We start from the raw sequence: 72089 nt of genomic DNA on the forward strand, positions 1-72089 counted from the left end.
ATTCATAGACATTGCTGCAAACACGGTGTCATCCGCGTAGCAGCCAAGAAAATAGTTGTAATTTAAGTGATTTCTGGGATGAACGGCCTCATAAAAAAGATAATTATAGTTCCCAAAATTGAGCCCTGGGGCACGCCTGAATTGATATTTCTGTGACTTGTAAAATCTTTACCAACGAAGAAAAAGAATTTCCTGATTTTGATAAAGGAGTAAATGATCTCAATGATTTCTCTATTGAAGTCCAAGGAAATCAGCTTGTAAATAAGCCCTTCATGCCAGACGCAGTCGAAAGCTTGCACGCTAAGAAGGCGGGAGAAATACCTTATATACTCCCCCTTTTTAAAGGCGACTGGGGATTAGGAGACCCAATCACCAAATCTTGATGGTGGAGAATCGTCATCTACCCCCTTTTTTAATTCGGGCGCCACTGTAGAAACATTAGGATTTGTTGGAAGCAGGCGACATGAAAAATGAGCCATGCCCTCGCCGGGAATCGAACCACGGAACCCTCGAATACACGCCGAGCGTGCAGACCACTACACCACGAAGGCATACTAAGAAGGCGGGAGAATTACCTTATAAGGTTATCTTGCCACAAGTGGTTGGCTGAGTTGTAAGCATAAAGTGTGCCTTCTGTTCTTATTAAGTTTTAGAAAAGGATCTTTTACATTCTTCTCAGTTCCGTTTGTTACTTAGCGATAATTCACTTAATCTCTACACAAAATTAAGTTACAATGTATGATTGCAAAGATTGCATATAAATTACAATTTTATTCAAAGATGTTGAAATTGGTTTGTAAGTACTTGCCATATATTCAAATTTTTATATATAAATACTTTTATTTATATTTTATATATTTTTATATATAAATACTCTTTCTTTTGTTAGAGTTTTTATTGCAAAAAAAAAAAAAAAAATAGATTTCTGTTAGATTAAATGTCTAAGTAATGTAAAAATTTTCATAAAATTTAAAATAAAAAGTGGACAGTTATGTTAATATGCATCAACAAAAGTAATGATACTCAATGATGGTTATTCATACACAATTAGATTTACAACACTAGAGAACTGTAAATTATATGCACTATATTCCATAATCTAGCCAACATTATATTATTTACAATTACACAAATTATAAAAAAAATTATAAAAGCAGCAACAAAAACTTGATTTTACTCTATAAATTCACACAGTTACACATCCTTATAGTTCTCATTTAAGAAATGAAGCAAAAAAGGATTTTTAGACCATGATGATTTTGAACATGGCGCATTTTAAGAAACATGTAAATATGAAAATTTAAATTTGCATGTGGTTCCTTAGCACAGAAATTTCTTTATGAGTTTACTTTATGCTACTAAAAAATCTGTTTTTATTTATTATTATTATTATTATTTTGGGAGGGAAAGACGGATTTTACAATATACAGAGTTGAAACTTAAAAAAATTTCAACAGTAATATGATGTAACATTAAAAGCACAAACCTTAATAATCAAATTGTGGCTTTTTTAAAAATGATAATTTGAAAGTTTTGTTTTTATATGTACAAAAACTTACAATTTATCATAACCCACAGGTATTTGATTTCTCAAAAAGAGTCCTGAAAGAAATTTCAAATAATAAATAATATTATATAAATATATGCATGATGAATAATTAAATTTTTAATGGAATTTGTCTTTAATTTGTAGCATATATCCATGCTTATTTCAGAGATAGAAATGTTAATATATTTTGCCAAACAAGTACTATGTTCCAAATATACACATTAATTGTGATGTATTTTCATTTAACACACAAGATTAAGACCAGCAACACGTCTGCCACATCTTAACAAAATTTTCGAGTTTCCAAATTGTTATGTGAGTTAATTATTAACATATTTTGAAAAAATATTTTATTCCAAGGAATATTTTGATGATATTGATTTTACAACGATTAAGGTTTCAAACATTGGAAAAACAGTTGAAGACAATGTTTTACTATTTAACACAAGATCTATGCAAATAACAAAAGTCCGAAAACAAATGTAAGCAATTTCATACGCAAACAATTAAACTACATTTTGTGATCTGTTCACATAGCATATCATTATTTGCCCACCAGCGGCCGAGCGGTAAAGGCGCTGAACACTGGTAGTTCGGTCCGAGGTTCGAATCCCGCGAACAGACTGGCTGCATGGGTGTTTTCGTGGTTTTCCCCATGTGTAACGTGTATACGGGCCAGTTTCCCTTAGAAAGTCCTCCACGAAGGCATCTTTCCCCTTAGGCAGATAGCCCTCGAGGCTTTGCCATAATTACTTACACACACACACACACACACACATAGCATTATTTATTCCAAAATCTTTAACTGCCAGGAAAATTGACATCTTTACTTTGTACGTACCGTGCAATAATATCATTCGTTAGTTAACTATACGTAACATGATATGTAATTACATTGTAAATATGAAAAACAAATACGTCAAGCTTAGAGATAATGTCTGAAAACACAAATATTCATCCATGTTTGGTGAAATTTAAGAAGTATAATTAGATAATTATATCAATAACAAAATGTGCAAACAATATTCCAATTATACGTTATGAAACGAATTCATATTTTATACATATTTATTAATAAAATTACACTGAAAAATTTCTTTTACTAAATCATTTGATAATCAAAACTGCGTTTTATTAAACTTTACTACTATCAGCAATGACACAAGCAAAATATTTATTACAAGATATCAGTATGACATTTGTAAACTAATTTCTCGAAAACACAAAGCTTCGGAAAACAAAATTTCATACCCGTTAATGTATTAGATGAAAAGAAATGTTTGATAAAAAAAAGTGAATGATTTTAGCGTAAGTAATCGGATAGTAGCATTTTACCCTCCCCGCCGTCAAATTCGCTTAAGTTACGTGGACAATCTGGTTAGGATTTGAGACAGTGGTGACAACCGCCAAAAGAAAGCAGTTTTAGTCAGGAACCGCCAAAATGCGTTTAGTGACAACCGCCAAAAGAAAGGCTGCTAACATTATTTTTGCTCCTCCATTTCCTCCATTTACCAAGACCTCTCCTTTACATTACACACGGTCCAGACTAGAGTTTTTAATTTTTGGGGGAAAATTAATTCTTTAATCTTAATTCTTAACTAGTTCTTCAATTCAGTTATTTAAATCTTTCAGTCGTTTAAATACACCTTAACTTAATTGTTAACTAGTTCAATCTCTTTTTAGCATCCCTTAAATAACGTTAACTTTTTAATTCATTACTTAACCTACGCGTCTTTAATTTAGTTTTTATCTTCAACACCTTAAATTTATTTTATTCCGCACCAAAAGAAGTTCTTTCATTTAAACTGGAAGGAAGCATTTAAGCTCGAAAAAACTTCACTTATGGCTCTTTGCATTTACAATGGACTCCCTACCGCGTTCCTCCTTTTTCCTCGGGCTCTATATTCTTCCTAGAAATCGAGGTCTCCGACCTCTTCCCCCCCCCTCCTTCCGCGGCTCTTCCAGTTGCTATGACAATTTCCCGGGACGGAGAATTCGTTCCATTTTCTTTCAACCTGTTTAAAAGCTGGCGCATGCAAGTATCGCCTCAATTCTCACGTCTTTCTGAATTGCCGCGGCAAGAGGTCTTTGACCCCTCCCTACCCGGGCAAAGATAGGAGTTGAAAGAAGCTTTCGTCGCATTGCGTAGACTTCTTATCGATCTCTTGTACCTTTAAACCCTTAACGGTTCTCGTTCTTCACTTTAGCTATGTTCAACTCTTAATTATTCATTATTTCTTAACGAAGTTGTGGAGGTTATTGCTGTTTTCAGCAAAGGTACTCCGGAAGCCAAAGCCTTGGTTCAACAGAAAGCAGTCCTATTACGTGTTTCTGCCCTTATCGCCACAAATCAAGTAAAGAAAATATCCTCTCATTAAGATAAAATTAAAAGAACAAATGTAAACTGGGTTAGGTATAGAAATTAAAAAATTCTATTTACTAAATAAGTAGGCCTGATTTAGACAGTTACGAAGGAAATGACGTGCAATCTAATATAAGTATTAATTGCTCCTAAAATAAAAGTTGAAAAGAAATCTGGCAGATATCTGAGTCCCGCGACGGAAGAGGTTTCCCTGTCACCTGACCTGAGGTATACTGCTCTAGAGCTGTCAGACGTTGGACATCACTGGTTGTTCTTGAGGCATCAACCGCTAGAAGTTTTGACCTCTAGGTTGGCGCTGTGCTCTGAGGCTTTTAGATTAGTATCTAAGTAAAACAAACAGGAAAATGTTATTTGCTATATGGAAAATGCATAATAAAGTTGAAACTTAATAAACATAGATGAAGTAAATTATATATCAAGAAAGTGTATTGCGATGAGCACTTGAAAATTATTTGCCAAGTTTAAATGCGCTAATACTAGAATAACGAAAGTGCGTTGAGAGTAATAATATGGGTTGAAGTAAGGTACAACAAGTTCTATTCCCACTTTGGAGAATTCAAAACAAAAGTCCTAATATTTTGCCAGTCAAATCACAGTCTTTATTCTAATATCTATTGCTTTGATGAGATTTATTAACTGTGAGTAGGAAGAAAAACGAGGTTAATGCACTTTTGGTCTGCGATGGCAAAGTTTAATATGCAGGGTTAATGATGAATAGTACGAGGACGTTTGAATGGATGCACAATTGTTGGATCATAGTTTGCAAGTTGTGCTATATGATGATATTCTGAATTTTGTACTCTTCTGAAGAAATTATGCGCGGTCATCAGTAAATAATCTTGGGCATGAGGAATTTTTAAATCCTGATGTATCTGTTGATTTCTCACAAACCACGGTGAATTAGTTAGGCTTCTAAGGATTTTATTATGGAGGACTATGATCTTGCGACGATAATATTTTGGCGCGGTGGCCTAACACGGAGCTGCATAAAAAGTATTGACCTAATTAGCGCTAGATCTCTAGAGCTGTAGCAAGGAGGTTAAACTCCTTGAGCTGTGCTGTCAGGTCGGCGCTAAATCCCCAAACGCGCAGGGAGGTCTCGTGACATCTGAACTACGTGTAAGAAGATGTCACATCAAAGATACGCTCCTTACGCTCAGTAAATTTCTGCTCATAAATTAAAACATGCTTGTTTTAATTTTTTTTTTTTTTTTTTGTTTTGTTTATGAGTTTCAGAAGTAGAGAAAATTTTTCTGAAAATACTGTAGATGCTAACTAAATACATACTAAATATTAACATTTTAGCATGTATAGCTTTCCAATATACTCTTGTGTTTATTTTAAATCACTGAGAAATATATGAGATTTCAGTTTTAAATTAATTCTGTTAATATTTGCAATACATTTCATCTAATAATTAATGTTTTGTGCTTAAATTTCATCACTATATTAGAAAAAAATAATAGTTGTTTCTCTATATATGAATAATTAATGAATTTAAAATTACGAATATTTTGTAATAAATATGACAACTTGTATTATTCTACTGTATATCTGAAAGGAATCTGGTTTAAATATAAATTATTTACATAATCTTTGGATGGAAAAACTATCATGTAGTATATTTAAATAAAAGATCTACGAGTAGATTTTTCTATAGTTTTTGCATATTCATAATTTTTAATGTGTATATAAGTTTGTTCTGAATAGTTTTCAAAAATATACTGCACACATACTAAATTTAAATAACAAACTTTTATCCTGTGAAATACATCAAATTTTAATATGAATGAGCCCTTGTGAAGCTGCCAAGGTATTTTCATACAAAGCTAATATCAATTTAAGGCTTAAAAATGACTTCAAAATGGATTCCAGGCTTTTCTAGTGTAGTTTCTAATGCAGATACGAGCCACTTTTCCCCAGAAAGTCCTTCACAAAGATATCCATCGTTTTAAGTTGATAGCCCTTATCAGGTTCAATGTTCCGTCTTACTTTCTTTGGGAACATGCAAGGACCTGACTCGGAACAGGGAGCTTACTAAAGTTATGTTCAATAACTGTGGGAAGTAGACAAGACACACAGGAAGGGTATACAAAACCCTTTATTTTTCACTCTTTACAATAATTTCCGTACTTCGGAATACAGAGACCAACTACTTGTGGTCTGAACGTAAGAATATAAAATATAACTAAACTCTAACTTAAATTTGGAATAATCAACAAGGGCCTACGTGTAAGATTGGCCGGATATTAACAGGAAGCCGTATGTAGTACAGAGAACTGTTAACACTACAATACGTTAAAAATTATCACGAGGATTAAACCTCTGGCCTGGAAGGCAAACAGCAACCGAGTAAAACTTCTAAGGCTGCTATCACACGTCGGTTTGTTTCGAAAGAACAACTGTTTGGAACAATTTTTCTGCTTTGTCACAACAACCAATCACCACAGCTCGCTTTGGGGTTAACACAGGGAAAACTGGTTCTCCATTACAAATAAGCTAACAGCATTCGGAGCTGATAGCTGATTGGTTGAAAACGAACAACTTGCAACTTTTTTCGAAAGGAAGGAAAAAGTCGCACGTCTTTCTTTTAATAGTAAACCAGGCAGAAAAATTGTCCGAAACAGTTGTTCGTGTGAAACAAACGCCGTGTGATATGGGCCTAAGGCAAGCGGCCTGCTTCGACTAACTCCTTCCTCTCTCTCTCTTGGCAAAAAGCCATAACTTAAGTACTTGGCGTTCGCCAGACAAATTTTGCATAAATAAGTTAACGCTTTTAATTCTGGCCGGAAGTAGAAAATAAGAAGTGATAGTAAAGATTTAAAATAAAATAAACGTTAGTAAAACTTAAGATCCTTACACCCTTACGTGCTGTAATCAAATAAATTAAACCAAGCTTTGATAAGCATGTGATATTTTTTTCTCCTTATTATTATGGATCCTGTTTTATAAAGGTGTCAAGATTTTTGATAAATCGCCAATGTAAACTATTCTGAAGCATCTGGCAGCCCCAACAATGATGATTTACAGTTCGGTTGTAATGAGAAGAGCTTTGAGGAAACCATGTTATCATATTTTTTTACCATGCAAATGCAAATAATTCATAATCACTCAGAATTCTCTCATGACAAGAAGAGCTCTCAGTATTCCACATGTTAATGAATTTTATTTATATTTTAATCTTAAAATTCTTAATTTACTGAGAAGTAAGGAAGATGCTTGCTATATCTTTCTTTCAAGAAATGCACATATTTTACATCACATTCAAATATGCAAAAATGGTCATTAAATAAAATTTCACATCAGTGAAAGCATTTAGAGATGCAGCTTGAAATTCTGCACATGAAAGAAAAGTATATGTTTTAACAACTGGTTCAGTGGTTTCAGAATACTGTTTGTAACAGCATAAGATGAAAGAAATACTACAAAAATGTGATTATTCCCTGAAACAGTTTTATGAGAGATATGTATTCTCTGCATATGATCCGACAACCAAATATGTGAAAAAAAATTTTGAACATAGCGGAAAATCTGTTCATACAGCAAAAATCCAAAACTGGCACGCTTCTTCCACAAAACTGTATATATAACAAGTTATGCCAAAAAAAACTGAAAATTTTTTCTCGCTCAGTTTCTAAATTAGAGAGCCATTCACACTCATGGCAAAAATTGTCGACCGTCTACAAGAGGGAAAGACAATTTATTCAAACTTCTGGTGAGAATATAAAAGACAGGAACTGGTAAATAGCAGCTTACAGGCACTGTGACGTTACAGCTACTAGCACCCCCCGCGGGCACAGGTGCTTAAGTATAACTTCCTGTTTGTTCGCGGACGAAATGGACCATACCTGCAAAAGCAGGACTGCAGATAAAACCCCCTGGGAGTTTCCGGACACAAGGAACTAATTATGTTTCTCTTCGCAGATAACAAAACGAGTGAAATTTTTGTGTAAGAGTTCTTCATGTGATTTTGAGGTGACAGGACGCATCTTTTGCGTTCAAACCACGCCAGTGGTTTCTGTAGAACAATAGTTTTTTTTAATGCTGTAACTACAGTAAAAAGGACTTTTTTTTTTTTTTTTTTTTTTTGGCATCCAATCTGCGTTAGCGGATATTGTATGATTTAGGGCTGTAATGATCAGTTTATTTTTATGTTTTAATCAAGAATCTATTTTAGTTTATCAAATAAATAATTTAAAAGACAACCCGTCTTTCTTTCACCCGACACGGGTGTCCTGACGTTACAGAGCTTTTCTGTGGACCATAAATTTCATTTTCTTGATTTAACAGCTGCTCATATATAAAATATAGAAAGACTGTGGAGCTTCACTAAGTGGTGGAATAAAAATCGAAGAGGTACGTTTCACTATCATCACAAATCTTACTTTGCAGAGTTAATATGACAAAAATCTTTGAGACTTTGGAATGCTTCTTATGCCATATTAAAAGCAACTGAGGAAGCAGGGCAGCGATGAAGCGTACATGATACATACACTTGAACTTGGCAATAATTCTGATGCCAGCTTGATGTTTAAAAATGGAGCTGCAGTTCTAAAGAAGTACCACAACATTTTTAAAACTAAGGTTTTGTTTATATTTCAGTTCATTTCGTTACCATATCCGTATGTTTTGATGTCCTTTAATTATGAATGTCTTTTAATTTCTTTTTAAAATAAAGAAGTGTGTCATTACTCCGCATTACATATGTTTTAGTTAATTTCATAAAACTCTACATTATGTAGAAAGGACTTGAAAATTTACAGATGTCTCCTCACAGGAAATTTCTAAACCTATAAATGTTTGAGCAGAAAGAGGCTGTGTTGAAGTATAGGTAAAGGAATTTTAACTGGTTGGTGAGGGCATTATTTTAATAGCCGTTGTATTGTCTATTAAACACATAATTTATCTATTTCTGTACAATATTTGGCACTGTTCTTTTATCAGGACCTAATTCAGAAATGTAGATATGTATGCATATATATATGGATGTATGTGTGTATATGTTCATATATGTAAGTACGAATGCATGTGTATATACATTTCTACATGCATACATTTGTTAATCCAGTTTCGATAACAGAACAGTACCTAATATTTTACCAGTTAATTTTTTTTGGTACATCTCCACCGATAAGCCATGAGAATATATTGATGAAGCAACGCATCATGTCGCCAAAAAGCATTTACGTGGCAACCCATGATATCTCCAAAAATATTTAATGTTCAATCCAGGCATATATAGCATTCTCCCAAATAGTTTTTCACTTCTCCGGCCATTTTCAGTAGCATGACTGCAGATTATGATCCCTCCAATGGGAATTTTAATGTTTTAGCTTAGTGGTGGACAGCATAGTGCAGTGTTGATTGTTTTCGGCAAAATCTCATATTTAGCATTTTGCACGCATAGACTGTAATGTGGCTTGCTTTGAAGACATCATGCGCCTCTTTTTTCTTTCTGATTTTGGAATTTTAATACCAAGTTTAAAATATTCTCAGATGTTGTAAGGATCTTAAGTTTTACTAACGTTTATTTTATTTTAAATCTTTACTATCACTTCTTATTTTCTACTTCCGGCCAGAATTATAAGCGTGAAGGATTTTATGCAAAGTTTGTCTGGCGAACGCCAAGTATTTAAGTGTGGCCTTTTTGCCAAGCGAAAGAGAGAGGAAGCAGTGAGTTCGAAGCAGGCCGCTTACCTTAGAAGTTACGCAGTTGCTATTTGCCTTCCAGGCCAGAGGTTTTAATCCTCTTGATAAATTAAACGTATTGTAGTGTTCACAGTCTCTGTGCTACATACGCTTCCTGTTATTATAAGGCCAATCTTACACGTGTGTAATTCTAAAGTTAAATTAGAGTTTAGTTTTATTTTTATACCTTTTACATTAGACCCCGAGTGGAGGGTCATTGTATTCCGAAGTACGGAAGTCATTGTATATAAAGAAAAATAAAGGGTTTTGTATACCCTTCGTCTGTATCCTGTCTACTTACTACAATTAGTGAACATAGCTTTAGTAAGCTCTCTGTTCTAGTCAGGTCATTGTATGTTTCCGAAGAAGGTTAGAAGAAACATTGAACCTGATAGTGGCGCCCGACGAAGAATAACCATGGCCGAATTTCAAGAAGAACCTGTGCTGCCTGCAGAAACGGCTCAGAATCCAGAAATGCCAGCTGCCGCCCTGGAAGGATTTGGGTACATCGTCCAGACCATGCGTGCTTCGATGAAACCAGAAGCAACGTTTAACGGAAACTCACCGGTAACCAGTTTTTTGGAAAAATTGGATGACCACTTCATGCTCTACCCCGTGCACGAGTTTCAAAAAGTTACCTTAGCTACCAGCGCTTTGAGGGGCCAAGCGCTTAACTGGTTCAAATGTATCGGCAGAAGTCTCTTGGGTCAAGCAGGAAGTCCCACCTATACTTACGAAAATTTCAAGTCTGCCCTACTAAAAGCCTTCCCTGTTGTAAGGGATCGTGCGAAATTAGAAACAGAACTTTTCAGTATATATCAACAAAGAATGGAAAACCTCTCGAGCTTTATTTTAAGAAAAATTCACGTTTTCAAGCTCTTGTATGGAAACCGTCCGGATCCTGAAATAATTCAAGTGATTTTGCCGAGGTTACTACCCCAAGTGCAAGACTTTATTGAATTACGAAATCCGACTACACTGGAAAAGTTATTTGAGCTAGCAATCCAGTTTGAAAGTAGAAGAACGGCGGACGTCGAAAGAAGACGCCAATATCAACAGCGAAACCAATTTGGTACGCCAAGACTACAGCAAACTCAAGCACATGGCTACGGAGAAAAAGCGAATCAGTGGGCAAGGAAACCCGAGCATTCAAAAACAGCCGGCGAACGTCGACAGTTCAATAGCAACCCAGGAAAAAAGTCTCAAGGCCAGTGGAGAAAGAAGGAAAGCACGGAGAGGAAAAATAATTTAAACTAAAACGGATTTCTGCTGACGAGAGGGTGCGGAAATCCGAAGGCCACGAAAACCCCTCTTCCTACAAGTTAAATACATTAATGGTGAAAAATTTGACTCTTCCGAAGATTGAAGTCTTGGTAAATAATATCCCGGCCACCGCACTCCTGGATACCGGCGCGCAGTGTTCCTGTGTAGCAGAAGTCTTTTTTAGAAAGTATTTTCGCAAATACCGCATATATAATGTGGATAATACAACAGTATTTGCGGCGCAAGGAGAACAATGTAAGTGCGTAGGTAAAGTACCTTTGTACATCCGTATCAAGGACGAACAAGTAAAGGTGATGTTTTTTATAGTAAAGAATTTGCAAGCAAATTTAATCCTAGGAATAGACTTTCTTTCAGACGCACAAGCTACACTGGATTTTAATGAAGCGTCCCTTAAGCTGACGATGAAACCAGTGCGTGTAGAAAAGGTTGAACCGCCAAGGTTAAATCTTGACCACCTGCCTAATGACGAGCAAGATAGAATCCGACAAGTGGTAAGTGAATTTGCTTCCTTATTTAGTGATATTCCAGGATTTACTCAGGTTACTAACCATAGTATTGACACCGGAGATGCATTGCCGGTTCGTCAAAAACCATACCGGTATGATAAGAATAAGGAAAAAATTATAGAATGGCATATTACCGATATGCTACGTAAAAAGATCATAACGCCTATCTCAAGTAGTTATGCTAGTCCGGTGGTTTTATGTAAGAAAAATAATGATTATCCTTTGGAGCATCCAAAAAGGTGGAGATTCGCTATTGATTACCGTAAATTAAATTCCATAACGAAATATCCGGTATATCCGTTACCGATCATAGAAGAAATTTTAAGGAACATAAAATCAACCAAATTTATGACGACTGTAGACTTAACGAATGGTTATTTTCAAATAGGGGTCAGGCCTGAGGACGTGCCTAAGACTGCTTTTATAACCAAGTCTGGCACTTATGCATTTTTGCGTATGCCGTTTGGCCTTTCAGGCGCCCCAGCAACATTTCAGCGATGCATGGACATTGTGTTAAGACCTGTTCTTGGAAAGTCCACATTTATCTATTTAGATGATATCATTATTACTAGTGATAATCTCGACCAACATATACAGGATTTAAGACAGGTGTTTTCTTTATTAAATGAGGCCGGTCTAAAAGTTAATGTCGAAAAGTGCAAATTTGCAGCCCCTGAATTAAAATATTTAGGTTACAAAATATCGCAAAAAGGGATCGAGACAGATGAATCAAAAATAATCGCTGTACAAAAGTATCCGACTCCAAACACGGCAAAGAAGCGCTCTTCTTTTCTAGGACTTTGTTCATATTATAGGTCCTTTATAAAAGATTTTGCGGCTATCGCTGAGCCATTGTTAAAATTAAAAAGGAAAAAAGCAAGATTCTCGTGGACGGCTGAAGCCAATAGTGCTTTCGAAAAATTAAAACAAGCATTAACGCAAGCCCCTCTGTTGAAATTTCCTGAAAAGGATGAAAATTTAGAAATTTCAGCGGATGCTTCGGATTATGCGGTAGGAGCGGTACTTTCGCAAAATCAGCAGCCCGTGGCATTTTTTAGCCGAACTTTAAATCAAACACAAAGAAACTATTCCGCGACCGAGAGAGAGGCACTTGCAGTTCTGTTAGCAGTGCAAAAGTTCCGAGTCTATTTTGGAAAGGCGCCGATAACAGTATATTCTGATCATGCGGCGGTAACTAGATTGTACTCAGGGAAAAATTTATCCCCAAGGTTAATAAGATGGGCACTCAAGCTGCAAGAATATAATCTGGTAATCAAGCATACCCCCGGAAAGGAAAATATCGTAGCAGATGCCCTATCACGAATTAAATTAGACGAACAGGGTAATACCGTAAAAGTTGCAATGCTGACAGCGTGTACAATAAATTCCCGAGAAACTGTAATAACCGAACTGGGTAAAGATCCTGAGTTTGGAAGTATTTATGAGTATTTGAAGGATCCTGAAAATTTTAGCCACCAAGATATTGTGGCGATAAGAAATAGGGCGGCCCATTACGAACTAATAGATGGTCTATTATTCTACACAAAAACTACGAATTCCAACAACGAATTTCGACCTGTTATCCCAGCTAGTCTTAGATTAAATATCCTGCAAGAGCTCCATGACAGCCCTTTAGCTTCTCATGCTGGTATTCGAAAAACTACTCAACGCGTACGCGAGGCAGTCTACTTTCCTGAACTGCAAAAGTTAACAAGGGCGTATGTCCAGTCCTGCCCAACATGTCAAGCCGTTAATTATATTAATTTCCGCCCGGCCGGGTTTCTAAATAGTATTAAATCCGAATTTCCCAATGAAATAATTGGCATCGATTTATTGGGCCCTTTCCCAAAAAGTCAGTTAAACAAAAGTCGCTATCTCCTTGTTATGGTTGATCATTTTAGTAAATGGACCGAAATTGTTCCCTTAAAACGAGCCTCCGCGAAATTAGTTACCGATTCTATTTTAAATAAATATATTTTAAAATACGGGGCGCCCCTAAAAGTTATATCGGATAATGGTCCTCAATTTGTAAGTAATATATTTGAAGACATGTGCAAAAAACTGGGCATACGTCATTTAAAAATGGTCCCGTATCGGCCGCAATCAAATATAGCGGAACGGGTCAACAGAAATATAGTGAAAATTATCCGTAGTTATGTTAAAAATTTTCATAAAAGCTGGGATAACTATGTCAATGAATTTGCTTTCGCCCTTAGGACCGCAAAAAAAAACATGATAGGACGGGCAAAACTCCTGCTGAGTTATTTCTAGGCAGAAAGGTTATAACACCGTTAGATAAACTATTTTATGTGCAACAAAGAGCCCCAGAATTTAAAATGGGTGATATAGAAAAACTAATAAAAGAAGCAAAAAAGAATACGGAAGTAGCAGAAAGAAAACAGAAGTTATACTATGATCTGAAACGACGGGGAGTAACTTATAAAGTAGGGGATGAAGTTTTAAAAATTAAGCATTCACTTTCTTCAGCACCAGAAGATAAAACTGCCAAATTTTTTCCACGCTTTGAAGGACCATATGTTATAGAAAAAATAACTCACGCTGTTGTAGTGTTAAAGGCAAGAAATGGTGAAACCTGTTCCGCAAATATTGATCAAATTAAACCCTACTTCGATCGTAATAAAATGAAAATCTTTTCAGATCTTTTGCAGGATCCGGTACGGCAGACACCGCAGGTACAAGTTCCAGAGGTGGGAAAACGACAAGTACAAGGGCAAGCCAATGAGAGACAGAAGCAAGTGAAAAGAAAATTGCCCCGCGGAAAAATTGAAGGTACAAAGAAAAAGAAGCCGTTCCACCGTCCAAAAAACAGAGTTCACGAACACCCCCAGAATGAAGAAGGGAGAAGGACGACGTATGTGGAAAAGACCGGGAGAAAGGACGGCAACTATAACCCGACTTTAAAACGGAAAATCGACTCATCCGACAGAACTCTCCGCAGCAAAAGTCGCCGAACTGCGGAAGGGCCATCAGCGGCGGAGGAAAAAGTACAAGAAAAATTTGAACGGCCAACAACGAGGTCCAAGCAGGATCACGACAGAAGTTTCCCGGTTCCACCAAGACCAGCTGCCTTTAAACGGCCAAGACCACAAGCAGAGGAAAAAAGGAAGTTGTTCAAGGGTGGCCGTACTGGTGAAAAACGGAAGCTTCCAGAGGAAAGCACTGAAGGGCGAGCCCGTACAAGAAGGAGGATCAACCAAGCCACTATCTGCTATACCTTTAAAGACTGGGCCCAGAAAAGGATGTCTGAATATTACAAAGATAAGTAAAATTTTATGTTACTTTGCAAACTTGAGTTAATCTTTCATTCTTACTGCAAGTGGCAGATTTCAAGAAGTTTTACCTCATGCGAGGTCTACCTTTATCGCCGAAAGGGCGAGAAATGAGTTGTGACCGATTTTCTTATTATGTTTTTCAATTACTCGCGCGTAAAACTAAAGTTGATGTATAATAGCGTTGTGTAAAGACTTAAATATTGTAAAAAGTTATTGTATAAATTTTATTTAAAACATTCTAGCAAGAAAGAAGTTTTAGTCTGAAAGACTTTTTGAAATGTAGTATTATTTCAATGTAGAAAGAATTGGCACTTGCTTTGAAAAGAATAGAAGTTAACAATGTACTACTAATGTATGTTTTCAAATGTGTAAAATTAACGGCAGGTTGATATGTTCTTATATACATGTGAACTGTTATTTTAAATGTTAAGAAATACCGTGATATGGTAAAAGTGAAAGTAATGTTAAAAATTTGTTATTCGTGTGACTGTAAAGATTAAATCATGGTGAATATGTGGTAAAGGTTGAATGATGTAGTTAGGCTCTCTGACGCTACACTTTAGAGTTAGCCACTTTTAGAATAGTACCTCAGGGTTTAGAGTTGAAAGTAGGGTGTGTTAAGAGGTCTCGTTATGTTGAATTTTAACACGTTAGTGTTTTGATTGTAGGAGGAAGTGTGGCACACGTAGACAGAAACACATTCGTGTTTGGTGTTCTTTTACAACACATGTCAGAGAGCACGGGGAGAGATAATTAAAATAGTCATGAATGAAATAAGAATGTTAAGAGAAGTATATTCTATATGTTATTTGCAATGTCATTCTGTAACATTTCATTAAACTAGTTTTCCTTCCAGATCTCTGGAAGGAACCAGAATTGAATAAAGCTCCTGTTTAGATGCAGTACAGATGAAAAAAAAAAAGATTGTTGTATATCCCGGGAGCTGCTATTGTAACAAATTTCTTTCTTTTAAATTTTCTAGTTTCTAGCGAAGCATTTTTTTGTAAAAGGTTGGCCTCGCGTTAGTATTCTAGAGCTAAAAGTTTTCAACAAGTTCGTTTTAGACCTCAGTTTCAAACTAATTAACTCTGGCGGGAAGTATGTAAGGATCTTAAGTTTTACTAACGTTTATTTTATTTTAAATCTTTACTATCACTTCTTATTTTCTACTTCCGGCCAGAATTATAAGCGTGAAGGATTTTATGCAAAGTTTGTCTGGCGAACGCCAAGTATTTAAGTGTGGCCTTTTTGCCAAGCGAAAGAGAGAGGAAGCAGTGAGTTCGAAGCAGGCCGCTTACCTTAGAAGTTACGCAGTTGCTATTTGCCTTCCAGGCCAGAGGTTTTAATCCTCTTGATAAATTAAACGTATTGTAGTGTTCACAGTCTCTGTGCTACATACGCTTCCTGTTATTATAAGGCCAATCTTACACGTGTGTAATTCTAAAGTTAAATTAGAGTTTAGTTTTATTTTTATACCTTTTACGTTAGACCCCGAGTGGAGGGTCATTGTATTCCGAAGTACGGAAGTCATTGTATATAAAGAAAAATAAAGGGTTTTGTATACCCTTCGTCTGTATCCTGTCTACTTACTACAATTAGTGAACATAGCTTTAGTAAGCTCTCTGTTCTAGTCAGGTCATTGTATGTTTCCGAAGAAGGTTAGAAGAAACATTGAACCTGATAGTGGCGCCCGACGAAGAATAACCATGGCCGAATTTCAAGAAGAACCTGTGCTGCCTGCAGAAACGGCTCAGAATCCAGAAATGCCAGCTGCCGCCCTGGAAGGATTTGGGTACATCGTCCAGACCATGCGTGCTTCGATGAAACCAGAAGCAACGTTTAACGGAAACTCACCGGTAACCAGTTTTTTGGAAAAATTGGATGACCACTTCATGCTCTACCCCGTGCACGAGTTTCAAAAAGTTACCTTAGCTACCAGCGCTTTGAGGGGCCAAGCGCTTAACTGGTTCAAATGTATCGGCAGAAGTCTCTTGGGTCAAGCAGGAAGTCCCACCTATACTTACGAAAATTTCAAGTCTGCCCTACTAAAAGCCTTCCCTGTTGTAAGGGATCGTGCGAAATTAGAAACAGAACTTTTCAGTATATATCAACAAAGAATGGAAAACCTCTCGAGCTTTATTTTAAGAAAAATTCACGTTTTCAAGCTCTTGTATGGAAACCGTCCGGATCCTGAAATAATTCAAGTGATTTTGCCGAGGTTACTACCCCAAGTGCAAGACTTTATTGAATTACGAAATCCGACTACACTGGAAAAGTTATTTGAGCTAGCAATCCAGTTTGAAAGTAGAAGAACGGCGGACGTCGAAAGAAGACGCCAATATCAACAGCGAAACCAATTTGGTACGCCAAGACTACAGCAAACTCAAGCACATGGCTACGGAGAAAAAGCGAATCAGTGGGCAAGGAAACCCGAGCATTCAAAAACAGCCGGCGAACGTCGACAGTTCAATAGCAACCCAGGAAAAAAGTCTCAAGGCCAGTGGAGAAAGAAGGAAAGCACGGAGAGGAAAAATAATTTAAACTAAAACGGATTTCTGCTGACGAGAGGGTGCGGAAATCCGAAGGCCACGAAAACCCCTCTTCCTACAAGTTAAATACATTAATGGTGAAAAATTTGACTCTTCCGAAGATTGAAGTCTTGGTAAATAATATCCCGGCCACCGCACTCCTGGATACCGGCGCGCAGTGTTCCTGTGTAGCAGAAGTCTTTTTTAGAAAGTATTTTCGCAAATACCGCATATATAATGTGGATAATACAACAGTATTTGCGGCGCAAGGAGAACAATGTAAGTGCGTAGGTAAAGTACCTTTGTACATCCGTATCAAGGACGAACAAGTAAAGGTGATGTTTTTTATAGTAAAGAATTTGCAAGCAAATTTAATCCTAGGAATAGACTTTCTTTCAGACGCACAAGCTACACTGGATTTTAATGAAGCGTCCCTTAAGCTGACGATGAAACCAGTGCGTGTAGAAAAGGTTGAACCGCCAAGGTTAAATCTTGACCACCTGCCTAATGACGAGCAAGATAGAATCCGACAAGTGGTAAGTGAATTTGCTTCCTTATTTAGTGATATTCCAGGATTTACTCAGGTTACTAACCATAGTATTGACACCGGAGATGCATTGCCGGTTCGTCAAAAACCATACCGGTATGATAAGAATAAGGAAAAAATTATAGAATGGCATATTACCGATATGCTACGTAAAAAGATCATAACGCCTATCTCAAGTAGTTATGCTAGTCCGGTGGTTTTATGTAAGAAAAATAATGATTATCCTTTGGAGCATCCAAAAAGGTGGAGATTCGCTATTGATTACCGTAAATTAAATTCCATAACGAAATATCCGGTATATCCGTTACCGATCATAGAAGAAATTTTAAGGAACATAAAATCAACCAAATTTATGACGACTGTAGACTTAACGAATGGTTATTTTCAAATAGGGGTCAGGCCTGAGGACGTGCCTAAGACTGCTTTTATAACCAAGTCTGGCACTTATGCATTTTTGCGTATGCCGTTTGGCCTTTCAGGCGCCCCAGCAACATTTCAGCGATGCATGGACATTGTGTTAAGACCTGTTCTTGGAAAGTCCACATTTATCTATTTAGATGATATCATTATTACTAGTGATAATCTCGACCAACATATACAGGATTTAAGACAGGTGTTTTCTTTATTAAATGAGGCCGGTCTAAAAGTTAATGTCGAAAAGTGCAAATTTGCAGCCCCTGAATTAAAATATTTAGGTTACAAAATATCGCAAAAAGGGATCGAGACAGATGAATCAAAAATAATCGCTGTACAAAAGTATCCGACTCCAAACACGGCAAAGAAGCGCTCTTCTTTTCTAGGACTTTGTTCATATTATAGGTCCTTTATAAAAGATTTTGCGGCTATCGCTGAGCCATTGTTAAAATTAAAAAGGAAAAAAGCAAGATTCTCGTGGACGGCTGAAGCCAATAGTGCTTTCGAAAAATTAAAACAAGCATTAACGCAAGCCCCTCTGTTGAAATTTCCTGAAAAGGATGAAAATTTAGAAATTTCAGCGGATGCTTCGGATTATGCGGTAGGAGCGGTACTTTCGCAAAATCAGCAGCCCGTGGCATTTTTTAGCCGAACTTTAAATCAAACACAAAGAAACTATTCTGCGACCGAGAGAGAGGCACTTGCAGTTCTCTTAGCAGTGCAAAAGTTCCGAGTCTATTTTGGAAAGGCGCCGATAACAGTATATTCTGATCATGCGGCGGTAACTAGATTGTACTCAGGGAAAAATTTATCCCCAAGGTTAATAAGATGGGCACTCAAGCTGCAAGAATATAATCTGGTAATCAAGCATACCCCCGGAAAGGAAAATATCGTAGCAGATGCCCTATCACGAATTAAATTAGACGAACAGGGTAATACCGTAAAAGTTGCAATGCTGACAGCGTGTACAATAAATTCCCGAGAAACTGTAATAACCGAACTGGGTAAAGATCCTGAGTTTGGAAGTATTTATGAGTATTTGAAGGATCCTGAAAATTTTAGCCACCAAGATATTGTGGCGATAAGAAATAGGGCGGCCCATTACGAACTAATAGATGGTCTATTATTCTACACAAAAACTACGAATTCCAACAACGAATTTCGACCTGTTATCCCAGCTAGTCTTAGATTAAATATCCTGCAAGAGCTCCATGACAGCCCTTTAGCTTCTCATGCTGGTATTCGAAAAACTACTCAACGCGTACGCGAGGCAGTCTACTTTCCTGAACTGCAAAAGTTAACAAGGGCGTATGTCCAGTCCTGCCCAACATGTCAAGCCGTTAATTATATTAATTTCCGCCCGGCCGGGTTTCTAAATAGTATTAAATCCGAATTTCCCAATGAAATAATTGGCATCGATTTATTGGGCCCTTTCCCAAAAAGTCAGTTAAACAAAAGTCGCTGTCTCCTTGTTATGGTTGATCATTTTAGTAAATGGACCGAAATTGTTCCCTTAAAACGAGCCTCCGCGAAATTAGTTACCGATTCTATTTTAAATAAATATATTTTAAAATACGGGGCGCCCCTAAAAGTTATATCGGATAATGGTCCTCGATTTGTAAGTAATATATTTGAAGACATGTGCCAAAAACTGGGCATACGTCATTTAAAAATGGTCCCGTATCGGCCGCAATCAAATATAGCGGAACGGGTCAACAGAAATATAGTGAAAATTATCCGTAGTTATGTTAAAAAGTTTCATAAAAGCTGGGATAACTATGTCAATGAATTTGCTTTCGCCCTTAGGACCGCAAAAAAAAACATGATAGGACGGGCAAAACTCCTGCTGAGTTATTTCTAGGCAGAAAGGTTATAACACCGTTAGATAAACTATTTTATGTGCAACAAAGAGCCCCAGAATTTAAAATGGGTGATATAGAAAAACTAATAAAAGAAGCAAAAAAGAATACGGAAGTAGCAGAAAGAAAACAGAAGTTATACTATGATCTGAAACGACGGGGAGTAACTTATAAAGTAGGGGATGAAGTTTTAAAAATTAAGCATTCACTTTCTTCAGCACCAGAAGATAAAACTGCCAAATTTTTTCCACGCTTTGAAGGACCATATGTTATAGAAAAAATAACTCACGCTGTTGTAGTGTTAAAGGCAAGAAATGGTGAAACCTGTTCCGCAAATATTGATCAAATTAAACCCTACTTCGATCGTAATAAAATGAAAATCTTTTCAGATCTTTTGCAGGATCCGGTACGGCAGACACCGCAGGTACAAGTTCCAGAGGTGGGAAAACGACAAGTACAAGGGCAAGCCAATGAGAGACAGAAGCAAGTGAAAAGAAAATTGCCCCGCGGAAAAATTGAAGGTACAAAGAAAAAGAAGCCGTTCCACCGTCCAAAAAACAGAGTTCACGAACACCCCCAGAATGAAGAAGGGAGAAGGACGACGTATGTGGAAAAGACCGGGAGAAAGGACGGCAACTATAACCCGACTTTAAAACGGAAAATCGACTCATCCGACAGAACTCTCCGCAGCAAAAGTCGCCGAACTGCGGAAGGGCCATCAGCGGCGGAGGAAAAAGTACAAGAAAAATTTGAACGGCCAACAACGAGGTCCAAGCAGGATCACGACAGAAGTTTCCCGGTTCCACCAAGACCAGCTGCCTTTAAACGGCCAAGACCACAAGCAGAGGAAAAAAGGAAGTTGTTCAAGGGTGGCCGTACTGGTGAAAAACGGAAGCTTCCAGAGGAAAGCACTGAAGGGCGAGCCCGTACAAGAAGGAGGATCAACCAAGCCACTATCTGCTATACCTTTAAAGACTGGGCCCAGAAAAGGATGTCTGAATATTACAAAGATAAGTAAAATTTTATGTTACTTTGCAAACTTGAGTTAATCTTTCATTCTTACTGCAAGTGGCAGATTTCAAGAAGTTTTACCTCATGCGAGGTCTACCTTTATCGCCGAAAGGGCGAGAAATGAGTTGTGACCGATTTTCTTATTATGTTTTTCAATTACTCGCGCGTAAAACTAAAGTTGATGTATAATAGCGTTGTGTAAAGACTTAAATATTGTAAAAAGTTATTGTATAAATTTTATTTAAAACATTCTAGCAAGAAAGAAGTTTTAGTCTGAAAGACTTTTTGAAATGTAGTATTATTTCAATGTAGAAAGAATTGGCACTTGCTTTGAAAAGAATAGAAGTTAACAATGTACTACTAATGTATGTTTTCAAATGTGTAAAATTAACGGCAGGTTGATATGTTCTTATATACATGTGAACTGTTATTTTAAATGTTAAGAAATACCGTGATATGGTAAAAGTGAAAGTAATGTTAAAAATTTGTTATTCGTGTGACTGTAAAGATTAAATCATGGTGAATATGTGGTAAAGGTTGAATGATGTAGTTAGGCTCTCTGACGCTACACTTTAGAGTTAGCCACTTTTAGAATAGTACCTCAGGGTTTAGAGTTGAAAGTAGGGTGTGTTAAGAGGTCTCGTTATGTTGAATTTTAACACGTTAGTGTTTTGATTGTAGGAGGAAGTGTGGCACACGTAGACAGAAACACATTCGTGTTTGGTGTTCTTTTACAACACATGTCAGAGAGCACGGGGAGAGATAATTAAAATAGTCATGAATGAAATAAGAATGTTAAGAGAAGTATATTCTATATGTTATTTGCAATGTCATTCTGTAACATTTCATTAAACTAGTTTTCCTTCCAGATCTCTGGAAGGAACCAGAATTGAATAAAGCTCCTGTTTAGATGCAGTACAGATGAAAAAAAAAAAGATTGTTGTATATCCCGGGAGCTGCTATTGTAACAAATTTCTTTCTTTTAAATTTTCTAGTTTCTAGCGAAGCATTTTTTTGTAAAAGGTTGGCCTCGCGTTAGTATTCTAGAGCTAAAAGTTTTCAACAAGTTCGTTTTAGACCTCAGTTTCAAACTAATTAACTCTGGCGGGAAGTATGTAAGGATCTTAAGTTTTACTAACGTTTATTTTATTTTAAATCTTTACTATCACTTCTTATTTTCTACTTCCGGCCAGAATTATAAGCGTGAAGGATTTTATGCAAAGTTTGTCTGGCGAACGCCAAGTATTTAAGTGTGGCCTTTTTGCCAAGCGAAAGAGAGAGGAAGCAGTGAGTTCGAAGCAGGCCGCTTACCTTAGAAGTTACGCAGTTGCTATTTGCCTTCCAGGCCAGAGGTTTTAATCCTCTTGATAAATTAAACGTATTGTAGTGTTCACAGTCTCTGTGCTACATACGCTTCCTGTTATTATAAGGCCAATCTTACACGTGTGTAATTCTAAAGTTAAATTAGAGTTTAGTTTTATTTTTATACCTTTTACGTTAGACCCCGAGTGGAGGGTCATTGTATTCCGAAGTACGGAAGTCATTGTATATAAAGAAAAATAAAGGGTTTTGTATACCCTTCGTCTGTATCCTGTCTACTTACTACAATTAGTGAACATAGCTTTAGTAAGCTCTCTGTTCTAGTCAGGTCATTGTATGTTTCCGAAGAAGGTTAGAAGAAACATTGAACCTGATAATGTTTCCTTAAGTGAAAACAGTTGACTGTGTATATGGTGAGAAAAAAAGCACAAAAACTTCAGGCGTATATGTGTCAGTAGTAACCGGAGGTCCTCGTGCGGCGGAAGTGACGTCATAGAAAAGGGGGCGTGGCGTCACGTGACTATCGGAAGTGACGTATATGGATGGGATGATGTAGACGGAATGATGCCATGCATAGTTTCGTTTTTATTCTGTGGCAACCACGAACGGGATTCGAACCCGCCATCTCTTACATGGGTGAAAAGAGCGTTACCTCGAGGCTATGCTTTATCTCTTGAAACTTGTTATTTGTCACCTTTTCCTCTCTCTTTGTGCATTTCACATTGTGTACCGTGATGTCACGAGGCTGAAAATCTGCTCATGCGCCATTCTGCCTTGAAAACGGCGTCACACATTTGTTTTTTCACGATGGTGAACGAATGCAATCTTGATGGCCAATCACATTCTTGCTAATAATATCTTTTTTTACAACCAATGAGCATGTTTCTGTTTCTTGAAACGGACTAGGATTTCTTTTGGCTTTTAAATCATTACATTATTCATTGCTGTTTTAAATGTAAGATTTCCCCACATTTTAAATTTCTCTTTTTTATTTTATTGGGATATTTTTAATGGTTTTTTTTTTCTTCTCATTCTAACTAAAGTTAATTTATTAATTTTTCCTTCCATTTTTTTTCCTTTACCAAACATAAAATTTATTTTGAACTTTCGCAAATTGACGTTTATTTCTATAAAAGTCAATTTACATTTTCTTTTTACTTTTTATTTTGCAAAAGTTTTCTTTTCTTTTTTTTTTTTTTTTTTTCAAATTTATTCCTTTTCGCACTTTTACTTTAATTTTTTTTATATTTAACTTTTTTTTTTTTTTTTTTTTTTTTGGTTTTACAAAAGTAATGTTTATTTTTACTAATTTAAATTTTCCTTTTCACTTTTTATTTTGCAAAAGTTTTTGTTTTTCAAATTTATTAATTTTTGCATTTTTACTTTATTTTTTATTTATTTTTGAAATTTAACTTTTTTGGTTTTACAAGAGTAATATTTATTTTTACAAATTTATATTTTCCTTTTCGCTTTTTATTTAAAAAAAATTGTTACTACATTTTTAACTTTATTTTTTTTACAAAAGTAATAATTATTTTCATAAGTTTAATTTTTTTTCAGTTTTTTGTTTACACAAATACAGTTTTTTGTTTTTTTCCTAATGTATTTTACTTCCAAACGTAAATTTTAATTTTTTTCTTTCCTTTAAATTTTCTATTTGGTACATTTTTATTTTGTGGATTTGATGAATAAGCGAAATCGAAACTGATCAGCCAGAGCATTTCATAAGTGAAACAAAAGCTTATTTTGGTCTTAAAGGAAACAGCATATTTATTTTTACATTTTTGTTTGCAACATGTTACTTATTTTTTACGTAAAAATATAGCAAACTTTCAAGAAATAAAGCTTACGCAACGCTTATCAAGGAACAGTCCAAGTAACGACGTTTTTAGCTCGACTCATTGTTGCCACACGGCGAATCTTAATAACTATTCAAAACATTACATCATGTGGCCACTTAGGAAGTCTTAATAATTATATAGAAATATTAAATTATGTTCTACTACATTACTCCCCCTCCAGTAACTATGTTACAATTTAAGAGATTCTGATACTGGAGGAATGTAGTGTAAGCTTACATTAGGATTAAAAATACTAAATCCAATAAATAAATCACAATTAAACATATTCAATAATATAGGTTAGGAAAAATATTCAACATTGTTACTAAAACGTAAAGGACGTTTTATTAGTCGTCCAGTTCGTGAGACTCGAGGTCGTTCATCATTGGTCTCAGATTTTAACAAAGTCTGAGTCTGGGCTGGGTGTGAGAAGTTTCTGGTTCCAGCCTTTGCTCACCTAATGTTAAACAATAGGCTGGCTTCAAGCCTGTCAATCGAAATGTTTACTTCCTTACCTTTGATTTGTAACAAGACGTATTTTCCCATTCTTTTAAGTACTTTGAAAGGTCCTTCATAACTAGGTTGTAATGCTTTCTTGACTCAATCAGTTCTTAGGAAAACATGAGTACACACATTTAGATCTTTACGGACAAAAACTTAAGGAATCATTTTTCGCTGTTCCGCAGAGGGCTTGAACAATTCCATTTTTTTTTTTGCAATTTATGCAAAAATGTTTGAGGTGATATAAAAACTGTCGGTTTATCAAAAAATTTTCCAGGAAGTTTGATTGTTTTCCCGTAAACCATTTCTGCAATGGAATGTCCAGAGTCTTCTTTTAAGGCTGCCTAAGACCTAGAAGAATTGTTGGAATGGATTCGGACCACTTAATGGAATTATGACATGTGATAGCAGCTTTCAAAGTTCGATGAAATCTCTCAATTTTGCCGTTACACTGCGGATGATAGGAAGTTGTGTGTTGAATTTTGACTCCACATATAATTGCCAAGGTTCGAAATAGTTCAGAAGTAAACTGTGCTCCACGATCCGTAATAACTTGGTAAGGAACTCCAAAACGAGTGATCCAATGTTCATAAAAAGCTCTGGCAACGGTTTTTGCTGTTAAGTCACTCAAATGAATGGCGTCCATCCAACCAGCATAGCGATCAATGCAAGTCAAGCAATACACAAAATTATCAGATGATGAATAAGGACCTATTAAGTCAATGTGAACTATAGTAAAATGTTCATCAGGCTGCTGATAATTTCCTAATGCAGATTTTGTATGACGTGAAACCTTATTTTTTTGACAACCAACACAGGCACGACTCCATTTTTGTATATCCTTTTTGATATCTGGCCAAATAAATTTGGACGTCATTTCTTTAACGGTCGACTTGATTCCTGGATGAGCGAGGCCATGGATTTGTTGAAATATATCCATTCTAAACTGCTTGGGTATAAATGGTCTAATGTTAGAAGAAGACGTATCACACCACAGAATTTTACCAGATGGAAGTAAATAACTTTTGAAATTTAACGTTTTATTTTGAGCTTGTAAATCTTGTAATTCTTTATCATGAACTTGTTTGTCAGCAATTTTATCATAATCAATGAGAGACATAGAGACATCGGCTATTCTTGATAACTCATCTGCGACAATGTTTCCACTTCCACTAATATGGCATATGTTAGTAGAAAATTGAGATATGTATTGCAATTGGCGCATTTGTCTTGGTGGTGTCTTTTCACTCTTTTGTCTTAAAGCATAAACTAGTGGTTTATGATCCGTAAAAATTTTGAAATCGTGACCTTTTAACATATGTTTAAAATGTTTAATTGCAAGATATATTCTCAGTAACTCGCGGTCATAAGTACTGTAATTATTCTGAGTGCTGTTTAATTTTTTTGAATAAAACGCAAAAGTTTTCCATGCTCCATTTTCAAACTGTTGAAGAACTGCACCAATAACCCAATCAGATGCATCCGTGCATAGTGACAAGGGCAAATCTGAATTGGGATAACTTAAAAGAGCTACGTTTGCCAAATCCTGTTTTCGACTTTTTCAGGTAGAGAACGAGATCCTCCAGTGTTATAAGATATTCTAAAAATTCTATGTTATCAACACCCATGATCGACTTAGAAACGTTGATTCTCAAACCGTATTTATCTAATCTATCGAAAACAAGTTTCAAGTGATGTTTCTGTTCTTCGTCTGAAGCAGAAGCAATTAATATGTCATCGAGATATGGAAAAGTAAAGTCCAAACCTTGAAATATTTCATGTATGAATATTTGAAAAGTAGCTGGTGCATTTCGCAAACCGAAGCTCATTACATTAAATTCATAGAGGCCAAATGGCGTAATTCTGGCGGTTTTCTGTCTGTTTTCTTCGGCTACAGGAATTTGGAAATAGGCTTTGAAAAGATCAATTTTGGAAAATACTTTTTTGTCTTTTAAAATGTGGTTAAAATCATTAATCTTAGGGATAGGGTATCTGTCAGGAATAGTTATAGCATTAAGTCTTCGATAGTCTCCACATGGACGAAAATTTCCATCTCTTTTAGAGACTAAGTGGAGAGGACTAGCCGATGGAGATGTAGATTGTCTTATTATATTGTTTTCCAACATATACTGAAATTCTTGTTTGGCAATCTGTAACTTTTTACTGTCTAGCTGTCTTGGCTTGGAATACACTGGTTGACCTCCAGTTAAAATTTGATGCTTAACATTGTGCTTAACATTTGTTATCAAAAGATTAGGTTTTGTAATATTCGGATACTTGGATAGGAGATCATGATATTTTAACTTATCATGTACTAAATTTATATCATTCATTTTGGAGATGGATGTAATGCCACATTTAGTAGTAAGGTTAGTTACACCATCGATTAATCTTTTGTTGTTTAAATCAATTAATAACTTGAAATGATACAAAAGTCTGCTCCGATTATGCCTTTATTAATTTTGGCAATAATAAATGGCCATCGAAAAGCTCGACGAAGGTCAAGATCAAGCGTTAAAAATTTTACCCCATAAGTGGGAATTTCTGTGCCATTGGCGGCATATAATTTGAAATCACTTTGAAGTTTACCTTTTTTTGTGTGTAGCAGGTAATAAATAAGCATCTGCGCCGGAATCAATTAGAAAATGCAAACCCGTGTGTTTGTCAGTCACAAATATTCGATGTTTGCGGCCATCCTGAACATAATCTGCAGCAAAATCAGCCGCTAATTCCGCTGCTGGTTTAAGTTTTCCGACTTCTCTTGACCCTAAGAGCAGTTAGGTTGACACTTTTCAGGAATGAATTTTGAGCCAAACATGTAATGGTAATAACAATACTTTCCATTTGGATTAAATCTTTTACGTTAATTACTTCTACTTCGCTCTTTGTATCTATTGCTACTACGATTCGGAGACCGAGATCGGCGAGAAACACTTAAAGTTTCTATTTGTTTTTCCAGAGAAGAAATTTTTAGCAGTAACTCATCAACCGAATTTAAATTTTTGCCAGAGGAATAAATTTCAGGCTTTTAATTCATTTCCATTATTTTGTCGGACATTAAAGCTGTTTTGTATATCCTTCATCGGAAACCAGTAAAATATTTTTTATTGAGTCAGGCATTTTTTCCAACCACAATGTTTTGAGTACTTTATCTGAAACGTCATCAGTAGCGGGCGATCACATTTTTTGAAGTAACTGACTGGGTTTCATATCCCCAAGGTCAAGGCCAGTGACTAAGCGCTTAATTCGCTTATTTTCGCTCTCTTTGAATGTGTTAAACAGTCTTTCTTTAACTAAAGCATATTTATTATCAGCTGTTTCATCCGTAATGATATCCCAAATAATTTCAACATATTTGGCTCTAGTTGAGATACTACATAATTAAATTTGGTAATACCAACAGTTATTGCATTAATTTCGAATTGAGCTTCTATTTGAAAAAACCAAATTTCAGGCTTTTCTGGCCAAAAAGGTGGATATTTAACACTCATCTTGCAAGTTTCCAGCGTTGATGTTCCTTCCATTATCCAATGTTACGGTCACCAATCTTTTAATGTGGATTTGATGAATAAGCGAAATCGAAACTGATCAGCCAAAGCATTTCATAAGTGAAATAATAGGCTTATTTTGGTCTTAAAAGAAACAGCATATTTATTTTTACATTTTTGTTTGAAACATGTTACTCATTTTTTACAAAAAAATATAACAAACTTTTAAGAAATAAAGCTTACGCAACACTTATCAAGTAACAGTCCAAGTAAAGACGTTTTTAGCTCGACTGGTTGTTACCACACTGCGAATCCTAATAACTATTCAAAACATTACATCGTGCTGCCACTTAGGAAGTCTTAATAATTATATAGAAAAATTAAATTATGTTCCACTACAATTTTATCCTTAACTTAATCCCCTTGTTTTAAATGCAACATGTATTACATTTCCATTTCTCCAAAAGTAAACTTACTGTTGAAACTAAATAACGTTTGCATAATCCGAGTTCAGAAAACAAAACATTTATTTTACATATCTTAAAGAAATAACATTCTGAAACAACTTGTTTCATCTACACAATCAATCGACGCTCTCTCCAGAGCATTTCGCCATCAAACTTGGCACACATCCAAAAGTACAAATCGAAGAATTACAGAAGCGTTGTTGTCACACAAGAAAAGACATATAGTTACAAACTTCACACAATAATAAAACAAAAACACACTTTTGAAAAATAGACAATAATAATAAAAATAGTAATAATAAAATTCTTAACAATATTTTCTAGATTATGCAACATCCTCCCCCCTTTTTGAGTCAGTGGCAAACGACTCAAAAATATGTGTTATCCTATTAAAAAGGTCTAGTACATTAGGCTTCTTAACAAGCCGTCCTGACGACGTAAATTTCTGTTTTATATGCTGTATGTCAGTCTGATCGTTTTTCTTATCGCCGTTAACGTTAGGCTCTTCAACTAAATAATTTTCATCTATTTGTATCTCTAGTGGATAAATACGCTGAACGGGCCTTATGAAAATCCCATTCTGAGTTTTTAGTTTAAACTGTTGCCATTCCGACCAGGAATTTTCTCTATAATTTTACCCAAAGGCCAATACAGGCGTTTTTTGAAATCATCGCCTATTAAGACTATCTCCCCAATTTTAGGCAACCGGGTTACTTTATTTTGTGGTTGTTTCATTATTAATTTCCCCATATATTCTTTTCGGAAACGGTTCCTTAAATCTTTAAGAAGTTTTGTGCGGTATTTAATTCTTCTCAAAAAATGCTGAGAGTCAATTTTATCTATATCTGCTACATTCGAAGTACAATTAAAAACATTGACAGAGTTAAAGGGATAGCATTTTCAGAGTTCTCCGAAATAGATGTTAAAGGTCGAGAATTAATTACCGACTCACAATCGCAAATTAAGGTTTCCAGTTCTTCATAAGATAAAACCGATTTTCCCAAAGAACGTCTTAAAAGTTCTTTAACCATGCGAACTAGCCGTTCCCACCAACCTCCCCACCAGGAGGCTGTTGGTGAATTGAATTTCCATACTATTCTCTTTATTTTTGCCTCATTCTCTATTATGTCCCAGTTAAGTTTAGACATTTCGTTATACGTTCCTCGGAAGTTAGTCCCATTGTCAGAATAAATGGTTCGTGGTCTGCCACGTCTGGCTATGAATCGTCTTAAAGCCAAAGAAAAGATTCTGTTGATAACGAAGTCACCAGGTCTAGATGGATTGCACTGTACACAGCGCATGTGAAGAGTGCCATCCAAACCTTCCTACCGTCTTTCAAAAACAATGGGCCAGCTAAATCTACTCCCAAAATTTCAAAAGCCCTATAATCTCCTACGCGATCTTCAGGAAGAGGAGTCACTTCACAAGACATCGGTTTCGCTTTATATTGTTGACATATTACACACCCTTTTAACACATTACGCACAGTTTTACGTTGTTTTAGTATCCAGAATCTTTCTCTTAAAATAGATTGAAGCATTTGAGTTTCAGCATGACAATGTTTCTTATGAACTGACTCAATTAACAATGTAGTAAAGATACATTTACTCGGTAACAAAATTGGTGTTAAAAATTCAGAATTGTCTTTGCGTTCCAATATTCTAGTCTTAACTCTTATAATTTTTTCATTATCAATGAATACATCAAGTGGGTTAAGAGCTCCAATGTCAGGGAAATTTGAGCCCTGAACCAACCGATGCTCCTCCATTTGCCAAGACCTCTCCTTTTCACCATACACGGTCCAGACTTGTAAATTTTAATTGTAATTAATATTTTATATTTTATATGGAGAATAAAAGTATTTATTTTAAGTAATCTCAACATTATCTGATTTTAAAAATTAAATCTTAACTTTTACCATAAATAAAGTTATCTATTTCTGATATTCTAAGCAATCTAAAATTTCCTCCATTCCTTTAACTTAAAGCTTTTATTGCGGGTCAAAAGAAACTCTTTTGAAAGAGCCTTATCTCTCCTTGCAGAATCAGCTGACTCCGTCCCCCCCCCAACTTCTCCTGACGCTTTTTCTCCTCTCTATACTTTTGGTCGCACGACCTGTTCCCCCCTCCCGCCCATTCATGGAGGTAAGAAAGGAAGGAGTGGCCAAACCGGTACTAGAAGTGAAGCACTGCTCCGAAGCTTCGGTCACCAGATGGGGTGTTTTTTGTGTACATTCAGACGCTCGCTTGACAGCGCTCTGATAGTATTTCGACACACGACAGTTCTATACAAATCGAAAAACGGGACATTTCCGCATGAAAGAAACATTCCTGGTATGATGGATAATAGCAATTTGTATAGTTTAGCGACATTTACGCAAAAATCACATCTTGGTTATTTTTCGATAACTAATAACAGCGGTTTTGATTATGAATTTGTTTTATAAAATTCTAAGCTGTTGAACTACAAAAATATAGATTTTAGCAAAAAGTTATGCTTAAAGAATGAAAAATACCTCACCGTACCTTTAAAATTGTATACATTTTTCGATACCCTTACAGTATTCGCTACTTTTATTTTATGTTTCAAACACCAAAATGTTATAAATAAAATAAATTTTTTCACATCCACATATTATTGTAATATGTACGTTTTAAAATTAGTGTAAATTACTTTACTCGAAAAATATAGTGAATGCATAGAAATTAAATATTTCCACATGCCGGAAAGGAAAAATATGAAAAATGTTTGGGTATTTATGCATGTGCTTGCAAAAAGCATGTATCTGCTGTTAATAAAATACGTAAATATTTATTAAATTATTTATAAATGTATTGGAAAGGAAGGATTTGTTCATTCATAAACAACTGTGAAAGTTACTGTGAAGAAATCTAATTATTAAATATATCTAAGTTTATAATGATTATGAATATTAACTAAATATATAATAACTTTAACATTGAATTCTAAACATAAATTGGCATTCTGTTGACAAATACGTTGTAAAACTATTTAAGCAAGACCTTGTTCGTACTGGAAAGCAATCTGTTAAAAGGTAGGTCGCCGCTTTTTCGGATGGCCCAGACTTTCCTTTCCCCATCGATGACGAATAGCTGATAGCTTTGCGCTTTGTAATCGAGTACGAAGCTTCGATACAGTAAAACCCCGCTTAACGCTGTTTCGTTTAGCGCTGTTTCGGTTTAGCGCTCTTTTATTTCAACCCGGGGATTCCACGAAATCGCTCGCAGCAACGGGGATTCCCCGAAATATTATGCAGCGATAGGTTTCAAATACATATCCGAAAGAGTGTACTTGTATTTCTTGTTTGGTGCGGTACTGTACAGACATATTTTGAAGGGGTAAATGTGGAAGATGTCGAAGAAATAATTCAAGAAGCAGCGGCTAGTCTTTCTAATGATGAGCTCGAGGAATTAACTAAACAAGAAGAAAACAAAAATGTTGACAGCAGTGATTCAGATGAAGAGCAAAAAGAACTTTCGATGGCGTTTGTAAAAAGGAGTTTGTCTACCATAAATGAAATAATGGATCAATTCATTGAAAATGATCCGAATTTTGACAGGAGCTCAAAAGTAAGGCGTGGTGTTAGAGATGCTCTATCCGTTTATGAAGAACTTTTAAGAGAACAACGCAAAAGAAAAGGGCAAACGACATTAGATGCTTTTGTCACAAAAAGGCAGAACACTGAAAACGCGGAAGGCTAACTAAATATGACTGACTTAGAATTTTATTTGTTTTTTTTTTTAAGAATATTCGTTTTGTTATTTATATTTTGTTTTTATTTTTGCAAGAAATAATAATGTGGTATTAATTTGGGCTTTAAGAAATAAATGTTTGGTTTTATTTTTATTAAAAAAACATACTTTTTAAATTTAAAATACCTAACCAATTTCCTAGCCATCTTCCCCTAACCCCAATATTTACATGTAAAGATAGCCTCGTTTAGCGCTGTTTCGCATTACGCTCTACTTTGATGGAACGTAATCCCCGCGTTAAGCGGGGTCTTACTGTACTTTGTTTACGTTTTATGTGGAATTGTGGTAAGATTGTATATGGAAAATCTTGCGTAATTGATAAGGACCGCTCTTCATATTTAATTTTTTTTTTTTTTTTTTTTCTTGCTGTATACGAGAGTGGACGCAATATGAATAAATCTCTATGCTACAGTCAATTATTTCCATTATTCGAATTAATTCATCTTGAGAACTTTAAAAGTCTTAATAAACAGAAACTTACTCATATTGCTGATACAAAAGTATTGATAAGCTTTGTTCAATTCTCTTGTTAATAAAAAACAGCAATTGTGCATGTAATGACAGTAAAAAATAGTGAAAAGAAAATTTATATATGTCTGTATTGTTGCCTAAGTAGTAATAATACATGATTATAAAATAAATATTAGAATCTACTGAAGTAATAATTACATATGTTAGAACACAAGAAAAGAATCTGAATTTTTACTTATTTTAGTGACCCGTATTTTTTTTTTTTTTTTTTTTTTTTTTAATTATGTTCACAGAGTTCTTTTTTAAGTTTCCCCCAAAACAGCAGAGACGCGTGACCTAAATTTTTTACTGAACAACGCAAAATTATGTTCAAAGAAAAATTAATAAATTCTGCATTGCCTACCAGTTAAAAAAAATCATGTTTTCCATTTCTCCACATCGAAAAATTATACTGGGGGCGGGGGAGACACCACTTCATTTGGCATTTGATGTTTTATATCAATAAAAATCCCATGGTTTTAACCATTCATTCTAATTTTAATCCTTCTTCATTGTTAGCTTTTAAGAAAATTTGATTCTTATTTGCATTTTAGTCTCTTTCTGTCAATAGTGGTATTAAGGATTTGGTTTTTATCATTTAACCATACTCTCCAGTTTCTTTCTGTTGCTTCTCTTTCCTTACACCCAGTGTGCATGCCGTGCTGAATGCATTATTTCAGATTCAAAATGTATAGACAGAAAACTGTACCAGGACGACAAAAGTGGTAATTTAACAACATTGGCATCAATTATCCCCTCCCTAAGACAACCACTTCCATAGAAATATTTTTATAGCAGCTGTGTCTGGCTGTCTTACATATGGTTCACTGTATTTTGTGATTTAAAATTTATTAGCTCGTTATAATACTGATGCAATTTAAAGTTTTTTCTTAGTTAGTTCAAACAACCCATGTTATGGATCAAAAAGTAGTATCTTATGATTATTAGTCATATTATTAAAAATTTCAAAATGGCTTTTGGAAATTTTCTTCCTTACGCAATGATTTGTAGTTTGGCAAAAAATCTTTCACAAGTTGGTCTTACTATGGGCAAGTATTGAATTTTGTTTCCGAAACGATAACCAGTAATTTTGTTTAGAGTTAAAAATCATTTCTATGGTATATGTAAATCTTTTTAGTTTTTAATATATTTCAAAAGTTCCTTTTCTTATGCCATAAGGCATGTGTAAAATAAGCTTATTTCCTTGTATTATTATTATTAAACCATTCAGAAGAAGCCTTTCTGATAATTGATCACTGAAACTTACGCCGTACCTTTCTGTTAATTAGATAATAATTTTGGATAATAAAATAAATGTATTAGAAAAGTATCATATTATTAAAATATTTTTTAAAATATATTAATTTAATGTATTAGAAATCTCTGTAATTTAAAGCAAGCTTTCGTTCTTCAACTACATGTCCATTTCCGATACCCAAAGGCTAATTCCATCATAATAACTTATCTTTTACCCGGTCATTATTCAGTGAAACCTTTCTATTTGAAAATTCTGTGATCATCCTTTGTAATAAAGGCTCAAGATACAACCTCCCCCACCTGCGAAAGGCATGGCTTTTTTTGTACAGGATCTCTGTGGCTGTTACTGGAAGGCACTAAATAGTATGTTCAAGCACTAAATAGGCTTCCTTATTCTCTGTTTGTTATTTAGTGTGTGATATACTTTTGTGTATGTGTATTTGATAGTGTGTACATATATATATATATATATATACTTTTGTCTACTATTGGAAATAAAAATATATGCATTACAAATCTGAGTTATTAAGCACATTAAGGGTGTTTACACCTTTCATTCCAAAACAGATATTCAAATTAAATATATTAGGCAATTTGCGTTTATTATCTACATTTGTTTCAATAATAATGTTTTTGTTGGCATTAATTTCTCCAAGTAATTTAAACATGAGGTTGTTTAAGGCCATTTTTTTAATCTATTCATTTATTGAAATATTTACATTTATTACTTCTTATATATTAATATTTACATTTATTACTTCCCCCCATTAGATAATCCAAGAATTTTATATATCTTATAATTTATGGTATAGGCTTGTATATATGCAATATGAATTTTTTTTTTTTTTAAATTTTCCAGAAGAAAAAAATTCTTATCTTCTACTTGTTATCTCATTATCGGATTGTTTTATAAGGTATTTCTCCTGCCTTCGTAGCATGCCTCGGCACATATTCGAGAGGTCCATGGTTCTAGTCGCGGAGAGGGCATTGCTCGTTTTTCACGTCTCTCAGCTTCCAAAAAATCCTAATGTCTCTACAATGTCTTCTTCAAAATAAACAAATAATCTGCTGGAATGAAAATATTTTGGTCATTAAAACTTTTTAATCACTGCTGTTTACATCTACATTTCTTTTTTCACATAATTTGAAGTTTTCAAGTAGTTTGAAGGTTTTCAAACTAAGTTTCAGAGAAATTTTAGATATCGTGCAACTCCTCTGGAGCATCTTCAAGTTAAAATCAAAATTTAAAACTATTTTTAATATCACTGGACATGCAATAGAATAAAAATATTTCTTTATTTTAAGTTTTTGTTACAAAAAATATTAAGCAGATCTGTTTTTATGATTAACATTATAATGAAATAATGATTTTCTTTTCACTTTCTGCATAAAATGCACAAATACATTTGGCTGTAGTTGTTCCATATGATATTAGTAGTAAGCGCGGGTACTCAGGACCCCAAAGGAAGCCGCCATGACGTAATAGAACAATGGGTGACGCAACGGGGGGCGCCATCTTGGATTTCCCCGGAAGTGGCGACACAGGCGCCATCTTGGATCACGTGATAACCGTAAGTGACGTAGATAGATGGGATGACGTAGACGGAATGACGTCATGCATCGTTTTGTTTTTGATTCTGTGACAACGATCTTTTCAAAGTTTTTATTTTTTGTGGCAACGACACTATTTTTTATGTTTATGGTAACGATCGCTTAACACGTGTTTTTGAATGACATCATCCGTTTCTTGTTTGAGCACGTTTTTACAAAATGGCGTCAGGAGGGTGACATCACCCGTAACCTGTTGGAGCTTTTTTTTTTACAAAATGGCGTCTGCCGTATCACACTTTTGTGTGTTTCCGCTTTAGGTGTAGGGATACTTTTCTGTGGACCAATCAGATTCTTTGAAATATGACCTCACCGTCTCTTAACCAATCATCGTTCAGATGAAATAAAGAGTTCCTACCTGATATAAGGCTATCCCGAGCAAAGTTCCGCATTTCTTTCCTGGCTGTCGACCTGAATGTACGCACTTGCTTTTGCTTAGACAATCATTCTTCACTGCTTCGAATGGATCAGCCACAAAACAACAAAGAAGTAAGTAACTTATTGAAAATTTACTGTTTTTAAAAGTTTAATCTTTAAAAATTGTGGAACAATGTGTATTTAATTTGGCTTTACTTTTTTTCACATGGAAAACTTGTTTGAGAAAGAACCTATGCCTTTGAACGATAAAGTGTTGAACCATGAAGACCGTACCCTAGATGTTCCCAGAGAATCAACTAGCTCTTGTGCCAAAAGAAAAGCAGAAGAAACAACCCATTTCGAGAAAAAAGTACGTATTTGCGAAACGTAGTTAATATGTCAAAGTTGATATTGCATGTGACCCCATTTTTAATGTATTCTATACTAACTGAATTTTTTTTTTTCAGCGCAAAGGACTTTTCACCGAAGACGCTATTCCAGAGGAGCTCACTCACATGGGAAACAATGTCTTTATGGCACCCAGCATTTACAAGGGAAAAGTGACTGTGCACATCCGAGAGTATGCCAAATATGGTAAAGCTTACTATCCGACAAGACGAGGAGTGAATTTTGAGCCATGGTGTTTGAATGTTCTCGCAACCAACATGACAGTTGAGGAACCAGACCTGCTGACACTGAATCTGGAGTTGCCCAAGAACTTTGTAGTCACATATAAAGATTCCCACTTCACTCTGAAACAACTTTCTGCTCAAGGAGATGAAAAAAGTAGCCTCAGCATTACAACGACGCAGTGGGAATAACTGATGTCCAACTTTAGCCGTATCAGCGATATTGTCACCAACCTCGTTTATCAAAACATGAACTTTTGTGAAGCCTACGAAAGCGTATCCGACGAACCTGTCAGAGAGAAAAATCTACCCCAATCCTTTGACATTTCTGTGGGAAGAGCGCGACTTCAAACCATTCTAAAGACGTCACTTGAAGAACTTCTTAATCAACAAGACGAACTGAAATATCCAAGGCTGAAAGAGTGTGAAGAACTCGTTCATAAAACAGAAACTGTGAATGCTATTGCTCTGAGATTCAATGCTGTTGACATCGCCAGGCAATTTTATAGAAACATTTGGGGTGAAGAACCCTATTTAATGTTACTGAAACCTGCTCACTACATTACCAAGGACTTTTTAAAATCTGTGTTTAAACCATGTACTCGACGAATTAAAAAACACATTTTGTACTACGAATGGTGTCTTAGGTATTGAATACTATGAATATCTGTAAATTAATTATGATGTTCAATAAAAAATGTTATTTTTATTTTACAATGGCCTCATTCTATCAGACATTATTTAAAAGAATTAATCTGTAATGATTACTCACATAAATTATTTTCAAAATACCTGTTGACTTTTGTAGAGTATAAATAGTGTTGTTATTCTTAAACATGTATCATTCATTATTCAGCCTTTGAGATGTTAAGTAACATTCATTTTTCTCTCTTGTTTTTTAGACCTATTTCTAGAATCTTAATATACGTGAAACTAGGGTATTTTTTTCTGTTCTAGTTAAACATATATAAATGAATATCTGTGTACGTTTAGATCATAACAACTGTTGCAATGAACGCAGCTCTGGCTCAGACCTATCGGGATCCTCAGGTCCCCGCAAGCTTTGGGGGTGTTGCTGCTTTGCATCGTGCTTTAAAAGGTCGCGTAAAAACAAAAGACATCCAGAAATGGTTGCAAACCAAGGATTCTTATACTTTGCACAAGCCTTTGAGGCACACGTTTCCCAGGAACAGACTCATCGTAGGAAGCTTAAACGAGCAATTTCAATCTGATTTAGTGGATATGCAATCCCTGGCCTCTTTTAATGACGGATACAAATATTTGCTGACCTGTATAGATATCCTTTCCAAATACGCTTGGGCTATCCCTCTCAAAGATAAAGCATCTACGTCTATCCAATCTGCTTTCGAAAAGATATTTTCGGAACGTACACCCGAATCATTAGAAAAAGATGCAGGGAAAGAGTTTACCAATAAACACGTTCAAATTTTTTTTAAAAGGAGAAATGTTCACTTTTTCACGACACATAATACAACCAAAGCTTCTGTCGTAGAACGATTTAATCGAACTCTGAAAACAAAAATGTGGAAATACTTTACCGAAATGAATACACGAAGGTATATTGATGTGATTGATAAATTGATATCCAGTTATAACCATACATGCCATCGTAGTATTAAGACAGAACCTGTATCGGTTACATTACAAAATCAAGAAAGAATTTGGAAAACATTGTACGGACAGCAACCAGCACAAGTGCCTGTTTCTTCAGACTTAAAGATTGGAGATACGGTACGCATCAGCCGAGAAAAAATGGTCTTTGAGAAAGGATACGAACAAAACTGGACAAGAGAAATTTTTACAATCTATAAAATTATTCGAGGGATTCCAGTTGTCTACAAACTCAAAGATCTAGCAGGAGAAGTTATACAAGGAACTTTTTACAAACAAGAACTTCAAAAGGTTTCGGACTCTGGCTATTATCCCGTAGAAAAAGTTTTAAAAAAGAGGAAACGTCGCGGGAAAATAGAATATTTTGTGAAATTTCAGGGGTACCTTGAAAGCTTCAATGCTTGGGTGGATGATGTGAGAAGGGTATAAAAGGCCCGTACATTCTGCTTATCTGCCATTTGAACGAAACATGTCTTTCTTTTTCACACTGATCAGCGACAGCTCCATGCGTTTTTTTCCAGACAATAGAATATCACAATTTACCACTCAGCTACTCCGATGGATTTAAATAGTCAGTGGGAGTTATCTCTTGTGGACTTTATTTACCCTCACACATGGTATAACGTCCGAAAAGACAACAATTTATTTGGATTTGATTTGGGTGATGGAAAATTGGAAGGTCGAAGAGTGCCTCCAGGATGTTATGAAACGATACCAGATTTATTAAAAGCCATGAAAATACCTTCCCATAAAAATAAGATTGAATTCAGTTATCATCCTGTCACGAAAAAAGTGACCATTAAGACCGACGAAAACTGCAAAGTCATTCTTCACGAAGGATTAGCTGAGCTTCTAGGGTTCGAGCCGGGTGTTTACAAAGGATTGGAGCAAAGTCCTTTTGTAGCCGATCCAAAAGTATCTTTTCCTGTCATGAATGTGTATCGCGATCTCGTAAAGCCTCAAATTGTGGGAGATGTGCAAGCGCCGTTGTTAAAAATTGTTACCGTAGAAGGAAATGACGGAGACATCATAAACGCTCATTACCCCCGGCCCTTTTACTTGCCAGTTATCCGTCAACATTTTCAGACTATACATATTGACATAAGGCTTCACTCTGGAGATTTAGTACCATTCGAAAGAGGCAAAGTATTTCTTGTGTTGCATTTTCGTCTGAGACAAATTCTATAAAAGAAGCCTTCATTTGCAAATTGATTTCATTTGGATTGTGTATGCAAGATTAGAAGCATCAAACATGCGGGTGCCTTATACGTGTTGCACGAAAAAATTTGAAGATTATTATTTAGCTCAAACTGGAAATGGATTACCTTACTATCAAGGAACCATTTTACAGAAAGGTTATGGTATTGGTGGATTTTTTACAAAGCTGTTTTGCAGTGCTATGCCTTTTTTGATGAGTGGAGCCAAAACAGTTGGAAAAGAAGCTTTGCGGACTGGAACACAAATTGCAAACGACGTGTTGTCGGGAGAAAATTTTAAAGTCTCCCTCAAAACCAGATCTAAAGAAGCTGGCAAAAAATTAGCGAGGAAAGCAGTTCAGAAAGCAGATGAGATGATTGGTCACGAAAGGTTTACAAGGAAGCGCAAAACCCCCAAACACTTCATTTCGTCTAAAGCCAGGAAGGTGCAACGACGTGATATTTTTGACTCGTAATGGCTTTTCTGTTAAAAGATTCTCCGGAATGCGCAAAATCCGAATTGGATTTATTTTCGTTACCTCCCACACAAACAGTTATCGAAAAAGGTCAGTGGGTTTAGTTTCATTCATTAGCCAATGTATCGGAAGGAAGTCCTGTCGAGTTCAATGTTTCTGGAAGCGGAGACGACTACCTAGACTTATCACAGACACAACTCTACGTCAAAGTGAAAATTTTAAAAAATGATGGCAAGCCAATCACGGCTGAAAGTAAAGTGGGACCTGTCAATCTCTTTTTACATTCTATGTTTTCTCAAGTGGATATTAGCTTAAATGAAAGACTCGTTTCCACCAATAATAACACGTATCCTTACAGAGCCATGATAGAAAAATTATTGAATCATGGTTTTGATACGAAAACGTCTCAACTGTCATCAGAATTGTTTTTCAAAGATACAGCAGGACGTATGAACGTTTTTGATATTCAAGACACTCAGCCGAATGAAGGATTCAACCAACGAGCAGAATTGTTTAAACTGAGTGCTTCGGTCGATATGATTGGCCGATTGCACTTGGATATGTTTCATCAGGAAAGACTTTTGCTGAATATGATGGATATGAAAATTAAACTCATACGCAGCAAACCTGAATTTTGTTTATTGGGCGAAAGTGAATTTAAAGTTTTACTCGAACAAGTAAAACTTTATTGTTTGTACGCAAAGTGAAAGTCAGTCCAGGTGTTGTGCTAGGACAAGCCAAAAGCCTAGAAAAATCAACAGCCAAATATCCCATTAATAGAGTGCTCTGCAAAGCCTATTCCATTCCAACGGGAAATATGAGTTTTATTCAAGACAATATTTTCATAGGTCAAATGCCTAATCGTATTGTGGTGGCACGTGTCGATAATGATGCCTTTAACGGAAATTATAAAAAGTCTCCTTTCGAATTCAAGCATTATAATATGAACTTTATCGGCATAATATGAATATTATGAATAATAATTATAATATGAATTTTATGTGGACGGGTAACCGGTACCTCATAATCCTCTTCAGCCTAATTTTGACAAAAATCATTTCATACGAGCTTATCAGAATTTATTTATGAATGCAGACGACAGAGGACTTTACCTTTCAAGATCAGAATTTTCAAAAGGATATTTCTTATTTCGCTTCGACCTGTCCCCTGACCTTTGTGACGGCTCTCATTTAAATCTAGTTCGACACAGCAACTTAAGATTAGAAATAAAATTTGGGACTCCCTTACAACAAACTGTATCGTTATTAGCGTACGCTGAATTTGAAAATTTGATAGAAATCAACAAAGCTCGAAATATTCTGTACGATTTTGGAAACTGATGAATTCATCACAGATTCATCAAATCCTATCTCGAGATCCTATTTCTTTGAGATATTATGCGGGTGTTTTTCCTTGTGATAAAATACCTGCGATTCAAAGTTTTCCCTGTGCACTGGTGCTCAATACTGATAAACATGATGAAAAAGGAACTCATTGGCTAGCTGTCTACATTGCAGACAAACAGACTCTGGAATTTTTTGACTCTTATGGACTCCCGCCTGAAGTATATGGAAAAGATATCACATCCTTTGTCAAGAAATATCGTCATGTTTGCTGGAACAAGATTTCGCTTCAGAGTTTAACTTCTAATGTATGTGGACATTATTGTATTTATTTTATTATTAAACGCTGTCAAGGACTCTGTATGGAACTCTTTGTATCACCCTTAGATGGGAAGAATCATGATTTCCAAATATTTCAACTTGTCAAAAAAAGATATGGTGTAAACATGATTTTTAAAAAATAAAGTTGTTTTAATTTGTAAAAAATGTCTCTTGTGTTTCTTGTTTCTACACTTATTTAAACAAAATGAATAAATGTCTTATGCAAAAGGATTTTCGGTAAAGTATAAATGTCAGTTTTTTCTTAATATGCTGTCATTTCCAAAAATGGAACTGCTCAAGTTCGTACATCCTTCTACTTGTCTTCTGAGCGGACCTACCGGTTCGGGTAAAACGGTTTTTGTGAAGAAATTGATAGATCATAAAATGTTCCATCCCATGCCGACCAATATTATTTATTGCTACGGAAGTTATCAACCTCTTTTTAATTCCATGAAAAACGTAAATTTTGAAGAAGGATTACCATCTAACCTGCAGACTCTTCAAAATGATTTAATTATCATAGACGATTTAATGTCTGAATTAGCAAGTGATACTCGCTTAAGCAAACGTTTTACAAAAGGAAGTCATCACCGAAACCTTTCAGTCGTTTTTATAACACAAAATCTTTTTCACCAAGGCAAGGAGATGAGAAATATTCATTTAAATTCCCATTACCTTGTCCTATACAAAAATCCTAGAGATAAAAGTCTAGTTATGCATTTAGCTAGACAAATGTTCCCCGGAAAAGTAAAGGCCTTTCAAGAAATTTTTCAGGATGCTACTTCAACTCCATTTAGCTACTTGTTGATTGATTTAACCTGAAACAAGTGAAACGCTTCGCCTTCGTACAGGCATCTTTCCTGGGGATAAATACTATGTCTACCAGCCCCGATAGTTCATTTCAGTTTGAGACGTCGAATGGCTAACATGTCTTCTCCCATCGTGATCGATTTCGAAGGTTTTCAGTGGATGCCTCATTGTTACATTGTTAAAGAATTAGCTTTTTACACCGTGCATGAAGGATATCACAGTTCCTGGTCATTTTTACCTCCTCAGCCTTGGAAAACATTATCATGATCTCAGCAAAAGTGCTTTGCTTGGGTCACAAGAAATCGTCATCATGTGAATTGGAGTGAGGGTGTTTTACCTTATACTCATCTTCGTATTATTTTGCAATATTTGTCATCTATTTATTTTGTCATATACGTGAAAGGATTAGCAAAGAAATTATTTTTAGAAAATTTATTATGTAGAGACATCATAAATCTAGACTGTCCTAAGATAGAGAATTTAAAAAAGAAAAGTTCTTTAACATGTTCGATTCATGCAAAAGGATTTAATTGCTGTGCTTTAACCAAAGCGGCTGCATTTGCTACCTATATAAAAGAAAGTGTGCAAGAAAAAGAGCTCATTTGTCATCAGCATGTCTCATCTGAAGGATGTGGATTATCTAAAACTATTAGGAAAAAGTCGAATAAAAGCAGCTGTACTGAAAAAGTGTCCGAATCATCTCATCAAATCAGTTTGTGAGTATGTTTTAAATCTTCTAAAAATGAAACGTACCCATCACCAAACGCGTCAAAAATCGACTCGCCCCTTTTAAAAGAACTTTAAGAAAACTAGCGGACAAAAAAGTACCTCTTTTTAAGAAAAGACGTCGTTTGGTTCAAAATGGTGACGGTTTTCTATCTTTCCTGATTCCTGCAGCAGTCAGTGTCTTATCCTCTCTTGTCCATGGAACACAGTAAGAAATTTGCCTTTGTACCGCTGGATCGTATGCACCAGTTTGAAGATGAACATTTGAGTGATTTAGATACCCAAATTCAAAACATCTTAAAAAAGAAAATGGACGATGAAGAAAAATCCAAATTGTACATCCAGGTTCTGCAAAAGTATGTTACGTTTCCTCATGTGAATGCGTCTGAAAAACAACCGTCTGAACAATTTTCTGAGACAGATGTAGAAAAGGAAATTTTGCAGACTGTTCCTGTGAAACAGAAAAGAACGGCACAGAAAATAATGGATTTCCCAAAAGAACATCAGATTTCCTGGACACACAATAAAGAACTGATTCTGGACGGTCATGTGTTTTCTGGGTCCAACATTGTTCAACTGATAAACTTTCTGTTGAGAAATAGAACTGAAAGACCTACTGCCTTTGGACAGTTTAAAAATGTACTGAAGGTGAATAACTTTCCTCAAGAGTTTGTAAAAAACAAACATTTAATGAATGTAAAAACGATGTATGCTAGACCTAAAGAAAATCCTCTTCGAAACTATGGCTGAAATTGTAATGAAATGTTCATAATAAAAGTTAATTTCTGATTATTTGTGTTATGTTTTTCTTTGATGAAGTTAATATATAAAATCATTTTTTTCTGATTAAACTAATATATACATAATCATAACCATTATTTTCTAGAAAAATATTTTAAAAAAACTTACCTTTCATGGCATCTTTTCCAAAGGAAAAAAGAAAAAACACCATTATTTTATCATTCAAACTTCTATTTTATTTTACATTCATTTACAGATACCGGATGTATCATAATGTATATTTTACATGCAAACATTTTTTGTACAAGCCTATTAAAATATAGTTCATAGTCTGTGGAGAGAGATGATATCCTTTCGGTTCAGACTACATACCAGACTTTTGATGGTGTCAAAGTTCAGTAACTGGGAATTGCGAAAGTTCAGCGAAAATCCTCTGACTTTGCAACAAGTTTTCCCACTGGCCGTCTGGTACGCATAGTTTTTCGGACCTCCTGAAAAAAAAAATAAAACATGGTAAGAAAAAGACATAACAGAAAAACTTTCAAGATTTTCGGTACATGTTAAATAAAGAAAATTTTTAAAGGTCCTTACCAGAGACAAAGGTTTTGATGACATCACCCTCCAGTTCATCTGTAAATTCACCCAGGAAGTTGCCCAAGGGGGATCATTGCGGTCATTCGAGGCATAGATGATGGAGTCTGTGTCGTGGTACAGGACATCTCTACCCAACTTCTCCATTTCACTATACAGCTTGAGACGAGCCCAAGCTGTTGTGAAGGTCGCTAGGAAAATGTTGGTAGCGGCATCCTGCGGCACAAACTCCTTCGCAGATTCCCAGGAAATGGCAGCCACCTCAGGCGTGGGAAGAAAGATATCTTTGATCTAAAAAGTAGAAGAGTCATGAGGTAACAGTTCAAAATAGTCATAAGTTAACAGTTTGAAACACACTGAGTTTACAGATTAATAAAATCGGTAAGGAAACTTACTTTTTTAGTAGAATCCGCCAACATCTTATTGAAGTCTGGCACCGTGTGGACATGGGTCAGTTGGGCTTTGTTCACGTTCATACCCCATCTGAGGAAAAAAAAAGCTATCATAAATCACAACGAATTAAAAATATTTATAAAAAATTAAGTACAAAAGAAATCATCTTACCTGCCCCAGAAACTGTTCAGGGCCAACTTTGCGACTTGTCGACGCCCAGGGATTTTCGATATTTTTTCGGCCTCCAACTTGACGCCCTCTCTTTCTTCATACTGGCGAATGTACTTCAGTCTGGCTTCTTCCGTCACACACTCCAAAGGCCATCCGCTACTTTCCTGCTTGATCTTCAGAAACAGAGAAGTAGACGATGCCTGGAAATGGTACACTTCGTAAATCTAGAAAATAAAAAATAAATGTCAGTTATAAAAATTTTTTAAATGTAACCTCTGAAACTAAATAAAGATTAAAATAATCTTTGAGTACTTACATGTGTGATGCGGTAGCCTTTCTTTTTCGCCAGTTTGACTTCCTCCGTTACCCACGTTCCGACAAGAGCTCGCTCGTCGTCTGTGTGGGTACACGGAGTCTGCAGTTGAAGAAGGGCGCAAGTCCAACACAGGGGGAACATCAGCTTCTTCCGGCACCGAAAGGGCAGTACCGGAAGATACAGATTCCGTGGAGGAATCACTCGGCATTGGATAATTCCAAAATAATCTTCCACATCTCCAAAGCTTTCCGTGATGATTGTTGGATGTCCCACAGGGTAGACGCAATACTTGTTCACCTGTGAATGAAAACAAAAAATGTCAGAAAAAACACATCATAAAAATATACACAAAATTTAGAAAAGTTTAAGTAAACATTTTTGAAATAATAAAAAGTACGAACCCATGGATAGAGTGAAGTAAAATCATCCACATATTTTGCGTCTCCCTCGTGGAACAATTTGAGGGCATTGGTCCTTCCTCCAAAAAACGACTCGCGAGGATTGAGTGGATCCCTCAGATGGTGCTGATCCAGGAAAGCTTGGAGATCTGGATTTTCCTCCTTCTCTCTTTGAAATTCATGCTTCCACATTTCGATGACGTGGAAACCCTGGGTGCGAAGCTTTCTTGTCGTCTCTTCTGTATTTTCTCTTAACGTTGCCATGGAAACCCCTTTCAGTGGATGTATGATATCACCATCGTAGCACGAACTACATCCGTGAAAGAAACAGCCCTAAAATAATACAAATATATATTAATAGTCTTTAACATATAAATCACTAAAAAGAATCACATAGAAAAGGAATGGTTATATTTTCTTACCTGAAACTGATAGACGGTTTGTGTTTCTTGGCAGAATCCGTCTACCGAGATTCCGGCGACTCTGTGCTCTCCGGAACCGTTCAACGCATGTTGAATCTGTAGGCCTTCCGAAGCAGCAACAAAGTCCAACCATCGGATCGAATCAGGGCTGTAATTCGTTGAGTTGATGTAGCCGTGTGTAGGCACCATGGCAATCGTGTCGGGTTGAATGTGACCACTCCGATACGTTGCCATACAGGCTGACGCGATGGTCACGTATCTGAAAAAGCAAAAATAAGAACGATTTAATGAACTGTAAATATGATTATTATTGTATAAGAAAATGAGAAAATGACTTACTGGAATGGATCCACATTCGCCACATCCAAAAACTGGGCTCGAAATTCTAGGCAGCAACGGTGAAGAATGTCCACGTCCGATCTATTAAAAGAAAAAATGTTAAAAATACGAAATATAAAAAAATATAAATAAAAATAAAACAAGAAGAAAAAAATATACCTGCAATAGGCCAGCATCTCATCTTGAAAGTTAAACACGTCCCCCTTGTGTGCTTCATGCCAGGACAGACATGCTTGTCGGGCTGAAGTGCTCATGGTATCCGGGCTGTAGTACCGGGCCCAGGCAGCGGTCCGACATAATTTTGGTTTTCTCGCGAGTTAAAGAGATGCGGGAAGTAACCCTTTTTTAATTCGGTGAGACCGAAGCATCCCGGCAGTTTGGCCAACGCCATCGGTAGAAAATTTAACAAGTCTATGACCCGAATGTTCAGACTAGGATGTCTTAAACACATGATCATAGACCTGTTAGGGATCACCTCCGGCGCTGTGCCTTGCTCCAGGAGCCAGGCCATCACGAACTGACCGTCGAACCTGTAAGTAAAAAATAACATGAATAATATTGAAAAATAGTCGTACTTAAAAAGCATACAAACTATGGTATTTTTAACTTACCCTTTCATGTTGTGTGCCACGGCGGTGAAGCCCTTGTGCTGTGTAGAGAACAGCCAAGCGCAGAAATCTTGGCATGCCGTGTAGCCCGGAAACAGCTTCTCTGTGCCGTCAGCATACTGAGCCACCGCGAAATTTACGAGATGCTCCCCCGAAGACTGATCCGTTTCAAAATCAAAGAAGAGGAGCTTGTCATCGGACTTCTTCGGGGCAACACGTCGCAAATAGCAACGGTGCTCAGCAGCCACGACAAACTGGTTGCAAGAAGGGCATTTGGTGGTTCCACATCCATGAAGCTCTTTAGGGCAATCGCGTCTCCGAATCACTTGGCAGCATTCCCTGCACTGGTATACCTGTAACGACAATAATTTTTTTAAACATAACCATTTCGAGAAAATTACATGATAATTAACTTTGTTCATTAAGATACATTTTCAAAACACTTACCCTGTCGCAATGTGAAAACTCTTGATTCCCAGTGACGGCTTTGTGTGCTTCGAAGCAGGCATCGGAGCGGCAGAGACGGTCACAATCCTGACATCGTTGGGGCACGCCTGGAATACAGTCGGTCCTCAAACATATGGGGCAGGCGTTGGCACATCGGTGGTTTTTCGGATGTTCCGGATGTTTTCCGGACCGCTGCCTGGGCCCGGTGCCTTTTCACAGGACGTGCAGTAATGGTCGCTACCGAAAAATCCTTTCAGGGATTTGATGACGTCATAATGCCCATCGTGAAGCCACAAACTGATCCGTTGTGCCCTCTCTTTCCCTTTATAGACCACCTAAAACATAGATAAAAATTTTCTCTTAAATTCCAAAATCAAACCCTTTTAGATATATTTTTAACATCAAAACGAATCATATACATAATCATCTAAAAATTACTTGTGCATTAAGCATCTAAACTAATTACATGCCTAATCATCTGAAAATTCCTTGTGCATTTCATTTTAACATCAAAACGAATTGCATATAAAAATAATCTAAACAAGTTAATGTACCCTAAAGGTAAAAATTTTCACAAGTTATATTTTTAACATCTAAACAGAAAAAACTTTTCCTTAAATCGAATAATCTAAAACTTTCGATTTTATACACCCTAAATTTTGAATATCTAAACAAATTTCCTACATGCATGCATTTTATGCGTGAATATGCATAAAGTATAATCTTAAAGGTTAAAGTAGTCTAAATATTCACTAGCCATTTTTATAAGGCATATTTTTAACGTCTAAAGAAATAGCATGCATGCATAAAATATAAAAGAATCTAAAAATTCCACCATGCGTTTTTACAAGTTATCTTTTTTTTAACATCAAAGCTAATTGCTTAACATGCATAAAATATTAAGTTAATCTAAAAATTTAAAGTAATCTAAAAGTAAAGATCCACGTTATATTTTAAATTTCTAAACGAAAAAACTTTTCTCTAAAAATAAATTCCAAAGTCGAACAATTTAGAAAAAGAAAACATTCAGTTTTCCCCCCATTATATTTTTAACGTAGAAACTAATTAAAAAAGCTAAAGTTCTCTAAAAATAAAAATTCACCCTGCGTTCAGTTTTCATCCACTATATTTTAACATCGAAACAAATTGCATATAGGCATAAAGTTAATTTAAACATTCACTGTGTACTCAGTTTTTTAACATGGAAACAACATAATCAAAATACTATAATGCTAGTTGTCTCAATATTTTTCAGTTCATTAATAATGAAAACTTTTTTTAAAAAAATCATTCACGTACGAAATAAATTTTATCATAAATAGAAAAGAACCAATTTAAATAAATGTGAAATATCATCTAGTTAATTATGAACATTTAAAAGCAAAAAATATCTTGAGATAAAAATAATGACTTACTCGGTTCAAGTTCTCCGAAGAAAAGACGGCAATTTGAGTATCCAGGTGATCTTCAAATATAGCTATCTCTGCAAAAGTGCAGGGGCCTAGGGGCACATTTGTATCTAAATGAAGTTCCCTTGTACGGTTCATCAGTGTTGGCCGACGATGATTTTTCAAGGCATTGATGGCACTTGTATCTTTGTGCAAATGCGCCAAGGCATAAACAATCGCTTTGGCACAGCACAGTCCTTCATCGTCATAGGGAATGGACAAAATAGACTTTTTACTGAGCCTATCCACTGAGATATTAATCACTTTCCTGTTTTGTCCGGCACCCACAGGTCTTCTGATAGTGATCACGTCCACCGAAAATCCTGTATCCAGCTCGATTTTGTCATTGGACTGCAGTACTTTCATGACTGCAGACAGAATCTTTTCAGCCGTCAAAGTCGAAACTGCCATCAGAGAAGTGTTGATCGGTTTGTCCAAACCTTCTGCCTGGATGCAAAATCGGATGAGGTCCGATGGATTTAAATCAGCTGCTGTACGGCGAATGAGTTGTTCGAACAGTTCCCGGACGGTGTCAGGAATTAGGACCATCGGGATGCCTTGCACGCCTTGAGGCAGTCTTTCGATGTCCACACAAGCGTGGAAGGTAATCTCCTCGGCCTGATATTTATGGTTCCGTCGACAAGACTTTTCCGTAAGAACAATTGCGTCATCGATTTAAAACATAAAAATACGTTTTCATTAAGAATCAAACATTTTCAAAACGACAGTATTATTAAAAAATCATGTAAAAAAGAAAAATATACCGAACGTTCATCGGAACCGGCTATGTATACAGGCCCACGAGCTGATGAAGGAGAAGTCTAAAAATAAGTAAATAAATAAAAAATAAATACATTCATTTCTAGTACTAGAAAAAATATTCTAATCGAATCATAACGAAACGAAAGTTTACCTCAAATCCGATACCCACTTGATAATACAAGGGTAGATCCACAGGATTTTCCAGAAATATCTGATCCACTTCATCGATTAACTATCAAAATAAAATAAAATACATTTAAAATACATTCAAATAGTAGTAAAATACGTTAAATAAAGAGTGCTTTAAAAATACGTGTAAAAACTTACATCGTCATCTGAGTCCTGAAAAGGAAAGTCAGGATCTTCAAACAGGACCTGGCAATTAAAAATTTAAATAAATAAAACATTCAAAAAGAAATAAAATTCGTGTTTAAAATAGTAATCTAGAAATTAGGTACAAGCGAAAAATACTTACATTAGATGCAGAATAAGTTCGTTTAGCAGACATCGTGTACAAGAAAACGAAATGGCGCAGGAAAATGGCAGAGTCAAAATGACGTTCACTCAGCAAGAATCAGAGTACAAATGATGAAATCGTGAAAGCGAGCGAATTTAAGGCGATATAAAATGAAAAAGAAACGCTGATTGGCTGAAATAAGATAGATATTGTAGCGGAATGCTGATTGGTTGTTAAGATTGTATACGTTCGCCACGGCGGATGTAGAAAGGTGTGAAGCGGTTTCGACAGGCTGCAACGTGAAAGAGATGACGTTTGCCTGTTTTTCCCTGTCTTGTCTTGTCTTTTGAATGGTTAGGAGGCAATTAGCAGCCTCTGCTGCTTTAACCACCGCTTTTGAAAAAAATGCCCTTAGGCGTTGATATAATTGAAAAAATGGGCGTGTAACGCCGCGCCTACTAGGCGAAGCTGAAGCAAATACAAAGGTATGTAGAGTGAAAAAGCATCTGGGAGCTGTTCGAGCTGTGACAAAAGATAACTAGCTAAAAAGTTTGCTTAATAAAGCATTTGAAAAAATAAACATTAAGTAATTTAAATTAAGCATGCTTTTGAAACAGGTTCAGAATGAAATGGATCGCAATTATACTGGTGGGAGTGGCTCAAATGAGAAATAAGTCAACAGTAACATATTTCTGGTGAATTTCAAGAGTTCTCGTACGAGAAATGTTAAAGTCATATAAATTAACAGTATTCACAATCAGTTCACACTGTACAAAGTTCTGGAATAAACACACTTTTACTTGTAATTTTAAAAGACACAATATTTCAGCATAAGTCACAGTTTAGAAGGCGGGATGGTGAAACACACATAATTAAGTCAGTTTGTGTGTCCCTAACAAAGTCTTTTTATAGGAACACTAATAAAATATAAAATTCTTGAAAATAATGATATAAACTAGTAATCCACTGAGCTTTTTTAAGTCCTAAATAAGCTGAAAACAAAAACACAAAAGTCTCTAGTGGGGAAATATTTACAGTATGTACAGCTATTTACAAGTTTCACCACCTTGGATTATGAAAAATGCTCCTAGGACGCTTAGCAGCATTTTCAAGTGTTGGATCATAATTGATTAGTTCCTTAATATGATCATATTGAGACTGTTCAATTTTACTATAAAAGTTGTGGCAGGTTGAAATAATTTGGTCAGCAATTGGTCTGATTTTTAATTCTTTGTGTATTTGCAAATTTCTAACGAACCAAGGAGAATTAACTATTTCTCTTAGAATCTTGTTTTGAAAGACTTGTAACTTGTGTTTTTCCCCAGCCGCATGTTCCTAAAACGTACTCGCTGTACCTCTTGCTGTGAGAGCTGCTTCGCTGCTATTGGTTAGAAGAATTTAGACGTAACATAGAGCTTTCGACGTCATTTGTTTTGTCACGTGGTAAAGCTTCTCGTACTCCAGCCATACTTGTTCGGATCGGATTGCGTACGGCGGTTAAGTTTTAATCCTTTAAAAAAATCAGTTAAGAAGTCAGAGGTGATTTTATGTACAACTGAATTAATTCATATGTTAATATATATTTTCACTTTATGCAATACACACTTGAGAAATACCGGATCACTACAAACGAAGGAAAATGGGTTATTTGCTTGAGAGGGTTATATCCATATTTCATTTTGCTAATGGAATGTTGGAAAAACAATATTTAACATAGTTTATTAATCTTTTATCGTGATACAACCACATTTTTAAGAACAAGATTACAAAGTTTACAATTATACACCTAAATTTATTTCAGTTTTCACTCTGAGATGGAATCCCAGGAAAAATATTGTTAATGATGGACTAGATCATTGTAGTTATATAGAGAAAGCACACCTGGGATCTTTTCCTTTACTGAATAACATTTGCCAGTCAATTTACAGCAAAATATATATGCCTACATTGCCTACTGTCCATTAAATTAAATACCTTTGAATCGCTCTTAATATTATTATTGTTTTAAAAGTAACTATTGTCAGTTAATTCTATCAGTAACCTTTAGTATGCATTAGGTAGTAAGGAATATACTTTTTAGACACACAAACATTGCTTGGATTATCCTAAATTTTCATTTATATTTTAAAAGTCACTGTGTCATTTCCATTATCTATTTCTACTTCATTACTTTTTTTTTTTTTTTTTTTTTTTAAAGATGGGGATGACCTAGTGTGACAAATTGCATTTTGAATGTATTTTAAATTTACCATTAATATTTTAAACTACATTTTGCACCAATATTTATGTTTGCTCTCTCATTAAGGGAAACAAATATAATAATATAAGTTATTAAATTAAAATTCCTGTGTTTAATTCCATCTTTAACAAGAGCCATAAAATATATGGAATTTACATTCTTACCACAGATGTGGTAAGTCATGAACTCATTGGCAACTTTGAAGAGCATTTGCAAACTTGTTGGTGAGTTAGGAGAGGGATGTTTGTTTGCATATCTTTAAATTTATTTCAACGATGCATCCACCACCACTTATTGTTTTACATTCTTCTTCTTCAATACAAGACACGCACAATTCTAGGCTTTTTTTCACCGTTGTTTTCCCTATAAATCTTTTTAATAAAAAAAAAAAAAAAAAAAAATCAGAAAATTGCAAAATTTTGGCACCAGAATCCTAAAATGAGAAAGGAAAGAGAGGCATGTGATGCCTTTTATGTTGTATGCATGCAGAAAGCAACATCGCCAAAGATTTTACCAGAGACAACAGAAACTGCGGTATGTGGTCCACCCGAATGCTGAAGTACTGAAATTCCCATAGGAGGGATCATAATCTGCAACCACACTGGTGAAAATATCTGGAGAAGTGCTGTCTGGGAGAATGCTATGTGTATACTTGGGTTGCCATATAAATGATTTTTAGTGACATGTGTAGCCACATAAATTTTTCTTCGCAGCATGGTCTAGACCATCAATACATTTTCACAGCATTCTGGTGAGGTTCAGAAAATTAGAAAGTACCAAAATTCATCATTTTAAAATTATTTTGAGTAAGTTATACACTTTGTGAACTGTGATGAACAAAAATTAATAAGCTGTCCTTCCCTCAAACCAATTTCCTTTCTTCCACATAATGATTTATTTGCATATATCAGAACTTTACTATTGCAATATGCTTTTGGAATGATTATTATTTCAATCTATGAGAATTTTAAGTTACCACCAAAGAAAACGCCCAGACATCACTGCTGGAAAATAACTACCTCTAAAAATCTGAGATGTATTAATAATAAATAGGTACCTTTGTCACAATTTGAATTATTATTTTTAAAGCACATTGATACTTAATTATGTTAAAAGAAAAAAAAAAAAAAAGCACTATCCTACTTGATCTGGTTTTCCTACCTGAGCTGGTGAATGAACTCACTAGTTTGACTCATTGATTAAGATAACATAATCTGTATGTATGGCTGTTACAGTTATATTATTCTTCAGTTCAGAACTAAGTAGGTGCTACATAACAAAAAGTTAAAGTAGTCTTTTTTAAAGTGACCATTGTTTCAGCTAACTTTGGTAGAAAAAATAAGCAGCTCTTAGATGCTTTGCCATGTTCAAGTAACCCAACCAAACCCTCGTTAGAACATTATAAGTGACTACAGCTATAGTTGTGCATAGAACTTTGCAAATAGAAGGATAAATAATATAAATTAATTTTTTCCAGATGAATCTTAATACATCAACACCATCAAGGATCACATCCATGGTCTGCATAAAAAAAATATGCCACATTATGTCATGCATTATGCATCCCCATACAGGTCTGAAACCAAGTGTAATCGTATGGTCCATTACATTCCAGTTGCCTTCACGTTTAATGCTCATCGGTGGCCAGGGCAACCTGTATGAGTGCAATGGGCAGCAAGACATAGGAGCGTCAAAATATTTAGAATTTTGGCAGGAATTGGAAGGCATAATTTGCAAGCAGCAGTTATTCTATTAGGTGATAAAATATCTAGCTCTGGCTTCGCTAGCAGCCAAGCAGTAAAGTAGTTAGTTGAATATTGATAATTCGACCTGAATTTACATTCTGGCGAACAGGTTGGCTGCACGTGTGTTTTCATAGTTTTCCGCATATATGAAATATGTATACGCTAATTTTTCTTTGAAAGTACTCCATGAAAGTATCTCTACCCTTAGCCAAGTTACTATACTGTAATCAAATAAATTAAACACCCCCCCCCCCAAAAAAAACAGCGTCCATGTTTAATGTGCAGTTGAACAGGGGCCATTGTTTAGGGCTACTGTAAATGATTTATCAGATTTAAAAATTCTAATATCAAAAATATTATGCATATTATAATGATTGAATCCAAGTAAAGAATGAGAAATTATCCAAATTTTCTTTACGTATAACAAATGTTTTGCTGTGTATGTTATGTGAGCACCAGCTACATTATGTACAAAAATACCATGTGAGCACCAGGTGCATTTTGTACATAATGTATTAACAGTACATTATGTACAAAAATGCACTCCTTAATGTTTGCCTAATGGAAGACTTCAAATGTGATAGATGATGCAGTATGGAAACTCGTACAAAAAATGTGAAATCAATAGCCATTTGGAAGTGTGCTATGTGATCAATGTTCATAAAATGTATGTAGCATGCTAGGTAATATTTTAGTTTCCAGTTCATTTCCATAAATTGATTATTGTATGTACACTATTTTTGAATAGGCAGTGTTTTTAAAATCTGATGAATCATTTATTATAACTCTGAGGTTTTCGAAGCTCACTGCTGTCTATCTTTAGAGGTTGTCTAGAACTAGTGATCAACAAGGAAGGTCTAGCACATAACAGAGAACAAACCACAGTCTACCCATGGCTACATCAGCTGAACACTAGTAATAACTAAAATCTACTTTTCTCACATATTCTAGGTGCACATCCAGTATCTGTTTATCTTCATGCAATGGCTGTATGAGGTGGTATACTCCAAGTTTAACTGTTTTTTAAACCATGTACTTTAAGTCTAACTGATTTGCTTACACATGTACAGTTAAACCATGTATTAAAATTTATTTGTATAATAAATATGGCTTTATCTCCTGTCTAATAATGTTATGCTTTTAAGGGCCATCAGTGTTTTAAGATTACAACAGTTATTTATATTAATGTTAACCCCCCAAAATATTAAATCATTGTGGAAATCTACAAATTAGACAAACTGCAATTACCATTTTCTTCTAATATTTAATCTGAAGCAACGGTTCTCAATCTTTTGACTAATGCGTACCATCTAAACAAAAATTGAAAACCTTTAATACCACCACCACTCCTGAACAAAGCTCAAATCACATAAATTTACCAGTGTTAGAAAAAAAACTCAATCAGGATGTTGGGTTTTAATTTTTTAATTTAATAGTTAAAAATACTTTGCTTCTTTGTATACCACCGGTTGAGAACCCCTGATCTAAAGAAATGTTCCTATGTTGTTTAGATTCATCCACACTCATTCTGCAAATAAATTGGGGAAATTTTTATATTTTTGTCTATTAACAGTCAAATGGTAACTGCGTTAAGTGATAATATCAGTAGAACATATTCGCTGTACTGATGATTTTTATACTCTTTCTCAAATGTACACATAACTACTAATAATTTATTCATAGTAAATCATTAATAGAAGATTTTACTCTTTGATGAAACACATTTTACTTAACTTATCTTTAATGCACTTTTGTAATATACATGTTAAACGACAGTTTACATATTTTCTAATTAATATTTCTTTCACTTAAATCATCATTTCCTAGAAACTGGTATTGCTGTTTGTTATTAATTTTTCATTAAAATGCTTTCATAAGTTTTTTTTCCTTCTCAGAATTTTACTTCATGTGATGAATAAGCATTATTTCCATTAAGTTGGAAAATTTGGATCTAGGAAAATATAAAGTTTGTCCAGTTTTGTCTTACATCATTCTAAATCTCAAAACAAATCTATAGCACATTACTTTAGAGACAATTTTGATTAAAAAATCTGTGCAAAATAACATTAACAAGAGAAGTTATCCTAGCTGTATCTAAGCAAATGTTCTGTGATACATATTTATGTAGGTATAATATATTTATGATATATTTTATTATAAAGATTAAGAGTTTTACTAAACATACATCACTTAACCTAGCTTCATATTTAAAGACACAAAACATTTGTATACTGATCTCAGGCAGGTCATGGCTGGCTTGGTCTTTCATGTATTTTCTAGCAGAAAAGCAGGTATGAGACAAATATCATTTAGTAGCTTCCATGAGAGCATCTCTCAAGCAAAATACTTGTCAAAATTAATTAATTAGCTTTTAAAGGTACATTAAAAGCATGATGTTATGAAGAAGAGAAAAGTTCCACAAAGCAGAAAAAAAAATCTAAAGTACAAATTAGCAGGAAATCCAGCCTTAGTCCTACGAAGCTTTATTACAGCACTATTATATTTATTGTTTTAAACTCTAATTCATTTACTCAGAAAAACCATTCTATTAAGAAATTTTATATAACCATCATTAAGAAAAATATATTGTTTTTAATATGTTTTTATATGACTACTTCATTTTAGACAACATATTACTTTATGAAGCCAAATAATAGATATGCAAGACTTAGTTGAATATCAACTGTGTAGATCTTTTGAAATTTTGAAATTTTGTTGGAAACATGATTTTGTAAGTAATCATTTTCTTCTCAGAAGACATGCTGTATTTTTGTCTTAAATCTGGCTGGTATTTTAAAGGGAAGATAATCTTTTAGAAGACTTTTGCTTACATTTTTGTTTGATTTATCCCTTAGAAAATTTCATGAATATCATGATGTTGACTGAGCAATGCTACTAAGGCATTAGTTTTATATCATTATGCACAATGGCAAATGGTATGAGAGCGACTAAATGGCTAGTCAATAAGACAGTGATTATTTCTGGTGCTTTTTATTAAACACGATCTGTAGATGTCATAAGTATAATAAAATCTGAGATAGAGTTAGTAATTCATCACGAATCAACTTAATTGCTTTATGTAATCTTAAACAATGCCTAAGCCACTTTAATAAGGGAGTGTACCAAGTGTCTTTCTAAATTTACAGCTGATATCACTCAAAACAGTTTTATGTATCTTATCATGCACATAAATTATGTCATGATGCAAAATATTTTCCCAACATGTTGATAATGTAAGTCGAGCCTCCAGCAATGCACACTTCATATTATCAGATATACCCCATTAATAGAGAGTTCCTGATTTCGAAGCAGAGAACCACTGTACACATATATAGCAATCCTGTAACTGTCTAGTAGTGGGTGGTTTTACTATACTTCACCTTGTTGTAATGATGCTATTAATTATATCTTCAAAGATATCCCTGCCACTATGAGAATGAAAAACTGCAGTTGCTTATGATAGTGTCAAACTTAATTTTTCATCTCTTCAAATATTAATTTGATCCAAGACACTCTGATTTTTATTAGTAACAAAGTGTCATGCACATATTATGCGAATATAATTATTTTAGCTTTGTATATATTGTTAATGTTTACTTCAGGACAGTTTGGCTATGTTGTAATTGTAAGTCACTTTGTTTTTTATTTGCAATCTACTGGTGGTTGGGAAAAGTATAAAAGAAAATCATCTAATATGAATGTGTTGTCAACTCCATTGATGGCTGCATGAAGTCTTTAGGTGCTATCTATCCTGCATCATTAATTTTTTATACATAAATATGCAATAGTTTTATAAACTATGTAAAGTACTTACTCCTGAAGTCTCTTAGATAACTGTTAATCAATAATACACTAATAGCCATTAAAATTGCTATAGCATGAAGGAAAGCAAATAAAAAAATATTTGTTGTGCGTAAATAGTATGGCATGAAGACAAAATGATTAAATTTGTAAGCAGCTTGAGAGTTTACAAGGGTGCGAAATCAGTCGAAACAACTGCTCCACCTGGCAGCTAAAACGGCTCTTATCCAGTTAGGCATTGAGTAGAATTTCACTTGAATGACAGAAATCGGCATCTCATTCCGTTCTGATTCAGTCTATGCCACACTTCATCAATCGTATTAGATGGAGAGGGTTGCTAGGCCAGTCCTCAGCAAACCATGAGCAGGCATTTTCAATGGGTGACAGATCTGGAGACCATACAGGTCAGGGCAGCAATCAAATATACTGCATACGGAGGAAGGTCAGGACACAATGTGCAACATGTGGTCTTGAATTATCCTGTTGGAAGATTGCATTTGGCAGGCTTCAAAGATAGGGCACAAGCCCTGGATGTAAGATGTCACAAATGTACCGATCTGGCATTCAAATTACCATCGATCCGAACTAAAGATGTGTGTGCCATGTGCTCAGTGGCTGCCTATACCATCACATTAGGGTTCCTATGCCGATACTGAATGCAACCAGGCGATGTGCGGTCTCCTTGGAACCTCTAGACACTTATACGACCATCAGAATAATGCACACAGAAACGGGACTCGTCTGAAAAGACGACATTGTGCCCCTCCTATATCCACCTTTGTTGTTGGACACACCACAGTAGCCATCTCTCTCTGTGCTGCATTGTCAAGGAAAGCTAAAGTAATGGACACTGTGCTGATAGTCCATGCTGATGCAAACGTTGACACACCGTACGAGCAGATACTGGGCATGCTGCAAGTATGCCCATTTTCTGACTAATGGTCTGTGATGTGGTTGTAAATTTGGAGGGCTGACCTCACAATATGCCTGTTTTTTCGGGTATTAATCATGGGACGGCAATGAGATCCTGCATGCCGTTCAGTATAATCCTCAGCATTTCATACATGCCATATTCGCTTAACAGCGTTTGGATGTCGACTAGTGCAACGGGCGATATCACAGAACGATAATCCACATTCTCTATAGGCAACAATCCTGGCTGCTTATGTTTTTCCTATGATTCACATAAATTAGTATGCAAATGAATACCCACATCCAAAACTGAAACAATGGTTTTTGATACATTACTAGTGACAATGACAAAGTAATGTTCTAGTTTGCCTTTTTGTACCTTTTTAAAAGACGGACATCATCAGAAGTTGCTCTATATTTTTAAATAATCGAAAACAATATTCTTTTTCAGAATATCGGTTATTACTGCAAATATTAACAGTCCTCCCTTTTTTAATTTTAGTTCCAGAAAATATTAATATACCAATGAAATATTAAAAGATTAAACTGTTCTTCTGCCAAAAATTTTCAAAAATACAAAACCAATCTTGTTTTATTATAAAATAAATAAACAATCCCTTCATGCCAAGCTCCAACTCCCTCAAAATTGAATCTCTAATGTTAAATCAAAATTCTCTTACATTATATCACAACCTCTGATATTTGAAAATCTAAAGTACAATAATAGATACTTTTATGCTCCGGTAACGAAATTTCTTTTGCATAATTATATATTTTGTTTTCCGAAATTTGTCTTCCTAGTAAATATATCTTAGGCCGTCCAAATAAAATATTTCAAGCGTTATGTCTGAAGAGGTTTGTGTTCTATATTCTTTACCAGCTGTACCTTTTAGTGGTTTATTATTAATTCAGAATTGTATATGCATACAAAATTTATTACTAACTACAAATTACAGCAAACTACAAATTACACTAGCAGCCTGCGATTTTTTCTCGCGCTCGTTACCGCTGAGCTGCGGTTCACAACACTTCAGAATCCATGCAATCGGCTTGTCACGTGACCAAACAAGCGACGTTTTTTACGTAGCAAGTAGGTCAGCCAATAGTGATTCAGCATTGTCACAGCAGGGGGTACGGCGAGTACGTTTTAGGAACATGCCCCCCAGCCTACTGACGTCATGGTGATTTTCGCTCCAGACGGAAAAATAACAGGTTTGATAACATGAAGGGGTAGCCGAGCGGTAAAGCGCCACACTCCCATCCTAAAGATAGCGAGTTCGAATCTCGGCCGTGGAGTTATTTTTAAAATTCAGGGAAAATGATATTAAATTCATTAAAAATGGATTAAAATATAATGGAATCAATTAAAACTAATTAAAATAATGAGGGATTAAAATAATTAAAAATAATGAATAAAAATGATTAAATAACTAAAATAATAAAGGAAAATAATAAAGTTGACGTCACGTGGTTTAAGCGATTGTTGCCACAAAAATAAAAACTTTGAAAAGATCGTTGTCACAGAATCTAAAACAAAACGATGCATGACGTCATTCCGTCTACGTCATCCCATCCATCTACGTCACTTCCGGTTGTCACGTGATCCAAGATGGCGCCGGTGGCATCACTTCCGGGGAAATCCAAGATGGCGGAGGCCACGCCCCCCGTTGCGTCACCCATTGTTCTATTACGTCATGGCGGCATTCTTTGGGCTCCTGAGTACCCGCGCTTACTACTGATATTCCTATACAACATCCCAAAATCTTGGTAAATAACTTTCTAAACCAAGATCACAGTGTAAAAAAAGTAGTGGAAAAATGTTATAGTCATGTAACTGGGCTACCATACATAAAAATTAAGCAGTGTTACAAGTGTTTTTATCTTAACTGCCTGTTACAACCAAATAACAAGCTATGAGAAAGAACATGCAGTGTCAGTATAGCTGGATGATCCCTTTTACAGAGTTGCTAATTTGAAAACAAGTTAACCTGTAAAACTACCCTTCATACTGGTTTGCTTTAGGTTCATTTGGTAACAAATATGCCATTAAAGTCTGTGCCAATCAATCAATAAACCTTGTTACAAGCAAGTTTTTGTTTGCAGGATGCTGTTCATAATTGGCTTTCTTTTGGTGGTATAGCAACAGCGAAGGGAGAAAGATTCCGGGTAATTTAAATTCAACTAACATAGCAAATTCCATTCTTCTGTAACTTTATAATTTGATACAGCTTTATTTTTCATAATTTTATTCACACCACTATTTCATCCATTGCAGACAAATTCCACAAGTGCGTATTTTAAAATTAATTTCACATTTAAAAAAGTATGATTTGTTTATAAATGATTTGTTATAAAAATAAAAGTGAGTTATAAAAATCATTGTAACTTGGATAAATACACACAAAAAAAGGGGGAAAAAACATACAAAAATGGTGATGCTGCTTATTAAAAACTGAAGAATTGTTATATGCACATACACATGGTTGACACAGTTTGGTGCATCCTGTGAAATTTGTTATGGTAATATGGTAGCAAAAAAATTTTGTTGTTATTTTGTATTAAAATTATAAAGGTTTTGACGGCTATGCTAAGTTACACAAAACAAGGTAACTACAGTAAGAGCTATGTACCTTAGATAAAAGGATGCCTTTGAGAAGGTATTTCTATGAGAAATTGACTTGTATTCACATAATACATAAGGAAAAACAGGAAAATCAGCTATCCCATTCACCAGTATTTGTACCTGGATCAAGCATCCAGTGTTCAGCTATCTTATCTGCTAACCTACTGGTACCAGTCAAAATAGACAGTAATGTAATATTATACAAGCTAAGTAGCATTGACTTATACATCACTAAAGAAATAAATACACTTCAGAAAACCTGTTTTAATTATAAGATTATTTTGAAAAACGTTGCTCGTTATAAAACTAAAGACTGAATTTTCTTTACACACTGACTGTTAAATTATTATATTTCAAATCAACAGACTGCATTTATACAATAAGACAGGATGAAAAATACAGTAGTCATTGAGGCAATTGTTGAGTTTCTGAAGAAACAATAAAAATTTTCAAATCTATCATAGTATACCCTGTTTAATGTTTAATATAGTATGGAAGGTTTTGTAATGCATCAGCTATTTAAAAAAAAAAAGCATGCAATAGCTATCAATGAAACCAAATAAAAATCAAACAGAACTCTATTACACGTTATGCAACAAAATTAATGAATATGAACGTCTATAAACATTTTTTTCTTTTTCTTTTTTTTTTTTTTAACTTGGACCAGATCTGGAAACATCAACTAGATCTTAGGCAATAAAATTAATAAAAATTTATGTTGATAAGTACTTAAGAACAAAATGGCCAAACTTTCAACTAGATAACCAAATAAAGTGTTTGCGTTCTAGAGGATTTTATTTACTACATTATATTTACATTTACTTTCATAACTCGTATGATACATAACATACTTCATAACATATTCTTATCATCGAATGGTTATGATTTTCTATAGTAATAAGCAAATTTTTTTAACAGTTCCTACTTCGTGTCTGCAAAGTATTCCTTTAAATTGCAAGGTTTCGCGATATTAATTTTCTTTCTGACAAAGTTTATACACGAATCCAAACATTAAAACCTTCGTAATCGATAAACAATGGCCATTTCATTATCGGTGGCAAAAGTCTGCCTATCGATAGTAAAAGGAAAGTTTGGGCCATCCGAAAAAGCGGCGACCTAAGAGGTATTCTAAAGCAATTTCTATGAGATGTCAACTTAAGAAAGTAATAAAGAAGAGTTTTGAAATATATATTGTTGAAATTAAGGGTAAAAAAGTCTAATAAGTATAATTAAAAGAATTATTCTCCTTATCAGTCATATATTCCTCTTATATAATACAGTTACAAGTTTTAAATAATATTTAAAAAATAATCCTTATTTTATTCCCTTTCAGAAATATTCAGAGAAAGTTAAGTACTATTTAAAGTATTTCGCTATTAAATTAAAAGGTAATTACTAATTCATTTAATAGAAATAATAATAAAAAATTTTTGAAATATAATAATAATAAAATATAATAAATAATTTGAAATATAATAAATAATAGGTAATTCATTTAATAGAAATTTCGCTATTAAATTTCTATTAAATGAAAAATCCTCTAGAACGCAAACACTTTATTTGGTTATCTAATTGAAATGGACCGAATAGAGCATTAATTATAAATTGACTTATAGTTTTCGTTTTAAAAGGTGATCATGTCACATTTGAGAACGTATTTAGGAAGAAGCTCTATAAATAGAAAAGAAATAATGCATCATTTTAATAATACAATACACTTTGATCTTAATTTTTGTAATCTTTAACCGAATCAAATCGAATTACCTTAAATTTTTTCTTCTAATGTATTTAACGAAAACTTGTGAAAATATTTCAAATTAAACCATTCTGAGCAAACTGTTCTGTGAAATGTATAGCATTTAGTTCCGTTCAGAATGAAATGTCGATTAAAAATGTATTCTTTTCATATACTTAGGCCTCTGAAGTATTGCAGGAAAAGAAATTATATACATTTATATGCATATTTAAGACGTAATTGCAAAATATTTACATCCGATCGTGACAAAACCCATTGAACTCAATGGTAAATTACCCAATGTTCTGATCACCAGAGAAGGGATCGCCAGTGCTTCAAAGCAGGGTATGGGGAAACCGGTTTAGGGCCACTCCGTCTAATTTCCTACCTCCATGCGCCCATTCCCAAGGCATTAGCAAACTTTGCGGCTGTCCGTGTTGCCATGACGACCTTACCCGCGAGCATAATGGCAAACCGTACATTCAGTTGATCAATGTTAACGAATTTCGTTTAATGCGCATGCTCAGTGGTGTACCGTTGGCGTGGCAGGAAATACTGGCGACTAAGCATAAGCAACCATTACATAAGCCTGTTCATCATGTAGGTCTTATCGACTATTTACAATACTACCGAAATTTATTTGTGCTTAATGCATTTGCTTCTGTTTCATTTCATTTTGGTTTATTTTGTTCATAAACGTTATATTTAATATCAGTTATTTATAATAATTTCCTTGACTTTAATTCAGTAATTTAAACTGAATTTATTCTTTAATTTGTTAAAGTACATACGAATTTAACATATAGTTATTTACTATATGCAGTTGCTTTTATTCCTCACAAGTATATTCAATAAAGATTCAGCTAATATATCCTGTAATGTTTCCTGTTTTGTAAACACTCTTAAGCGAAAATTTGAGTCGTTTACAATCGATACTTACCCTCTAAGTAATAAAGGAACTTACAACAAGTTTTAAACCCCCGAACTGTTTACGCCCAGATAACAGAATATCAACCACACACCGTATTTATCTTCTTTTAAAATAGTACCAAAGCGCGTAATTACGCCAAATTCTCTTCTGGGAATGCGCAGTATGCAAAATTCCTTTAACATTGATCAACTGAATGTGCAGTTTGCCATTACGCTACCCGGGACGCGTAATGGCAGACCGCACATTTAGTTGAACAGTGTTAAACAAATGTCGCATACTGCGCATGCCCAGAAACAAATAATGCGTAATTATTATATTGGCGCGATTTGAAAAGAGGATAAATACGGTATGTGGTAGATGTACCGTCATCTGATAGTAAACAAATCCGGCGTTTAAGTCTTCGTAGAGTATATGTGCAATGTAAAGTAATTACTGTGTAAAATTAGATTTTTTTCCTGTACTGCTCCAAAAACTGGAAAGCTTAATGATACGATCAAAGTATAAATTCAATTGAAGAGTGCAAAAAATGGGTAAAGAAAGTCAGCGTAAATACCAATTCCCCCAGCGGATAGCGCAAGAGCTCCAAACCAAATGCTATTGCAAGATTGCTTTCAGGTATGTATATATTTTCCCATTTCAGTAAATTTAATATGTTTTTATAAGTGCAAGTATGTTTATGTACTATGTCACAGTATCATTTTTCTTAACACACATACAGTTCAATAACATTTTTAACATTTCCTAAATTTCTTTATAATGTAACATTAAGAAAAAAGTTTTAAGGATTGATTTGTTTCCTTACTGTTCTAATTTTTTCGAAAAGAAACATCATTTTCAAGAAACTTCAAGAAGAAAACTATTAGTATTTAGAGTGTAATTTTATCACAGAATTGGTAAAAATAAAATATAATTAGTTTAAATTCACTTAACTCCTAATATTATTAAATATCTAGTGAATAGAAAAATCTGATGAAATATTAAATGTAACAAGTTATATTTTTAAAAGGCAAATGATTGTACAGCATGTAGGAATTGATGATGATTTTTAATAACCTTAAAGTAATATTAAAGTCAACAATAAAGTATATTTTGATGTATGTAATTTTTCGTCAATGATTACATAACATTGCACTTTATAAAGTATGCTTAGATTGTTTTAATGTGTGCTATATATTACTGCAAATTAGTTCTTCATAAAATTGTATGTTTCTGCAGTCAAAAGTATGTATGCCATTATGAAAGTTATAGGAAAACATGTACATGTACTGCAGATGTAGCAGGAAGGCAAGATAATAATTATGACTGTCAATCATCATTTGCTTGTACCTGTCAAGCTGACTATACAGACTATAGTAGCCAAAGATAATTTGTAGAAAGTGTGTACCAGAGATGAATATATGAATTACAGTTAGTAAATAATCATTCTTAACTAAATGGCAAAATTTAAATACAATAACCCCTTATTTCATTTTTTGTAAATTTTCTTATTATTATGATGGGATTTCACAACCGTTCACACTCTCGTGTTAAATAAGTCATTCAGCACAGAACAACATATCATTTTATTGATATAAAAATAATAAAATATTTTGTGTGTATGACCATGTTATAATCTAAGATTTTTCAATACTTGAATCATCATTTTAAAGATTTTTATAAAATGATTTTAATTTCAGGCATTGGCACAGTGAATGTCAGATGAAAAATTTTAACATTTGTTTCTGGAAGTGGAATGTTAAGATTAAGTAAATGTCTGAGTTACAGTTAATAATACTGTGAAGCACTTAATTGTATGCTTTGCTAATGAAGTCAATGAAAGAGGTGAAATTTCAAATGTAATTGTTTCAATTACAATTATTACAGACATTATTTAATTTTGTAATAATGCTAATTAAATATATGAATTAAGAAAATGCAAAAGTTAGTGCATAAGTATACTAAGTAGTTCAGAGTAAGATTTATACTTAATTTATAGTAGGCACTCATTCACACATACGATGACTCGCACACTGATATAAATTTGGTGTGCTTTTATACTATTTACATGTCTCTTATATTCAGATTTGAATCATTATCTGCCAACAAATTCAGTTAATCAGGCATTGTTGACCTTATTAGTTTTTTGCAGATGTGTGAAATTTTTGAACATTTTTTAGATTTAGAGTAGCAGGTTTTTGCATAATATCAATCAGAAACATTACCTCCATTTTAAAAGTCAAAGAGATGAAATTTTAAAAAATAATTAGTTAATATCATGTCTAAAATGTTCTTTTATTACACAACTATTATTTAGAATTGGAGCAATATTTTAATAATACTTTTATTTACTTTTGCAGTATATGTTATTGAAGCCATTCAAATCCCACTTGGGCATTTTCAACCATACTAGTTGTTGAGTATTATGTCTGACTGTAAATGTACAAGCAAAGTACAAATAATTATTATGTAATTTAACCTATATTTGTTTAAAATTATGGAAGGCAGGGATACATTTGAGCCTTGATTAACAGTCTTAGTGAAGTTGCAATGACGGACAAGAAAATAGATGAATAAAAAAACCACCGATAATCACCAACATAATAATGCAAGAATTTGAAAATAAAGATTGCTTATTAGCATAATAGTGCACTGTATATTAGATATAAAAATTATAGAACTGAAAATTTGGCACATATCATCTTTGCTTATTATTATATACATTGAAAGTAAACAGTGTGCTTCTGCAACAGAATAAATATCATGTGTCTTGAAATTTTTTGTATACTTTTTTTTGTATACATAGTTTTTAATCTCAGGTTTGGTTTGGTTTATTAGATTACGGCAAAGCACTCGAGGGCTATCTGCCTTGAGGGAGGGATGCCTTCGTGGAGGACTTTTTAAGGGAAACTGGCTCGTATACACGTTACACATGGGGAAAACCACGAAAACACCCATGCAGCCAGCCCGTTCGCGGGATTCGAACCTCGGACCGAACTACCAGTGTTCAGCGACGTTACCGCTCGGCCGCTGGTGGGCTTTAAATCTCAGACTAAATGATGCACATTATATTTAGTCTGGAAGTTCATGTTCTTTTGTCATAAAGTATGTTTTATTGTAATTCGTCATAGATTGTAAAGTTAAATTTATGAAAATATAATGAGTTAAAAACGTATTGCGAATATTAAACTAGATTTTAATTATATGTAATTTTGAAATTTTAGAGATCTTGCTTCATGTAATTATTTTTAATGTTTTTATTAAATTTTTAATTAATGCTATTATGCATGCATTAGAAAGTGAAATGAAAGAATACTTAATAATATAATTTGGTTGCATTCTGTCATTTTTCAATTCAATTATTCTGCAATTAAAAAGTTACTCGAGGATTCTCACGAATACCAGCTCAAACAGTTCCGAAGTATTTCTGCAAAATATATGTAATTACTTAAGAATTGTATCTTTTTGATAGCATTTTTTAGCCTTTACGAATTACTGCCAAAATTATTTTGTATATCAGAAATCTTCGAGGGGATTAGTGTGTACGAATTACTGCCAAAATTATTTTGTATATCAGAAATTTTCGAGGGGATTAGTGTGTCTCGCATAGTTATCCTGGTGCCACTATAACACTGAAATTGGTAGATGTGTAATTGAATGTTTAATAAAAAATGCCTAATTCCTCTTTTATGATATTTCAAGAATTAATACTACTGAAAAAAGAAATATTAGTACATTAACATTTTCTTAATTATCATTGTGTATTTGTTATGATACATGTATTAATGTCATTACAACTTAGCATTTGGTAATGTTTGTTTCAACAATATAGGCTTTTATAAAGTGCCACAGAGATTATCACTCAAAGAATGGGTGCAGGCCAACCACCAACACAAGATATTAAAAGAACAATGAAAATGAAGATTTAACTTACTCATAACACTTAATTGTTTCATATTATTGTAAATTTATGTGAATATTCCTGTATTCCGTTTATTTTGCAGCTTATGCTATTGTAAATTCATGTATATGTTTTCATTTTTTGCTCTCTTATGCATTTCATACAATAATTTTTTGTTGTACATATTAATTATATGTGTATATTACATCATTGAATTACTGTATTTGAATTTTAATAAACCTTTTTTTACCATTCAATAGTACTTTTCCATAAAACCCTGAACATTCAAAACACCCACATCACTAATCCTCGATTCTAAATAATACTTGAGTTTACTTAATTCGTATATTAGTAACGAATTTGAAAAATAATACAACAGTGACGTATTTTAAGATTAAAAAATACTGCTCAATTGGGCATTTTAAAATGTTCTTCCTTTTAATATAGAACATTTTTAAGGATTTAATTATTAATATTTGAATATTGTATTACTATACGATTTATTAGTATTTGAATAGTAATGAATAAGTAAGGCAGTGAATACATTTTGAATAATAACTTCATACGAGGAAATATAATCTGCCTGGGTTAAAAAAATAATCTTTAAATGCTATTTATGAGATTATACAGCTGAAATCTGTAACCCATAAGCAGTTAAAGCAACCCGCCCCCCCAAAAAGAAGACATTTTAAATAGTTTCCTCCGAAATTTTAAATATTTAAACATTACATGTCCCTAAATTTCTAGCAAATTTAAAATATGTTTAATTATAAATTTAAAATACTCATTTCATTCAATTCAGCTACTGGCCATTGTATGAAATTTTCCTATATTATTAAAATGTTGCTCATGGGTTTTGCAAGATGAAGACTGCAATGTTCTGCAGACTTCAGCATAAGGAATATGGAATTATATATTTTGGTCTTTGTTTATTAATTAGCTCACTTTAAAAAAAATTAATATCATACAGTAAGTAGTATTCATAATTTTTTCTCATTTTCTTGATATTTCATTGAAGTATTAAAATGTTAATTTAATTATTAATACCTAATAATGTCAAATGCATATATTGTTATACAGAATGGGATTTAATTTTTCACCAAGTTTCTGCGTTATGCTTTTTACTCTCCACACAGTATTTGGTTTTAATTATTATTTTTTATTATTTGTATTTTCTAGTATTATTATTTGTACGTTACAAATAATAATACCAGAAAGTCTTACTTTCTTATATTATCCAGCAGGAGACATGTGTTCACATCTTATATTTTAAGTTTACAGTTTTCTTTTGTAGATGACAGACACCATATATTCAAAAGAAATTAACATACTGCTGGATATATGCATGTGTTTTTCATATTTACAGCTGTTGCATGTGATGTTATGTAATCGGGTAAAAAATGAAAGAATTAAGTTTATTATCACCAAAACAAATGTATATTTCGACATACAGGCTACATAAAAATGAAAATGGCTAAATTAAAGTGGTGAATTGAGGTTGTAGAGTATTCATTTAATTTTATTAACCAGTTATTTTATGTTAATTAGCTTTTTCTTCTCGCTTTCCATTTTCCTGCCAGAATACTAATTTTGAGTGTATTCAAATGAGATAGAAAGCAGTAGTATTTAAAGGAAAAGGTTTTAATTAGTAGAATCAGAACGAAGAATCTACTTGAAGACCACATTACTAGTTGGGTTCTCTTGGGAGCAGGTTATCTGCAGCACTGCATTTTTCTCGCCATTACCTTATCATGCCAATATTAGATATGAGACAATTTGTGCATTTTCTGTCTGTGTAGCCTTTGGGCTAACTAAAATTTACTTAAATTCATTTCGTTACTTTTGATTTACGCCATAAATGCTGGCTGATTATGTATTAATAAGCTGTGCACTCTGTTAATTTGTCTGAGTTTATAAAAGGGTTTTTTATACTTATTCCAAACCTCTGTTGTAATTTCCAAAACATAACGAGAAGTCGATTAAGTTTTCCAGAATTCTCACACAGTATATATTGCCAAAGTAGGTAAAAATCTTATAAGGTGTAAGAAAGACCAAAAGGAGATTCATTAAATCAAGAAAAGTAATCAATGGAAAGGGCTTTTAATCTTAATAATGAAAAGTCGAATTTTACACCAAATATTCAAACTTTTGTAAATTATTTTTAATTTAATTAGCGATAGTTTAAAATAAAAAAAATTACCTTTATATTCATAATATATGTTACATTCTGTGAATTTCCCATAAATAAACATAAAGAATACATTGACAAAATCATCGTACTAAGCTATTTTGGTAAAGTAAAATCTACTATTTTCATTGTACTTCAAAATTAGGTTGTTTTCATGAAATTCTTTTAATAAACATTAACTTATTTTTGATAATCAGTCTTCAAGTTCAAAAATCAGTTAACTGTAATTACATTTGTTTTATGATCAAATATTTTAATTTGGCATTTAAGCATTTCTAATGGCAATCTTTTTTCTGTTCAACATCTGTGCTCTGTTAAGTTTGTAACCAGTTAAATTGTTATTGTGTCTCTGAAAAATCAACAGCATTCTTAAACATCATTTTAAAAATATTTCTGTGTATAGTATTTTATCAGCAGAATTTTTTTCTAAATAAATGCAGAAGTTGTTATGAAAACAACTGAAAGTACGTATCTTGAAAGAGAAACAGTATTCGTAATGTTTGGTCAATTATGATAAATTAACAGCTATCATAACTTTGCACAGGCCCACCAGCCGCCGAGTGGTAAAGTTCCTGAACACTGGTAGTTCTGTCTGAGGTTCGAATCCCGCGAATGGGCTGGCTGCATGGGCGTTTTCGTCGTTTTCCCCGTGTGTAACGTGTATACGAGCCAGTTTTTCTTAGAAAGTCCTCCATGAAGGCTTCCCTTCCGTTAGGCAGGTAGCCCTCGAGGCTTTCCCATAATCACACACATCATAAATTTGCATGCATGTTGTATACATTATATATATGCATAAAGACCAAATTTTGGCAACAAGTATAGTTGACACAAAATAATCACAAAGTCTAACGGAACGTACTCATCACACGTACGTCCAAGTTCGTCACATCTACTTGGTGGGGGGGGGGAATCAAATTTATGTACAACTAAAATTTCTGTAAGCATTTGCCAGTCTTGAAGAATTTTTTGGGGGAATTACAAAAGTATCAATTTCTTATTAATATAAAATCATTTGTTGATAATTTCAAAATATTAAAAAAAAATTATTTCTTAACTTTCTAAACCATCTAAATCATAGACCGAAATATGTGTTTCTGCAGATATTCAGAACTTCAGGAAATAGAAATACATCCACAGTTACATAATATGTAAAATATATTTCTTTTAAATGCTTGGAATATTTGAAAAAATATCTAAATTCAAAGAAATGGTAAAATACGTTTCATTTGCAAAGATTCTTTGTTATTTATTTGATTATATCACCATTAATAACAATGTTAACCCCCAGAATAAAAAATATATTGTTTATGTACTGACGTCTTGGTTTGTTTCCCTTTTATGAAGGGAAACAAACCAAGTCAATTAATATGTGATCAATAACAATAGCTACATTTTAAATACTTTTTTTTCTGCTACTTAAAATTTTTACATTTCAAAATAATATTTCTACGCAGCTTTTAAATAATTTTTAATGCAACAGAAATCTAAATAACATATTTTCCACTGCAGTAGAATTCTAAATAACTTGAAATACTGACTAAAATTCATTCCAATAATTCATCACTTTAATTAAATTTCTGTTCCTTGGAGATGATACAGGAAAAACATTTTCTAATAATATATATATA

General features: G+C 34.4%; 4 protein-coding genes across 4 annotated transcripts; 1 reads left to right on the forward strand and 3 right to left on the reverse strand.

The window, feature by feature from the left end:
* The first annotated feature begins 36253 nt into the window (after nt 1–36253).
* LOC146992927 (uncharacterized) lies at nt 36254–37435 on the forward strand. Its single transcript, XM_085809514.1, has 2 exons — nt 36254–36554; nt 36652–37435. Exons 1-2 carry the CDS (start codon nt 36411–36413, stop codon nt 37003–37005), a joined length of 498 nt encoding a protein of 165 aa, XP_085665640.1. The 5' UTR covers nt 36254–36410; the 3' UTR covers nt 37006–37435.
* A 6852-nt stretch (nt 37436–44287) lies between these two features.
* Nucleotides 44288–45375, reverse strand: LOC118203141 (uncharacterized). The gene is made up of 4 exons (XM_085809710.1): nt 45214–45375; nt 45045–45132; nt 44650–44940; nt 44288–44549 (listed from the first exon to the last, which is right to left on the reverse strand). Exons 2-4 carry the CDS (start codon nt 45123–45125, stop codon nt 44478–44480), a joined length of 444 nt encoding a protein of 147 aa, XP_085665836.1. The 5' UTR covers nt 45126–45132; nt 45214–45375; the 3' UTR covers nt 44288–44477.
* Nucleotides 45376–45430: 55 nt separating this feature from the next.
* On the reverse strand, nt 45431–47309 carry LOC146992928 (uncharacterized). Its single transcript, XM_085809118.1, has 5 exons — nt 46848–47309; nt 46689–46769; nt 46350–46608; nt 45931–46260; nt 45431–45826 (listed from the first exon to the last, which is right to left on the reverse strand). The coding sequence occupies exons 1-5, from the start codon at nt 46940–46942 to the stop codon at nt 45506–45508; spliced, it is 1086 nt and encodes a 361-aa protein (XP_085665244.1). The 5' UTR covers nt 46943–47309; the 3' UTR covers nt 45431–45505.
* Nucleotides 47304–50006, reverse strand: LOC146992929 (uncharacterized). The gene is made up of 3 exons (XM_085809119.1): nt 49159–50006; nt 47744–48078; nt 47304–47649 (listed from the first exon to the last, which is right to left on the reverse strand). The coding sequence occupies exons 1-2, from the start codon at nt 49738–49740 to the stop codon at nt 47869–47871; spliced, it is 792 nt and encodes a 263-aa protein (XP_085665245.1). The 5' UTR covers nt 49741–50006; the 3' UTR covers nt 47304–47649; nt 47744–47868.
* Nucleotides 50007–72089: the final 22083 nt, after the last annotated feature.

This window comes from Stegodyphus dumicola, chromosome X2 (genome assembly GCF_044657685.1).
Source record: "Stegodyphus dumicola isolate Sdum_Otavi_A_Nest chromosome X2, ASM4465768v1".
Taxonomy (NCBI): Eukaryota; Metazoa; Arthropoda; class Arachnida; order Araneae; family Eresidae; genus Stegodyphus; species Stegodyphus dumicola.

Excerpts from the sequence above, each read along its gene's own strand:
- LOC146992929 (XM_085809119.1), bottom strand. The coding sequence starts at position 49,740 with ATGGTCCTAATTCCTGACACCGTCCGGGAACTGTTCGAACAACTCATT. Across the intron at positions 48,079-49,158 it reads CTTCGGAGAACTTGAACCGA|GTGGTCTATAAAGGGAAAGA; the intron begins GTAAGTCATTAT and ends TCTATGTTTTAG.
- LOC146992927 (XM_085809514.1), top strand. The coding sequence starts at position 36,411 with ATGGAAAACTTGTTTGAGAAAGAACCTATGCCTTTGAACGATAAAGTG. Across the intron at positions 36,555-36,651 it reads CAACCCATTTCGAGAAAAAA|CGCAAAGGACTTTTCACCGA; the intron begins GTACGTATTTGC and ends TTTTTTTTTCAG.
- LOC146992928 (XM_085809118.1), bottom strand. The coding sequence starts at position 46,942 with ATGAGCACTTCAGCCCGACAAGCATGTCTGTCCTGGCATGAAGCACAC. Across the intron at positions 46,609-46,688 it reads GCGAATGTGGATCCATTCCA|ATACGTGACCATCGCGTCAG; the intron begins GTAAGTCATTTT and ends TTGCTTTTTCAG. Across the intron at positions 45,827-45,930 it reads TTACTTCACTCTATCCATGG|GTGAACAAGTATTGCGTCTA; the intron begins GTTCGTACTTTT and ends TTTCATTCACAG.
- LOC118203141 (XM_085809710.1), bottom strand. The coding sequence starts at position 45,125 with ATGAACGTGAACAAAGCCCAACTGACCCATGTCCACACGGTGCCAGAC. Across the intron at positions 44,941-45,044 it reads TGGCGGATTCTACTAAAAAA|ATCAAAGATATCTTTCTTCC; the intron begins GTAAGTTTCCTT and ends TCTACTTTTTAG. Across the intron at positions 44,550-44,649 it reads CATCAAAACCTTTGTCTCTG|GAGGTCCGAAAAACTATGCG; the intron begins GTAAGGACCTTT and ends TTTTTTTTTCAG.